The sequence below is a fragment of the Monodon monoceros genome, unplaced genomic scaffold (assembly GCF_005190385.1).
Source record: "Monodon monoceros isolate NGI ecotype Baffin Bay Population unplaced genomic scaffold, NGI_Narwhal_1 Super_Scaffold_4, whole genome shotgun sequence".
NCBI lineage: Eukaryota > Metazoa > Chordata > Mammalia > Artiodactyla > Monodontidae > Monodon > Monodon monoceros.
The window spans coordinates 37407381-37479469 of record NW_021703781.1 but is presented as its reverse complement, the minus strand read 5'-3'; the positions used below and the strand labels follow the sequence as shown (position 1 = coordinate 37479469).

At 44.3% G+C, this 72089-nt stretch overlaps 1 pseudogene; it reads left to right on the top strand.

The window, feature by feature from the left end:
* The first annotated feature begins 36141 nt into the window (after window positions 1–36141).
* LOC114883384 lies at window positions 36142–37118 on the top strand (annotated as a pseudogene).
* The last annotated feature ends 34971 nt before the right edge of the window (window positions 37119–72089 follow it).

Genomic DNA, 72089 nt, shown 5'->3' with positions numbered 1-72089 from the left:
AGCATTTAGCACAGGCCTTACTCTTCATTCTATGCTTCACTGGGTCCTGCGAATACAGAAACATACTCCATGTGGTCTCACAGTTACTACAGGACACATAAATGACTCTCACTGTGATACTGTACGTGCAAAAGTAGAGAAACTGGGGATATATTTGAGGCAGAGAGAGAGAAGGAGCATTTAGTCCAATCTGGAAGTCTGAGAATACTTTCTGCAAGAAGTGACAGCAGAAGTGAGTTTTCCCAGGATGATTAAAAGTTAAACAGAAAGAAAAGTGAGAGAGACACTGTGAAAAGAAATGTTTCCAACTTCTTATGGGTTGAATTGTGTTACCCAAAAAAAGATCTGTTGGAGTCCTAATCTAATACCTCAGAATGCAAGTGTATTTGAAGATCAGATCTTTACAGAAGTAAAATGAAGTCATTAGGTTGGGCCCTAGGCAGATATACCTAGTGTTCTTATAATAGGAAGAACTTTGCACCTAGAGAGCCATAGGGAGAAAGACATGTGAACATAAAAATAGCCATCTAGTAGTCAAGGAGAGGGTCCTGAAACAGATTCTCCAAAACAGCTCTCAGAAGGAAGCAACCCTGCCCGCACTTTGATTTCAGAGTTCCAGCCTCTAGAGCTGTGAGACACTATATTTCTGCTGTTTCAGCCACTCAGTTTGTGGTATCCAGCAAACTAATTCACAGTGTGAGCCATTTGGGTTGACCATAAAAGTCAGGTACCCAATCCTAGATCCCACCAGACTGGCTAGGTCTTGTTTGTCCATCTCATGCCTGTCAGCTTGTTCCCTGGACAGGCTCTGCTGCTTACCAACCCCACCTTGCTTTGTCTGAGTCTGAAGAATTTGTGGACACTCACCCACCACAGTCAGCATTCAATCATTCCTAATCAGAGCTCCTTCCTTATTACCATCTTTGTCATCTACTCACATAGACAGCAGCAGTACAGTGAAAAGCACTTAGCACCTTGTACACAATATTCTGATGAAGAATATTCTGCTTTTAAGCTTATGCCTTTACTTTGAGGTACTTAGGAGGCATTTCTCCATCATTAAATCAAACTGCCTGATTCTGCCCACTGGGTCTGCAGGCCACAACAATAGGGGCTTCGAAGGGGAACTGCTCCTTTGCCCTAATTCTATGCTGGATCAGTCTCTACTGTGCACATCCACAATCCATCAACAGGGGACACAGTCTATTGATGAAAAGGATAGGCTGAATGGATGCCACTCGTTTAAGTAAGTGCGTAAGTGCAATAATGGGAGTGTCCATTGTGACCCTGTGTGCTTCAACCAGCATAGCCCATCCTCAAACTGAGATGCCTGTGGTCTTTTGTGACGAGAAGATACCTCTGACAGGTGATGTGTCCTTTGTTTTCCCGGCCCCCTGCACTGACTCACCCAGGCTGGCCCAGTTATTTCATGTTCCTGACCCTAACACTTCTTACCTTTCTTTTTCTGTCCTAGCCCCACTGTTTCATTTGGCTGCTGATGTAGGTCTTTCCAGTTCAGTCCCAAAACCTCAGAAACCTCTGCCTTTTCTGCTCTGCCACCTAGAATGGGACCCCAGCTCAGATGGCAGCACCAGCCCTCTTTGGCCACGCCTTTCTCTAGGTAGGGGTTGACCAGTTGGCCACTCCCCTGTGTTCCGAGGGACATCCCATTACTAAGGAAATGTGATTCGACCAGTAATTCTCTCTCTGTCTTTTTTTTTTTTTTTGCAACAAATTTTTTTTTTTTTTTTTTGCGGTACGCGGGCCTCCCACTGTTGTGGCCTCTTCCGTTGCGGTGCACAGGCTCCGGACGCGCAGGCTCAGCGGCCATGGCTCACGGGCCCAGCCGCTCCGCGGCATGTGGGATCCTCCCAGACCGGGGCGCGAACCTGTGTTCCCTGCATCGGCAGGCGGACTCTCAACCACTGCGCCACCAGGGAAGCCCTGCAACAAATTTTATACATCTTTTGAGCAGCTGCTTTTTTAATTTGCTCTTTAAAATTTACTTTTCCAATGAGACAAGTAATATAGGAACACACTTATGTGATACACCTCCACACCTCAATCCTCCATTGATGATTTATCATGCATATATGTGAATTTTCAGCCATGTTGTCCATTAGGGAACCACTAGTCACATGTAGCTTTTTAAATGTAAATGATTTTAAACTAAATAAAATTTTAAATTCAGCTCCTTATTCATAATTGCCACATTTTACACACTCAAAGCCACATGTGGCTAGAGGCTGCCATATTAGACAGTACAGATTATAAGACATTTCTATCATCAGAAAGTTCTATTGGACAGCGCTGATCTATAGAAATATTCATCTCTGTGCTTATGTGATGTGTGCCTGTTTTTGTTTTACATAAATTTACCACGTGGCACATATTGTGTTGTAACTTTTTTGTCACTAAATAATGTGGCTTGCAGATCTTTTAATGCCACTTCATGTATATCTCCCATGTCCTTTTAGCACCTGCCATTTCTATATTGATGGAGTATAGATTGTTCCATTTTGATTTTATTTTATGTTTGCAATTACAAATGATGTTACAATTAACATCCCTGCACATCCCTGTACCTGCCTGTTCATGAATCCAAGTGATTATTTTCCTAGGAGAGTTAACAAGAATTTCTAAGAGATAGAATTTCTAAGTCAAAACATATGTCTATTTTTAGTTATTACAGCTACTAAAAATTGCCCTTTAAAGCAGCTATATCAACGTGCAGTCCCATTAAACCTGTTACCTTGTTATCACCAATTTTATCAAACTTTGAAAATTTCACCATGCTCATGGTTTTAAATGATACCATTGCTGTTTTAAATGGACACTTCTGGGTAAGAAATTGACTGTCAGTCAATACAAATTACTGACAATTTGTATTTCCTTTACTGTGAACAGCCACTTCAAATATTTTGATGATTTTTCGATTTGTGTTTTTCTTTTATGGAATAAAGCAGGTCTTCATATATTTAGGATATTGGTCTTATATCTATTACATATGTTATTAATATTTACTTATAATTTTTTTTAATTTTTAAAGTAATGTCTATACTTTTTTAACCTTTTAAAAATGTTTTTGATTTTACAGTTTTAAATGTTGCTGTCATCATATTTGTTAGTCTTTACGAGTTTAGTATGCATTTCTTATTTTGGGTCTTTTCTACCCCTAAAGCATAAACATCCTCTCTCCTAAATTATTTTTAGCTTTTAAAATTACTATTGTTGTTAATTCTATAACCCATCTGGAACTTATTTTTATTAATGGTATGTGAAGTAGAGATCTAACCTTTTTTTACATTTATAGCTAAAAGTTCCCACACAACTGTATTAGATAGCCCATTTCTCTCCATTGATTTTAAATATTATTATTATCCTATATCAACTACCTGCATACCTGTGAAAATGCCTATAATTTCTATTCTTTAACATGTCTGTCTATTCTTGCACATTGCTTTACATTCCTTTTCTTTATATTAAATTAGATAATAAGGAAAATGGTTACTTATTTTCCTTTTTCAAATTGTCTTGGACATAGGAATCAGCATTAAAATTTCACATTCCATAAAAAACATCATAATATTCTAATGAGTATTGAGTTGAAATGGTAGAATTCTTAAGAAGGTACTGATATATTTATAGTATTGAGTTTTTCTTTCAGTGAAATTGGTTTATCTCTTCATGTATTTAGCTTTATTTATGTGCAATTATATTTTTATTTATAAAGAATTTTATTCATAAAGATCTGGTATTTCTTGCTAGAGCTATTCCTAACTGTTGTATAGGTTTTGTTGTTATTGGAGATTAATTAGATTTATATGATATGTTTGTTAATTGGTTACTACCGACATATTGAAATACCACTAATGTATGTTTTTTTCTATTAGATAGTGACCATAAGTGGTCATTAGGACTGATAGCAGGTGTGGTGCCCACAGATTTTACCCATTGGTTCTAAACCATTGTATTCTAACTTGGAGCATGGTGCCTTAACGTGGTCATTTGAATGTGCCCCATTCTCACAATGAACTGTATTCAGGTTGATGTCTCACCTGTTTCTAAGGGTTATTTCTCTGCTTGCTGTGGAAGTGATTTCTGCAGCATGTGGTATGGGAAAGGACCCACTTTACTGTAAGGCGGGTTGCTTATCTGAAGTGATGTTGTATGGAATCCCATGTAGGCGGATCTAACCCTCTCAGCCTCAGATAGTGATGATGACCAAGACCCCGAAGGCAGAAAATACAAACCAATACCCCGGATACTTGTCAATCGTGGTCAGGATGATGCTTTGCCCCTTCCAGGGTAGGGAGGCCTGATGTAATCAACTTGCCACCATGTGACAGCAAGGTCTTCTCAATGGAGGTCACTGGTGCCACATTGCGGGTTCAGTGTTAGTCTGTTACTGGCAGCTTGACATTAACTAGATCAGCCCTGGTAAGTAGGAGCCCATGCTTTTGAGCGAGCCCATTCTTCCAGAACTTCCACCCTTGTTGTCATAGCAACTCTGTTCATGTACCCATTGTGCCAGCACTAGGGTTGCCAAAGATGTAAGCTGTCTCATCTCACCCGGCTGAGTCATTCTCACTACTTGGCTGTTTGTGCTTTTTCTATTGTGAGTGCTCTCAGTGGCCATTCACATGTGATACAAAAGTCTTCACACTTTCCTTTTCCACAGTTCCATCCACATGCATGTTCCTCACACCTTCTCATTTCCTATCTTTCAAGCTTTCTCCATCCAGGCCGTTGACCAATAAGCCAAGAAACTTGAAATGCTCATGAATTTACGTTTATCCTTGCCTAGGATGATTTCTCCTTCTGCGCATAACGTGCAACAAGGTATACTGCCCCAAACTCTGCCCATTTTGACGTTTTCCCTCACCATTGTTTTTCAGGACAACTCTGAGTGGGGCTGTAATTCAGCAGCAGTTCATTTTGGGTTTCAACAAACACAACCAAGCCTGCCCCTTTGTGAACCAGCTTTTCTTCTTTCTCTGTTAGCAAGTCATATGTGACCACCCCTCTAAGCAGCCATGCGCGTGAGCTGAGAAAGCGGCTCAGCACACAAGTTGTAGATGACATGGAGGTCTGGGCCCTCTGCCCGCATATATTGCCAACGTGCGCTCTCTGCCTCTACTCACGACCCTACCACCAGGGATGGAGTCCTCATTGCCAGCCACCCCAGTGAAAGATCCAGCTTCCAAATCCCACTGGAGGGTCTCATTCCTACGACCACTCACAGTATCTACAGTATCAGGTCAGATTCCCAGGACACAGACTCTGAGATGAGATCCACATGCAAAATATTCATTGGGAGGGGCTCTCAGGAGATACACCTGCAATAAAATGAAGAAAGCAGGAATGTGGGAAGGAGAGGCTGAAAGTCAGTGTAGGTGCAACTGAGGGCCTATCCTTCCCTGTGGGCACTCCAGAGCTGAGATGGCCCTTCAGAGCTCTCCCAAAGGTAGGCAAGGCAGCCAGGCCTTTGAACCTCCACAGTGGCCAAGCATTAGCCCTGGTCTGCCTCTCTGGGAGGGCAAAGGCTATTCCCAGTGAGAGAATGCAACCTAGGCTCCTGGAACATCAGTGGGAAAACCAACGGGACCCAATTAAGTTCTGTACATTTGTTAATAATATTATACCAGACAGCCCTCCACATCCACAGGTTCCACATTAAAAATAATAATGATAATATTATTACTATACCAGAGTTAGTTTCTTAGTGTTGCTAAATGCTCTATGGTTATGTAGGATGTTAACATAGGGGAAACTGGTTAAAGAGTAAAGAAGCTATACAATTTTGCAACTCTTCTGTATGTCTAAAATTATTTCAACATAAAAAATGGTGATAAAGATAAGTTGAAAGGAGAAATGAATAAATGAGAGAAAGGGGTAATGGATTTACATGCACTGTTAGAGAAGATATAAAAGGAAATGTCTTCTCCAAGAATCATAAGGAACCACAGGTGCCAAGGTAGTAAATAATGCAGTCATCCAAGATATTAATAAAGTAGTTTTAGTGTTTCAAGTATGCTTGAAGCCAATTTTTATTGGATTGTGAAATGAAAGGAGATTAAAGAAGCATAGATTTTATGGCAGTATAAGGGAAGAAGAGAAGTGGCGAGTTAAATGAAATATTGTGCATAGGCTTAAATGAGATATACAATACAGCGTAAGTGTGGGATGTGATGAATAAGCTTATCCTTATAAAGGATACAATTTCACATTTGTCTTTAAAATTCATTTTCAACTCAAATTTTTTTTGGGAAATTTCTTCATGTGATATATCTCTTATAATGGAATGGAAATCAAAAGGAAATTGGGATTTCCTCTACATAAATTTGATTCTATACTTAATCTGTGTTTTCTGAAAGTTCTCCAATTAAGCTACTTGGCTTCAAGCATCCTTGAAACACTAAAACTACTTTATTAATATCTTTGATGACTGCATTATTTACTACCTTGGCACCTGTGGTTCCTTATGTTTTTTTTTTTTTTTTGCGGTACGTGGGCCCCTCACTGCTGTGGCCTCTCCCGTTGCGGAGCACAGGCTCCAGACGCGCAGGCTCAGCGGCCATGGCCCATGGGCCTAGCCACTCCGTGGCATGTGGGATCCTCCCGGACCAGGGCACGAACCCGCATCCCCTGCATCGGCAGGCGGACTCTCAACCACTGCGCCACCAGGGAAGCCCCCTTATGTTTCTTGGAGAAGACATTTCCTTTATATCTTCTCTAATAGTGCATGTAAATCCATTACCCCTTTCTCTCATTTATTCATTTCTCCTTTCAACTTATCTTTATCACCATTTTTTATGTTGAAATAATTTTAGACATACAGAAGAGTTGCAAAATTGTATAGTTTCTTTACTCTTTACCCAGTTTCCCCTATGTTAACATCCTACATAACCATAGAGCATTTAGCAAGAGTTACAATAATAGCTAACCTTTACTGAGCACGTGCTATGTGTCAGCACTGTGCTGAATACTTTAACTGTGTTGTTTGAGAGAAATTAAGGGGATTGCAGAATGAAAGAGACAGGGCAGAATAAATAATCACCTCAGGACCGGCTGACTTTATAAAGAGAACAGGCATCTCTGTAGCCTCTCAAATGAGTGGGCGATTAGAATAAGAACCCCATTAGAAAGCACAAATCACATCTAGTAACAAGAGACCTTCTTAAGACCCATGTCCTCTGGAAGGCTGATTTATTTTCATTTATTAAATGCAGGTTTCCCTTCTGGAGAGGCTGTGCAGGGAGTCTGTACACATAGAATCTCTTTTTCTCTGCACCTATTACACATAATACCTTAGGAAAACAGCCAAATTTTCTGATATGGGAGGGTATATATAAGACAGTATGCCTAAATCCCAAGTTAGGTGGTGCATTTGAAATTTACTCTGAGGGGCTCTGGGTGCATTTCTAAAAACCCAGTCAGCCTTCAGAGCAGCAAAAAACAGGGCACAAGGGGAAAACGGTGCACGAGGGAGAGTCTCAGAGTGAATTTTTTCAATATAGCTAATGTATCTCTTGAGCGATACTAGGTAAACCAGTGACTTGGGATATATAAGTCTGGAATTATATTCCATCTTGCTCTGTTCCTTCAAAATAGAAGAAGCTTCCAACTCCTGGAAAGAGTAGGATAAAGAAGCAATTTTCATACAACCTATACCACATTGCTGCTGTCTAATACGCTGAGAAAAGTGAGAAGGGGCCCCTCTCCTTTGCAGTCAGGACATTTCAATAGAGCCACTGACCTGCCTTGGATTAAAGGCAAACTGAAAGACAATTGCATGCTGTGAGTTTAGGAATCCAAAAAGGAAATACGTTAGAAGAAGCACGGTTCCATAGCAAACAGAGGGATAGCTTTTACATAAGTATTGGCACACAGAGCACATGGGAGACCAGCCTGAACCCAAGGAATCACACCTGATTCCATCTCACCTGTACTAGATTTCTATGGCTGCCATAAGAAATTGCCACAAACAACACAAATTTGTCATCTTATGGTTCTGTAGTTTCGAAGTCTGACATGGGTCTCACTGGGCTAAAATCAAGGTGTCACCAGGGCTGCATTCCTTCCGGAGGCTCTAAGGGAAGATCTATTTCCTTGCTTGGATCCATTTTCCAAATTCCAGAGGATGCCCTTGGCTAGTGGCCCCTTCCTCCATCTTCAAAGCTTGTAATGTTTCACTTTTGACCCTTTACCCCTGACCCTGCTCCTATCATCACATCTTTTTCTCTGACTACAGCCAGGAGGTTCTCCAAATTTAGTATTCCTGTGATGACATCAGGCCCACCTAGGTAATCCAAATCATCTTCCCATCTCAAGATCCTGATCACATCTGTGAAGTCCGTTTTGCCGTGAAGATAATATATTTACAGGCTCCAAAAATTAGGACAAGGACACCTTTGAGGGCATTATTCTGCCCACCACATCACTCAATGTGATATATCATAAGAAGTTCATGATGGGAATGAAAAGTGAGATAATTACATCTTAAAACAAATAACTATGTGCCTTGGTTGTATTTACACATGAACTAAAGATGTCCATTGATTGGTCAGGGTTCATGCAATGTATCCCTATGGCAGTATATTATCTAGATCCATCTGTCTGGGGAGGGATATACTGGGTTCCTCCTACAAATGGACCACTCTTGGAAAGTAGGAGGTGTAAGGCTGCAGCAAGAAGATGCACCGGGTCCTGGAAAGCAGGAGTCAGGGAATGGCAGGCCTGGCTCCCTGCAGGGGCTGATAGGCAGGCAAGCTGGGGAGATGCCCAGGGCTGAGACAAAGGGCTCGGAGCCCCCAGGGAGGGGCAAAATGAGGGTGAACAGCCCTGTGAGTGAGGAGCCCCTCCCACTCACACTCCTTCTCTCCCAACCTCTGCCCGGTCTAGGGGGCTCCCAGCTCTGATAATCCCAGCTTTTTACCCCATCTTTTCTCTGGAGAGTCATCTTTCCCCAGACTCTCACACTCTCTCCCTAGACTATTGGGAAGATAGGGAAATTTTGTTACTTTCCTGAGATCTGGGCAAACACGGGCCTGATTGTAGCTTATATTTCTCTCTTGAAAAAAAACAATCCAGGTCTATTGGCCCCAAAATGCACATTTCAAACATGATTAGAACTCTTTTTTCCAAAGTAACTCCTTTTACCGTAAATTACAGACAACTTGATACTCCATCCCTGAAGACTTTAGTATGAATCTGTAAACACCTTCTGTAAGGATTTTTCTCCTAAGCCAAATCCATATTTCCCACTTAACAGAATTAATAATGACTCATTCATACCAACTAATACCCAGACCAAATTCATACTTCCTTATTGTCCAAAAATATTTTTGGTGGGTTTGTCTCCACTAGGTTTCAATCCACGGCTGCATGTGGTGAGGCACCTTGAATAAAAGACCAGAATTTGTACAGAATCTGGCTCACATAGCACTAGGCTTCCTGGAGCTACTCTGGAATTTCTCAGAGACTGGGCTTTAATCCCTTACAACACTAAAGTTCTCAAATTTAAGACCTGAGTCTTTTTCAAAAAACAATACAACAATGATATGGTCCTAGTGGGTTGAGCACCGACTGACAGTCAATTCTGAACATTTCCATTAACTCCTTTTGAAATCCTCCCACAGCAGTGAACGTTGTGAGCAGCCACCCCACTCTCTAGTGGCAAATGTTCTGTCTGAAGTTCTTCTACACCTTCTCTAAAAACTCAAGCTGTCCATGCTTATGAGGGAAGTGGGGGCACCCTGAGGAGTCTTGGGTACTTTGGGTAACTTTAGAAGTACCAGCCAGCATGAGATCCTGGACCAGCTCGTGGCACATTAGAGAAGAAGGTAGAAGATGGGGAGGGTGATGGACTTCAGGACAAGTTTGTTCCAAGGTCCAGGGCTCTGAAGGGTCTGAAGTAGCTACTTTCTCTGAGGTACTCTGATGTGAGGGTAATTTGACATGCCCATTGCAAACAGAACATGCTCACATTGTTTTTTGTTAAACTCTTTTCTACAAGCTGTTCTCCCCAGAAAAGAGGAATTCTGGGCTAACCTGAGGAGTCACTTTGCAAGAGATAAAGTTTCTGGGTGAGAGCCAAGGCTGCTGAGAACATGCCAAACCTTACTGCTTGGTTGAGCGGTTTCTTAGTTATGGTGGCCAGCTGGCTGCTAAGATGAAAGCCAGGAACCATTTTGCCCATCAGATACTACTCAACTGAGCTAGACCACAGAAAGGGTGACCCTGTATTGACATCTTCCGCCAAAACTGCCTCCAAAGAATGGATTATGTTCAGAGTCTGCAAACACGTCTGAGGCTGGTGTTTCTGGGCCTTTGGGTAATTCTTTCCATGCCCAGATCTGATTAATCTGACACAGTGGTAAGCACGGTGGGAGGTTCGTTACAGGGAGACAAAGAGATCGGATCATGAGGATGGGCAAGCGAGTTCAGCATCACGGAAGAGCCCAGAACGCCCACGGATAGTGTCTTCAGAGCTCCGGACTCCTCAGAGGTGAGAGACGCAGGGGAAGTATGACAAGAAGGGCCACAAATCACAAGGAGGCACCAGAGTAGGATGCAGGGAGTGTATTAGAATAAAGCATCTGACTGGGAAAGTGAGGCCAGACCCATCTTTCCTGGTTCATCCCTGCTAAATTTCATTAGCGCCTTAGGTATGGTGCACAGAAGGAAGAGGAACCGGAACCGCTAGGGGGCGAGGCAGCCGCTTGGAAGGGAAAAATCATGGGCTGGGAATCAGGAGTTGGGGCAATCTGGGTCCCTCCCACCTCTGGCCAAGGGCCTTGGGTGCAGGCCATTGACTCTCCTAAACTCTAACTTTAGAAGAATACCATTTGTCTGCCTACCCCACGGGCATGCTATAAGCATCAATCAGCTCCCCAGGGCTATGATGTCCACACCGCAAATCTAAGTCCTCACAATGGGATGCAGTTCCAAAGAGACTGGGGAACATCCCAGATTTCTTTCTTGGCCTTATTCTAGTCTGTGCCTCCACTCCAAGTGTACACATGCAGCCACACATACATACCATTTGTACACAAGTTACCTATGTTTCCCTTCAGCAAGTATGCACTAAGTTTGACTACCTCAGTGGATATTTGTAAAAGTGAAAAAAACAAACATTTTATCTAGTTGTGTGGTTGCAAAATCAATATGTATAAATGTAGATGGAAAGATAAGGGAGATGTTTTACAAAGTAAGAATGTAGTCAGGGACTTCCCTGGTGGCACAGTGGTTGAGAGTCTGCCTGCCGATGCAGGGGGCATGGGTTCGTGCCCTGGTCCGGGAAGATCCCACATGCCACGGAGCGGCTGGGCCCGTGAGCCATGGCCGCTGAGCCTGCATGTCCGGAGCCTGTGCTCCACAACGGGAGAGGCCACAACAGTGGGAGGCCCGCGTACTGCAAAAAAAAAAAAAGAATGTAGTCAGAAGTAAATGCTTTGGGCATGCAAAATGAAAAGAAAAAATAGTGCCAAAAATCTATTCTAATTGAATATTTGTAGCTCGTTTCCAACTGGCAAAAGGTACTACAAATAAAGAGATGAGAGATAAAGCATGACTCTTCATTGGAATTAGATGTCACCCACAAAATCTGTTTCTTATATACTCACAAGCTGTGATTAAGATCTCCCCTTTTCTTGACATTTGGAAATTAATTGTCTACACATACGTAGGCTTGAAATGCTTACCATTTGAATTAGTAAAGTTTTTCCATTTCAGAAGTCTCCACTGCTCCTTCATGTCAGGCTTTGAACTGAAAGTTTCCTCTGAGTGCCAATTAAGACCAAAGAGACAATATTTTCAACGGCTAAATTAATAAAAATTTAAATGAAGTTACCTTAAGATAGTCCTAAACCTTGCCAGCTGTAGTATAAACCGGTATAATCTTTCTGGAAAGTAACCTGAAATATCCATCAAGAGCCTTAAACTCTCTATTTCTTTTTAGTGTATTAATTCTACTTCTAGGAACCTAGAAGCTTGGACAAATGCACATGAATAATACTTTACATATCCATGTGATTCAGTATTAGCCAGCTTTCATTAAAATTATGAATTAGGTCTATATTTATTCAAAGAGAATGATGCCTGCGATATTTTGATGTGAGAGAAAAACAACTTTTAAAAACCTGCAAATACTGAACTCCTTATGCTATAGGTATATGTGTGAGTTTGTTTGTAAGTACATCTGATTCATATGTATAAGTACAATGAAAACAAACTGGAAACAAACAAAATCCCACAAATGTGTGTACTAAGATTGTAGATAATTCCACTTATTTGGATGGTTTCAATTGTTTGAGATCTCAGAGTATTTATTACATTTATAATCAGAAATAATAAACCTACTTTCATTTTGAATGCACTCGTGGTTGAAAATTTAGAAAATAAATAAGAACTACAAAAATAAAAATCACCACCGTAGTCCCCAAATAAAGATATCATCTATGTGTATTTTCTATTTTTCATTCCAGATTTAGATGGGTTCAAAATAAATGTGAATGTACATTTATTTTGTAGAGAGAGATACACAAATGGGAATATATAATACTTGAATTTGAATTTTTATTTTAATTGATACATAATAGTTCACCAAACTGATGTGACTGCCATTATTTGTGCAAAGATTCTCTTCTTGTCAAATGTTTAACTTGTTTGCAAATATTTTGCTACTACGATAACACGGTGATGGAATCTTTGCACGTGGCTCCTTGCACAGTCTCTGGTTAATACTTTTGGATAAAACAATAGGAAAAAATCGATGAGCTGAAGTGCATGTACATTTAATTTTATGTATCTATATGTACATACATTTGTATATACAATATATAATCATATATAAATAAATGATTGATGAACTGAAGTGCATGCACCCTTAAATTTCATAATCACCAGTTATTTTTCAGAAGTTTACGTCAGTTTATGGCCCCATGTATAACATGCTGAGAATAATAATGATAATTATAGTCAGATCAGTTAATGTGCCAGGGACTCTTCTAAGCATTTTGCATGCTGAATCTTTTATTCTGCCAAGAGCCCTCTGAGGCATTATCAATCCCATTATACAGATGATGAGGCTGAGGCACAGAGAAGGTAAGTGACAGCCAGCAACTAGATTTCAAACCCAGGTGGATCTGCTCGTATCAGTGCCCCGACCACTCTGCTCTAAGACCTGACACAGTATGGATGCTGCCCTTTCTCCTCCTTCCGTCCTCACTGTTATTAACAATCTCTGTCGTCTTTTCGGACTTGACCAGTAAACAATATTCTATTATTTTCATTTATTTTATTATAAAGTGTATTTTTATATCCCCATTGGCCACTTATACATGTCCTTTGCACATTATTTTTCTTATTAGGATCAAATAGATCTTATTTTCCTATTGAAGTAGCATCTCTGTAGATTAGAAGTAATAATACACTGTGTTTCTTGTTGTATTTTTTCTCTCGGTTTCTTCTTTGTCCTTCAACTGCATGTATGGTAGACCGCCTTTTACAGAAATCTCACTTTTTCTGTGCAGTCATATTTAGCATTCTTTTCATTTGTGGTTTCTGCTCAGATAATAATCTGTATATATTTTGCTCTATACATATTTGATTCTAGTATGTTTTTAGAAACAGTTATTTTAATCTACCTGAAACATAAGTGTAATGTGTGAGGTAAGAATCTTATTTTTCCCCAAGTGGCAAAGTAGTAATCCCAACTATCATCTTATAAATAGAAGAAATAAATTTTCTTGTAAAATGAATAATGACAAAAGCCAGAGGGATGAGAAGCCAACACTGGGGAGAAATTGTAAGGAAATGGTTTCTTCGTTAAAATCCAAACCCCATGCTCCTAACAGTTCAAGGAAGACAGGCTCCAGAATAAGAAGTCTTGCTGATGACATCGACCAGAAGTTGCCCCTCTGCATCCTGAAACTTTCTTCTCCTTTGATCCTTCATCTAATTCCCAGTGCAATCCTCACCGCCCCCCCCCCACGGCAGATGGGACATCCCTTTAATTTTTTTGATAGCAGACCCTTTCCTTTGTTGGTTTGTACCATGGATTTGAGTAGCATTTTTGCTGAGAACTTTAATTAAAGACCAGAAAAGAAATTGTGGGCAACATAAAATAGCACTCTTCTAAGAGATGAGCCTGTCCTCTGATCCTGCTCCTTCCTGTGAGAAGGCCTGGTACCCTGGTAGGTGGCTCTCTGGCCTAGGGAACTAGCCCACATCTGCTCTCATAGCCACAGTTTAACACTTGGCCTAGTCCCTGAGGCTGTTTTCCTGTCCCCCTGCTTTGTCCCTCGCTATACATATTCAAGAGACCAGGAGGTGGCTCTTGTGTATGTGGCTCACCTTAGCAGAGCCTGGAGAACCAGCTGGGCTCTGCATGGAGGAGATGCTGCACTTCCCATAGGTGGAAGCCAGCCAGCAGCTGGGGCCCATGGTCACTGCCCGGTCCTCTCCTTGGCGGCATTACAATCCACATTTATTTCCAACTTGAACTTCTCTTCATTTCCCACATTCTTTGCACATTTGTTTCACATAATTTTCCCCTTTTTGACCCATTTCAATTCAAACTTTATAGCTTATTTTGTCTTATTCCATTATCTCTAGCATGTCTGGACTCTTTATCATAGTTTGTGGGTGCCCAGGAATACCTCATTACGTGATCTAGAATGTATAGACATTTTTAGAACTAAGCCCCAGTGTCCTAGGAAAACAGTTTGTCTTAAAAAAGGAAAAGGACAAACACAAACTCTTTTCAGTTAAATGTCTTTTTTATACCAGGCATTTTAGATATTATTTCAAGGGAGCTCCCTGGCGGTCCAGTGGTTAAGACTCCAAGCATTCACTGCCGAGGGCCTGGGTTTAATCACTGGTCGGGGAACTAAGACCCCACAAGCTGCATGATGTGGCCAATAAATAAATATTATTTCATTTAATGATCATACTATTTCTCTAAGGTAGGTATTATTCCCATTTTACACATGATGAATCTGAGTTCAGAGAGGTTAGGTAACTCGTCCAAGATCACTCAGCTTATAATTGGTGGAGTAAGGATGCAAACCAGTTACGACTTTCTTTAAAGCCAATGTTCTTTCCACTATGTTGCCTCCCTGAGTCTCAACTATGGGAACTTGTCTAGATTTCATTTATGATGAAGAAGGGAAAGGTCTTGAGAAACATTAGCTGTTGATGAGGAAGCATGAAGTCTCATCGCCTTTTCCTTAACGAGCAGTTTATTCTTTCAGTTTATTGGGCCATTTATGGTTGTTTCATGTCTTCAGAGATCCAGTGAGAGGTTTAAATCACCTCAATTTGAATTTTAAACACAGGACTGTGTTTAAGTCCAATCCACTTAAGGGGCATTGACAGTAGGGAAGACTGATCCCTGCCCCAGGGATCAGTAGAAGCAGTAGAAGGGCGCCTTCCTCAACGGGTACAGTTCAGAGTGGATTAACTCGGACATCAGAGGGCCAGGCTCCAGTCCAGACCTTGCTATAAGTAACCCCTATAAATCCCAGGCTCCCTGAGCCTCAATATCCCTCTCTGTAAAATGGAGAGGGCTTGACCATCTAGAGGATGACAAGTAGGTTTTAATTCCCATGCTCAAGGGAAGGAGTCTGTGATAATGACAGAAGTCCCCCTGATTTGGGCACAGAAGACTAGAGTGCAAGTATCTTCCATTCCCTAGATCAGGAAACCACTAAGATCCCTGTAAGTTATGACGTTTGTGGCAACATAAATCTGCCCCTTTGGCCTTGTCTAAATTCAACAGCCTCATAAAAGTAAGTCCACCTGGACCATCATGGATATAGGGCATCATGGGACATGAAAACAGGGAGAGTGATGAGCTGGTCCTCAGAGGGGAGGTGCAGGAAAGTTAAAGGGAGAAATGCTTTCAGACCCCCTTCTCACCCTGGAGCCGGGCTGGAGCAATGGTACAGTATTTGAAGCTAAGAACACACATGTCTCAGAAATGTCAATTTTCTTCAGTGGTTAAAACAAACAAACAAAAATGGAAAGCCTTGGGCTTCACATTAAAACAAACAGATCTAACAGAGTAGAATAAAACATTTTTACATGATTTTGGGCAAGAAACTTCAAGGAAATTTAGTGCTTGCCCAACCTGCTCTTCTCCCAAGGGCCTACATGGCCTGTCTCTTTTCTATTAGTTTTCCGTGGAAAACTTGGAAAGCACCAGTAGGAAGAGTACCAGGAAAGTGATGACCAAATATTCAATAGGGAAAGGCGAAACCGATGGAGGCCCCAGGAGCTTGTCTCTACTGGGGAACAGCCCCACTCGGCACCAGGAGACAAGGTGTGACCTCAGCAAGCTCTAGAGAAAAGCCCATACCCCGACTGGGGCCTGTGAGACATAGCATGAGCTCTGTTGAGCAGCCTCCCTGAAACAGAGCTATTGTTCTGATGGGAATGGCAGAACTTTTGTCTCTCTCCTGCATAAATGGCTATTCATTAGCTACAGTCCCCATCTTCCAAATGGCCCTCAGGTCAATATATCCACTTGCCATGTATTTACTGAGTATCTACTATGCACCAAGCATGATGTAAATTCAATAATCCATTTAATATCCTACTAGTATTTCAGACCCATGACTGTCGTGGGCCTGGTCTTCCTTTGTATGCCCATCTTAGTAAATGCCACCATCATCACCCTGTGATCTAAGCCAAAGGCGCGGCATCATTCTCTTTCTCCCTCCTCTAAGTCCTGTCCGTTTTAGGACCAACTCAGAACCTAGCCAGAAAGAACACTTGAGTTGTCTCCTCTCTGTGTTTTTGGAGCTAAGACTCAGTCAGTCACAGCAACTGCTTCATTCTGAAAGCAGAAACCTCTGATACTTTCCCATGGGCTTGGCAATCAAGTCATCCTTCTCCCAATTTGCCCCAGTGCCAACAAGGCTGAGTTCCTGGGGGCAGCAGCAGTTGAGTTCAGCCCCTGTGAACATGCCAGCGCTGCTGAGGCTGGAGGACAGGCCTCTGGGTGGAGCAGGTATGGCTGCAGGGGTCACATCAAACCAGTTCTGGGTGTGATCTTGGCAACTATCCTTCCTACTGCTTAGCTTCCCTCGTGCCTGATCACTGTCTAAACACTGTTCCATGGTCTTCCTAGGGGTGCTCTGAATTACCCAGCAGCCTTTCCACAATCCCTTTTCTTGATGTAATCAGCCAGGGTCAGTTTCTGTGGCATGCAGACAAGGATTTTGCCCAAACGAGTATCAGGGTTCTGAGTATCGCTTCCTGGTGAAGAGAGGGAGGGGACAGAACCACAGGTGACTCCTGGGATGTGGTCTTAGCAGTAAGGACAAAGACAAACGAGGCACAGGCCAGGACTCTGCAGCCAGACAGGAAAACGTGAAATCTGGACAAATGTTCACAGTGACGCCAGAGAGGAGGAATCTGACCTGAGCTGAGTCCCCAGAAGCCCTGTGGAATTAGAATGAGAAATAAGTGACCGTAGCAGTGAATGGGTAGGCAGAAGCACTGAACCAAGGAGCTGAGAACAGAGGCAGGGCCTCCCAAAGCATCCTAGATGCTCCTGGGTCAAATCCATGGGATCAGAGACTAGTGGGGCTCCCATCACATCCTTAGTTCCCTTTGACTTCCTTGGTTCCTCCATGTCTGGATTCACCCTCCTTTGTTCCTGAGGTCTCCATGAGTCCCGAGCCTCTGAATTGTCCACATACAGACTCAATCTCTCCCCGACCTGGTATACCGTTAGCCCTGTTTATGTGGTCATTTCAGTAATGTCAGTCTCTCCCACTGGACTCTCCCATTGGACTGCAAGAGGGAAGAAACCATGTCTGTGTTGATTCACCACCATATCCCCGGGGCAAGCCAACAGTAGGCTACTTGTTATTATTGTCTAAGAGAGGGAAAGTCAATAGTTACAATAATAATTAAATTAATATAATTATGAATAATAATAAAATAATATAATTAGTAATAATTAATGTAGTCTTAATATTCCATCCTCACAAGTCAATGAGGTAGTCATTATTGCCCCTGTCTCACAGTTGAGAAATCTCGCACAGATGAGGTGATGCCATTGGCCCACATATGAACTTGACCCAGGTCTATCTTCACTCATGTTCTACAGTCTCCTGCCAGCCCTTGCCCTCAGATGTAACACAATGAAAGGGGCCCAGGACTTGTATTAGGTACCACTCCTTTCTACCCATTTGACTTTGGTAGCAGTCATTCTCCCTCTTATGTTCTAATCCACGACCAAGGAGGTTAGGCTGAAACAGGGGGTGAGTCCGGTGGCAGGTGCTGCCCACAGGCCTCTTTTGTTTGGCCAGCATATTGTTTTAGTTTAATTTGAATGCCCGTGGACAAGGAAGAGCTCTACAATTTTCAAGCTGCTCACCCAATTCTACCCTCCATTTTAAATTGTCAGGACCCAGTTCAAGCCTTAATGTCATCTTCTTGGAGTCTGTAAGCCTTTGAACCTTGAACTCCTGGACCGATGGCCTCTACACCCTAATTACACACGACTCCATTGACATTCTTGTCCCTTTATGCCCGCCCCCACATTTCTTTATGAACCCAGAGTCTGCTAGAACCCTGCCCTCATATCCAACAAGAAGCCAATGTTACAGGACTGCTGTCTTCCCACCTTGTCAGCATATCTAAGGGTTATTTTGAGTATTTTTAGGATAAGCACTCAAGATGTGAGACCCTTAGGAAAAAAAAAAAGACATCTACAAAAATACCTCGTATTATTCAGAGGGATTCAAACCATATGTTTCTGCTTCTTTTACTGATTCTTTTACAAGTAAACCATTAAAATGCACTCCTCTAAGAGCTGTTTGATGTCCCAAGAGCTCCCAAACATTTCACAAGATGTTTTTCTTAGAACCAAAGGATACGTTCAACCTACCTAAAAGATGTGGAAGGCACCCAAATCTGCAGGATTCTTTCACAGCCTTTGAATTGGATGCAATAAATTGCCTGCCTCTAACTCTCCACGATGGATGAAATTTGTAACTGTCCTTGTGAAACCATTCATTTGGTTTCTGGGAGCATTAGAAAGAATGTCCATGGAGGGAGCCAAGACCTTAGGAAAATTGTGATGTTTGTAAACGCGGCTTCTCTGAGGCCGGGTCCCCTTCTCTCAGCTGGAAGTTGCTCTGGAGCAGCAGAAGACAATTGAAGACCAAATGTTCATCACCAGCTCACCTCCAGGATCTCCCTGTCATATTTGCTTTTAAAGTTTTGTTTGACAAACAAGTGACGTTACTTTTTCTGTTCTAACCAGCAGGTGATATAATCATCTCACCTCCCTCAGTGGATCTGAGTCCAGCAGAAAGCAAAGTCCTGTTACATCTTCATCAGCCTGTCCTATCTTGTTGAGACTCAGTTCATAATTTTCCCTTGGCTCGTGGAAAGAACCTTATTATTATCCCATCTCCACTCTCTGGGGCTTTTAACAGACATGTTTCCCTCTCAAGGTATTAATTTTTATTCTGACTAAAAAAATACAATAGTAACTTAAACATCTCACTTCGTCCAAAAGTTTAGTCTTTGAAAATTCCCCATGAATTCTCTTTTTTTCATATATTTTATTGGAGTGTAATTGATATATAACATTTTATTAGTTTCAGGTGCACAACATAATGGTTCGATATTTATATTTATTGCAAAATGATCACCACAGTAAGGCTAGTTAACATCTATCGCCACACACGGTTACAAATTTTTTTTCTTGTGATAAGAAATTTTAAGACCTACTCTTTTAGTAACTTTCAAATATGCAACACAGTATTATTAGATGTAGCCCCCACGCTGGACAACACATCCCCATGACTTATTTTTTTTATAACAGAAACCCATGAATTCTCTTACTAAGTCTTACATATTATTCTTACAATAGCTCTGGGACAACCTTCTCAGCATCCCGTCATCCAGAGAAGATAAGTGACGCTCCAGGGGAAAATAAGGACAAAGAGGAGACTCAGGTTCCTTGGTTAAAAATTACTGCACCTCTACTTTGGGGTCTCTAAGCACAAAATACTTAATGGAGCTCCACAGTGAAATGACCCTATGAATATCTGTGATTGAATCAGTAAATGAATGAGCGAATTTCTAGCACTAAGGAAGCCACGGTGGGGTGAGGGCTACCTGAGAGGTGGGCATCTAACTAGCCTAATTTTAAGGTTAGCCCAATGGGGGAATTAAACTTTCCGGTGAGTTGATGAGAATCTATAAGACTGAAGGGATACGAGTAAGGCTGAGGAGTTTCATTCTACTTTAAGAAAATACAAGCTAGTCAAATTAAGAGACTTCTAGAACTGCTTAATTGTGTACAGCAAAAAATAGCCTTGGACACCTGGTTCTTTTCACAGTGGAAGAGCTGTTTAGACAAAAGCCGGCACTTGGCCATAATTTCTGGTTATCCAATACTTTGCAAAAGGCCTCGATGTTTGTAGTGCCAGGGTGATTTAATGTGAAATATAGCTTCGGTCATGCTTTGGTACAGATGACAAAGAACACGAGTGCTCTTTCTGGCTCCAGCCACACTCCCACCCTCCTCCACGCCCAGAGCACAGAAAGAGGGTGACTTAGTGAACTGGGAAGTTCCAGGTCCTTGAAGATCCAGGAATGTGTCCTTCTGAGCCCAGTGACGAACATTCACACAGAGCAGCACTGAGCCCTTTCACAAAAGTTCCACCAGCTTCAACTTCAGCTTAATATTCATTCATCCAGTCTAATGTCTCTTGACAGAGAAGGAGAAGCATTACAGGAGGTGAGGAGTCCTGCTTTCTGTCTGTCATCCATCAAAATCGCCCTCTTCACCTCCAGCTACAGGCTCATACCTTCCCTGAAATTCTTATGCAAAATGTCACTTTAAAAAAAAAATGGAAAGGACTTGTTGACATCCTTACCGTGGTGATCACTGCCTCAGATTTTCAGAAGTTCGATACTGCCCGAGCCACCCCACATCATGGTCAGCATCTTATGGAAGGGAGTCTCAGAAGCTCTTTCTCTGTCCACGGCCTCAGCCCTGAGTTCCCAGCCTCCTTCATCTGGTACCAGGCTTTCATCCAGTTCTCTTACTTCTCATACCATCCAGCCTTATCACAGTTTTCTTGTGAAGGACTTAGTTCTGCCTTCTTACCTAACACCCTCCCAATACACACACACACACACACACACACACACACACACACACACACACAGAGGCTTCTCTGGATCCATCCTTTGTGTATGTCCATAAATATCCATAATGTATAATTATGGTGATGCTTGTTGCTCAGAGAAGGTTCTCGCTAGTTCCTCTGGGCATCAGATGCAAACCTTGGCCAAGGCATCTTTCTCCCAGATGGTACTCCTGCGTGCGGGTCCCCAGGCGATGGCTGGTCCCTAAACATCCCAAGCATTGCGTGCTACTCACAAACACAGGTTTCGGAACCTGAGAAGCTTGTGTCCCAGTCATGCCGGCACTGCATCGTGCCTATGAGAATTGAACAACTTCTCAGTCCTCTGCCCCAACTTTGGTTTAAATCAAAGACAACTTACTTATTCAAAGTGTTGTTGAAAAGATTAAATGAAGTTATCCTTGCCAGGACCTGACACTTTTGTCCCAGCCTTTTTCCTTCCGTGCAGTCTCAGCCTCCTGTACCCTCAGTCACTGTGCCACTGCTCAGGGGCAGCCCTTTGTGGTTTCTCTTCTTGCTCTGTGGTCTTGTCCTGAGTGATGCCATCCAGCCCCACAGCATCGCTTCCCACCCGCAATCAGGTGACGCACAGATGTGTACCTCCATCCAGGCCCCTTCTCTGAGTTCTGGGTGTGCATATAGCATCATCACCTTGATGTCTCTTCCCAGGTGACCCAGGAGCTGTCAAATCAACATTTCCATGAAGGCAGCCTCCCCGACTCCTGCCAATCAGTGTTCTCTCTCTCTGTGAATGTCAGCACCACCCACCCACCTCTGCGAGGCACGGCCCTCCTCCCATCACGTGCTTTGCCCACTGCCTCTCCACACACAGCCATCACCAACAATTGTCACCTACCTGCAATAGCAATGGGGATCTTTGGGCTATAAAGTAGCATCCATCTCCCTACACTTTTATCGATTTATTGATTCGCCTCATCCACTCATTCTTTTGATAAATATTTATCGAGTGCCTACTAGTACACTGTTGATTTTTTGTCACCTTGATTTTTAGTAGTTTTAAACACTTAATTGAAACAGCTTAGATTTAGATTGAAGCTTAGATTTAGATAGCATCTCATAGTCTCCAAAGGGCTTTCTCATTTCTCATAACAACACAGTGGAGTAGGAAAACAGAGATCAATAGACCCATTTTTCATATGAGCCAACAGAATCCAACTTACTCAGGGATACCCCACAAATTCCCATCGGGGATAGGATGGAACCTAGATGGCAGGTCTCACATTCACTGTACTTTCAACTTCACTCTGCTCCCTCCACCAACTCACCAGGTGGCAAAGTTAATTGATTCTCCCTCAGAACCTTGGCCAGTGGTTCTCAAATATGACAGACATCAGAATCACGGAAGTCTTTTAAAGTGCAGAGTGTTGGGTCTGCCTGCAGAATTTCTGACCCAGCAGGTCTAGGGTGAGCCTGAGAAGCCACATTTCTAACAAGTTCCCAATGAGCCTGATACTGCTGGTCTAGGGACCACATCTTGAAAACCACTGATGTGGGCTAATCCTTTCACCTGTGCTCTTACCCGCATTTCTTTTTACCTTCTTGGAGGAGAAGCTTGACCCTACCTATGTTTTCTCCCTTGATGCCCCTTTGAGCAGAGACAGCTACCTTCCATATAAGGTATAAGGACCATCATTTGTGTCCTTGACATTGACAAGAAGATATACAACGGTGTGCACACCGAGGCTGCTTAGTTCTCAAGCTTCTGCCAGCTGACTAAAGAGATTTGCCATGTGGGTGCTTGTCAGACCCCACTGTTAGAATCTCACTACCTCTCAGAATTGTTCAAAATATGGCTGAGGAAGGTAAAGTTTATGGAGAATTTAGAGACTCTTGTCCATCCATTCCTCCAGATACCCCCAAAGACTAATCCCTGGACTGAGCCAAACCAGCTGAGAGCTCCCACCTGGCCCCATGGTATGTCCTCCTCTACACAAGGCCTTGAGAGACACTGCGCACTGGGCTGGGCTACCACGCACATCTGGGACCCTACAGGAAACGGCCTCTGAGAGCACACTGGGAGCTGCTGTGAGCAGCAGCCTCATCGCTGGTACCAGGAGGAAAGTCTTTCCTGATTTGTACCCAGCATCATCGTGCTTTCCCTAAACAGATGGCTTGGCTTTGCTTCATGCACACTGCAGCTCTTAGAACTAGTTGTGATTGTCTCTTCTCTTTGGCCACTAGGGGACTTGACACCAGCTCTTTGACCCTCCTTGGAGGTCTATGGGCCACCCACTTGTCTATTTCCACCTTGTTTCATTATCACACTTATTTGGAATGTGTGGGGTTTTATATATATATATGTATATATTATTTTTGGCTGCATCGGATCTTCTGTGTGGGGTTTTATTATGTTATATGACAGCATTTGACCCTTCCCTGAAGCATGACAGGTACTGGAAGAGAGGTGGAACTGTGGACAGACAGCTGAATATGCAGAGAGATGAAGGAACTGGAAGGCTCACTGCTGGTCAGTGGCAGACACTCTCCCCACCATGCTAGATGCAGCTCTGCACAGACATGAGAGTAAATGTCTAGACCACAGCCTAGAGGGCAGACCATCTGATTTTGTTTCAGACCTTCAAGATGTCCTGTTGGAAGGGGTTTTCAAATGTTACAGACACCAGATATGCCAATTTTTTCTTGCTAAATTAGCTTAAAAAATTAATGAATTCATAAATAAACCCAAAACTGGCTCTGAGCTTTGCGAACTAACATCTTCTGATAGCATTGTAATTGGTACAATCTTTTCCCGGCGAAATTTTCCGAAATATATTAAAGTAAATACAAAGGTTTGTACTGTCCTTAATATCTAACATAAATATGAAAAAAAAATACTCATATGCTGTTCATCATAGCAGTATTTCTCATTACATGATGAAAAGGCTAATAATGACACAGGCAATATGAAATATTAGGGAGTAATCAAGTATTGGTCAACAAAACTATAGAGCAACATGAAAATATAATTTAATATTAAGTAAAATCAAAGACGTAAAACTAATTGTTGGACATAAGAACAATTATGATAAGAAATATTCCTGGAAGAAATGATGACAGTGTATATGGTAATGAGATTTAAAATGATAGTTTCATCTTGCCTCTATTTTCCAAAATATTTTATTATGTGGTCATATTATTTCACTTTAGTAAAGTACATTAAATAAAATTTTAAGTGTTACTACTGATAGTAGAAACTCAAGTTGTCAAGAGCATATACAGGCAGCCCGCAGGCCTTGGCTCAGGGCACATTCAGAGATGGACAGAAGTAAACAAAAGCACAAACCATGGCTCTTGTATGGGCAGCGGCTGCCAGGCCCACAGGAGGGCCAGGGGAAATGAATGCCCAGTATGCCAGAATCTCCAAGTGTCCGTGGGTCAAATTCCACACACCGTCTGTTGGTCCAAAGCTTTTATTGTCAGACCATAACCTCATAGAACACTTGTTCCCACCCACTAGGCTGTGGTCTAGACACTTGCTGGCTGGACTTTTCCACTGAACACAGAAACCAGCCCACAATTGCAGCTGAATCACATATTTGAATGTGCAGCAGAATTTGTCTCATTTCGGGTGGCTTTGATTTTCCGAATCTTGGGAAGATAAATATGACTGAATAAGAAGCATCATCTGTGTGATGGTCACAGAGAGTCGTTAAACAGCCATCCCAGCCTTCAGAACCACGTCCAGGGAGGTGGGCAGTGGGCTGGGGCCTCCTCTTTCCCTCTTAGCTCTCCTTCTGCAAGTGATACTTTGAGACCAAGTGATCCTGGGAAGACCATACGTTACACGGAACATGGACATCTTTAGGTTCTCAATGACGTTCATGGACTCCTCCCTTTGAATATTTTCTCCTACTTCTCACCAGTGGGGTAGCCTCTGATATGTTCTGTTTTAAAGGGAAGCTCTCTGATCCGTGGAAAACTCAAAGTTGTGAATTGGTGCTCCTCGACCATCCTGAGTGGGCTGGATGCTGCAGAATCTCCTGGACCCAGCAAAATCCTTCGATGTAAAGCAAATCAGAGAGCCAAGTGCAAATCAAGACGCCACGTCGGATGAGCATCATGGGCTCGGGAACTCTAGGAAGCCCAAGTCAAAGACGAACTCCTAGCAACAGCTGCATTTTCCAAGAAGAACCCCTCCCCTGAAATGAGAAAACAGTTGGGAGCTCAGTCAGTCAATACGGGCCTGGTACCGACCTGAGAAGGAATGGAGAGAATATATTCACCATGACTTTCTTAGCCACGTCCAGGCTCCATGAGCCTGTTTCACTCGGTGTTTACTCAGGTCCTTTGCAACCAGAGGTTAATGGTCTGAGTTAGGGATTCTGAAAGCAAAGTATCACAAGCTTTTGCCATCTCCTTCTCATCCTTCCTATGCTCCTCAGGGCTCCAGCCCCAGAAGTTAGGCATCAGCCCACATTGCCAGTAAAGTGGTTAATACTTAAGCCAGGCCAAAGGATGGATATTGTCCCTGATTTTAAAGACCTGCAGGATTCCGTCTTACATCCTGCCTGCATGCCCCCATGTCCCTACATCCCCAACCAGACCATGCAGCTCTTAATGAGAAACCTCTGCGCAGGGGAACTCTATTTGTGTTTTAGCTGTCAGTTTTCACGAGGGAAAGAGACTTTCCCCGTTGTCCCTAGTGAAGTCACCCAAACCCTCTTACCTTTTTTCTAAATTCCATCTTTCCAGCGTCTTCATCATCTCTGGGACCATTCCCAAGAAGGCCTCTGGCTTCTCTAAATCTCTCCTAAAAGCCTTCCTTTTGTACCAAATGAAAGCAAGCTGACACATTCCTTGGACCCAGAAGTCTCTAGCTTTGCATGGCCTGCAATTTTTCAAGGATAAAAAAAAAAAAAAATTAAAGAAAAACATGTCTTTGAGGAATGAGTCAGCGGCACTAAAGTAACTCCCTGTGCAGGGGATTGTCTCCACAGGCTTGATACCTCGGCCCTTCTCTAGACATTTCCCATACTGGGGAAAGGTCTGAAACGTTAATGCCTTGGGACCCTGCCACAGTTTACAAAAAGCACCTTCGCCTTCAAAAGCTTCTGTGTTAAGCAGAGGTGATTAAAACCAGGTCCTTGCCAAGAGCGTTCTTTCACAGTTCTGAACAAGTAAGGAAAAGCAGAGATGATTATCTGGCCAGCCCAGCAGAGATTTGCTCCTCTCTGTAAAAATACACATGCTGACAAAACAACAGCTGTAGATTTACAATTTGTCCGTTTTGATCACCTTTCAGCACAGGAAAACCTGGCTTGTATACTCCATTAGAGGGGCTGCTGTGGGGATTGTCATGGGAGACAAGGCCAAGCCTGGGACCCGGACCAGAGATCAAGCTCGGTTATCACCTGGAACATCACCCTTGAGATTCATCTGGAATGCCCCAGCACCCCCGGGACAGAAAGGCCCTCTATTCTCTGTGTTCCTGGAACCCCGTGATTGACTCTTTGGCAACTTATTGTGAGGTGTGTGGTGATGTGTGCATCTGTCCACCTCTTCCAATAGCTCATGAGTTCCTTGTATTTCAGTGGGAGTCCATTAAACCTATCCTGAATTGTTAAGGGCTTCTCCCTGGAACACCAGGAGAGCCTCTCTTTCTTTTAAAGAGACATAAAATGGGAAGAATCGGTACCTTCATTTTCGTCCAGACAAAGCAGTGCTCATCCAGGCTACTGACAAGACAGTCTAAGGCAGACCTCAAAGATGTTGCGGGTTCATTTCCAGAAAACAACAATAAAGCAAATATCACAATAAAAAAAAAGCACAAGAATTTTTTGGTCCCTCAGTAACATAAAGTTACGTTTATACTGTACTGTAGTCTATTAAGTGTGCAATAGGATTATGTCTTTTAAAAAGTGTATGTACCTCAGTTAAAATATACTTTATTGCTAAAATAAACAATCATCTGAGCCCTTAGCAAGTCGTAATCTTCTTGCAATAGTAACATCAACGATCACTGGTCACAGATCACCAAAACAAGTATAATAATAATGAAAAAGTTTGAAATTTTGCGAGAATTACCAAAATGTGACAGAGACACGAAGTGAGCAAATGCTATTGGAAAAAATGGTGTCGATAGACTTGTTTGACGCAGGGTTGTCACAAAACTTCAATTTGTAAAAATCCTTAATATGTGTGAAGCACAGTAAAACGAGGTCTGCCTTTAATCGTAAGACAGATCCAAAGGCACTCCTCTTCATAGGCAGAGTTCAACTAAAAAAGTCCCAGTTCATGGATACAGAAGATGCACGAATGCCAGAGAAGTGAGAAGATGCTCTCGCCCAGCACGTTTGGCCATTCAGTAGCACCCACCCTCTTTCCCAGAGAGACCTTAGGAAAGGATGCTCTCCACCATATTAGAAATCCAAACCACGTAATTTAAAACAATGAGGTGCTATTTGCAATCTATAAAATTAACAAAGTTTTTAAAAATAATAACAATTTTCATAAGGCCAAGTTCTAATGGATACTCTCTTGTACTACTTTGTGTGTGTGTGACGGGAGGGGCTGAGGTGTATTGATATACATTTTCCAAAAATCAGAATATATTCAAGGATCTTAGTCAGAGGTATAAACAAAGATTTGTGTTTTACCATGTCCACTGAAGCTTTGTTTTAAAACAAGAAATTGAAGACAAACAGCTGTGCAATAAATGTGGTGATGTATTAGTATAAGCTAAGCTATGCAGAATTAACAAGGAAATGTTGAAATTTCAATGGCTGGACACAACAAAGGTTTATTTCTTACTCGAACTCTGATGTATGTTGAGCATCTCCAGGCAGCTTTCCCCCAAGCAGAGACCCTTGGATCCGGGCTGCTTCCATCTGCCATCTGCCATCTGCCATCCACTGTCACTGAGGAGGGGACAGAAAAGCCTGGAGAGTGTACTTTTAATGGCCGCATGGTGCTCCCTCATCCGAACATGCACTGTTTCGTTAAGCCATTTGTGGCAGAGTCATGTCATGGGTTCTCCACAACATTTCTTCTCCCTGAGCATTTGGGAAATGTGTGTTGCCAGATCTCCTCTGCAGTTTGATTGGACCAACAGGTTGAATTCTGGACAATGGGATGTGGGCAGAAGTGAGGATGCTACTTTGTGCCTGGGACAGCACTCCAGGCGTATCTGTCTTTGGCCAGTTGTACCTTGAATTTCACGTTTTTAAAATGAGTCTCCTCTTGCTCACCAAACTCTTGGAGTCATTTTTTGCTCCTCTGTTTCACACCCACAGAATCCCTCGGCATAGGCTCTCACATTTATTTCCAAAATACGTCCAGCATCTGACCACTTGTCATCCCCTCGACCCTGGTCCAGACACCACCACCTCTGCCTGGATCTCTGCAGTAGCCTCCCCTGCCCTTGGCCCCCTACACTCTAACTCCACACAGCGACCAGAGAGAACTCGTTAAAACGAAAAGCTGGTTATGTCACTCCTCATTCAAAAGCCTTCAATGGCTCCTCATTAGACGCAGAATGAGAATCAAAGTCATTACAGTTTCTTTTTTTTATTGAAGTATGGCATTGTACAATATTATATAAGTTACAGGTGTACAACATACTGATTCACAATTTTTAAAGGTTATATTCTATTTATAGTTATTATAAAATATTGGCTATGTTCCCTGTGCTGTACAATATATCCTCCTAGCTCATTACAGTTTCTGATAAGGTCTTCGTGGCAAGCCTGCCCCTGCCTCTCCACCCCGAGCCCCTGTCCCATTATCTCTCTTCCTCACTTCCTGCCGCTCTGCTTCTTGCCCACTTTGCACCACTCACAATGGTCTCCTCCTGACATCCCAGGAGTGCTCCCAGCGCGGGGAGGTGATGCTTGCTGCACGCCCTGCCAGGGACACTCTCTGCCCAGCCCTCCATAGGACTCCCTCCTCACTTCCTTCAGTGCTTTGTTTAAATGCCACCTTCACCATGAGGACTTCTCTGAGCCAACTGCTTAAAATTGCAGATCTTCCTCCATGTCTCCTTTCCCTGAATTAATTTTCTGCATAACACATATCACCCCTTGACATACTTTACATTTTCCTCATTTTTTCTTTAGACTATGTCTCCCCAAACGAGAATGAAGGCTTCATGAGGAAAGGAGTTTGGTCTGTGTTGTTCACTGCTGTATTTCCAAACCAAAGGAGATAGAAGGAAGGGGTAGGGGGAAGAAATAAGCACATTTTCCACACAGTGTGCTTAATCACTGGATGAGGACACGTAACATGGTTCAGAGGATAATGTTCTGGTTATGGACAAAACAAAGTATGAGACAGCTCAGAGGAGAAGAGTCAGGCAGAGGGAAAATGGCATTTTTCTTGATGTGAAACTTGCCTTGTTTACATCCCTCCATATGAGCATCCCACTCACGGTTCTGTGACCAGCCAGATAGCACCAAAAGGCCAGTGAGTTACTGGGTGTGGAGAAAAGCACTTGGGCTGGGGGCCAGGAGACCCTGGGTCAGTCATAGCCATGCTTTGGGTCTGAGATTTTCCTACTGTGAAATTAGAGGGCTGATACTGTAAAACATTAAGAGTCTAAAATTCTTCAGGAACTGAATTTTATATGTATAAGTGAGATATTTCTATTTGGAAGATGGACTTCACAGAGATTAAGCAGATTCACTGCATTAAAGCACATTTGGATAGCACTCTCTTGTGTATTAGCATACAACAGAAAGAGAAGATCACCACGTCAGACCAGCAGGACAGAACTTAAGAACCCTTTGTTGAGTCTGGGATACTTTTCTATATGATTTCTTAGTTAACCTTGGATTGCGGACAACAAATTCTTGAGGGGAACATCGGGGCACAGAAAGGGTAAGCAAGTGTTCAGAGTTAGAAGGGGTACACGCCCAGTTAATACTCAACTCTCTGCATACTGACCTAACTTGAGTGAATATTGGACTTGAGAGGCATAGCATTTTGGGAGGTCATGCTGCTTCAGAAAAGAACTTAAAAATGCCGCAAGTCTTTGCTTTTCTTCACCAACTGTGGCCTAAATACAAGGATCCTTCAGAAGACAACAAGAATGACAGACAAGGGCCAGGTGGAAACAATTAACCCAATGTCCTATCAGCCCAGGTGGCTCCAGGCCCAGACACTCCATCTCCATCCACCAAACTATTATGATGGATAAGGAAGGCCAGTCCCCAAAAGAGAGACATTTGAGATTCTTTGAGATTCTAGGTCATGCCCTCATGTCACCTTTTAAAAAGAACCAGCTTGAGGCCAGAGGGCCTTCTTTGAAATTATGTTCCCTGTCCAAAGTGGACTCTCCAGGCTCCTGTTGGGCTGTGACCAGTGGATTCATTTAATATGGAACAAAAACAGATGACGGTGGTGTGAGGTTTTAGTGCTGCCATTGCCTTAAATGATAGGAATTGTCATCATGCCCAGAGAAGACAGCTATACTGAGATATCCCTAGAGTCAACATGGGCCACCTCCTCTGCTTCCGGCCTCCGCAACTTAGCTTTCCAATGTCCGTTCAGAGAGGCATAAGAATGTGGGCCTGCTCCAAGGAACTGATTGAGAAGCCGCAGCTTCTGTGTTTCTAGATGAAAACTGCCCCAGGATCTCAAAATACTCAGAGGAGCAACAGAACTCTGTACTTGTTAGCTGTGGAACCCTTAAGATAAGAAGCCACTTCGAGTGCAGTGGAGATGCATGATAGAATATCCAAGTTAGAGAGACCAGGGCACCCGGAAGAGAAATAAAATTTTACCTGACTAGATCAACAAACTAAGAAAAGAAAAAAAATCACGACTAAGTACAAAAGTTGTAAACAAAATGGAAGAAATGAATAGCTCAGCATCTATATTTGAAATCAATGTGAATGAGCTGAATCCAAATGTAAAGACATTCAGATAGTATAAAATTAAAATTGAGCCATAAGCTATCTAGAAAAAACCTAAACATTAAAAACAAAGTAATTGAGGACTTCCAGTTCTACAATGACGGAGTAAATCTACTTATTCCTATTCCTCCTGCTGAGCACAGCTAAAAAGCTGGACATCAGGGCTTCCCTGGTGGCGCAGTGGTTGAGAGTCCACCTGCCGATGCGGGGGACACGGGTTCGTGCCCCGGTCCGGGAAGATCCCACATGCCGCGGAGCGGCTGGGCCCGTGAGCCATGGCCGCTGAGCCTGCGTGGCCGGAGCCTGTGCTCCTCAGCGGGAGAGGTCACAACAGTGAGAGGCCCGCATACCGCAAAAAAAAATTTAAAAAACGCTGGACATTATTAAACAAATCAAGAAAGCTGAAAAGCAAAGAGAAAAAGGCAGCCTGGCTAGGGACTTCAGAACCCAAACCATGATATGGTGGTGAGTTCCCTGGGTTTTCTTTTGGATTCACATATTCTAGACTGAGTGCTGGAGAAGACAGCGAGCTGGAAATACCAATAGGTAGAGAAACAAGGGTGCACCAAGAAAATTTTGTTTTATAGCCGAAGGGCCAGAATGGGGGTAGCATCACAAGACAGAAAAGTTTTTGACAGTAACCATTTTACTCCAGCCAAACACCAAAGAAAAAACTGCAGCCCCACCTTCCTCCCCACCAGCACAGGCAAATGCTTCCACTCTCATTGGGGTGTAATAAGGCTCCCCCCAAACCCCGCCAGCCTTCCTCAAGATGGTGGCAAAGTAAACTAAGTAGGGAGCCTGGAATTCCATCCTCGCTAAATAATAATGAGCTCCTTCCCACTCCCCAGAGTCAGCGGACACCACGTCAGAGCCTGGACTTTAATGGCCACCCGGCAGTAATGGGGCAACCTTCCCACTCACGGCTGGGACGGTGTCAGAGGATGCCTGCAAAAACACAAGATTTAATGAATATCCAGGGTCTCATAACATAATAGCTGAAGTGTCTAGGATTCAATTACATATACAGTTAAATATATATATACCTGTGTGTGTGTGTGTGTGTATGTATATATATATACATGCTTAAAAATATACGAGAAAGTTGGTTCTATAATATTAACGGTGATTATCTTAAATAGTGGGAATTCAGGTGATGCTCACTTCTTCATAGAAAACAGAACGAGATCACTTTCTCGTTGTTCCTGTGTCCTCTGGGCAGTCATTCCCGTGAAGTGATGCCTGCAGTTGTCCCACAGGCCCTTGGGAGGGCAGGGGGACGCTCTGGGGACAGGTGAACACACTTCTCTGTCACGGCCACTTGAACAACACTGAACTTGACACTGAGAATTGTCCCTGAGAAATGACGTGTTTTATTTTCCCTCATTGGGGGCCATGCCAGCGGCATTCATGCTGCACTTGCTAGATACCTCGAAGGCAGGCTGCGGCTGCAGCCAAGTCAGGCAAATGGCGGGCTGGGTGCCAGTCTCCCCAGGGGTATTCTTGGAACCTCTGGCTGAATCCTCAGAACATGGTGTCCCCTGTGGCCCAGACCAGGCAGGCAAGACTCCCCTCCCAACCGCTGTACCAGAACAGGCCAGGGGTTATGCAGAGGCAGAGAGAAAGAAGCCAGGGATGAGGTGGCTGAGATGGGTCCTTTTTAACATTAAAAGAAAATCCAATTGTTTTTCTGCAGGCCCTGAAGAAACGGGAAAAAACCCAGAGGACTTTACTGACACAATTAATACTTTACTTAAAAGTCGATAGTCAAGCCAATGTTTCTACATCAAACCAAGCTCGATGAAATGCAAATAGCCTACAAAGAATCTACTGATTCTGTTGAGAGACCATAGTCAACATAGTAAGCAGACTGGCTGCACAGCAGAAGTGGAACCACCCTGGAAGGGCAATGGGGACTTGGAATGTGCTGGCAGAGGACTGCGGGTCAGTTTCCTGGAGCCGTAAACCACCAGGGCAATCAGAATCAGCCAGCCCCTCAGTAATCAGGAACTGGACCATCACACAGGGCAAAAATAAGACAGCACCTTTAAGAGAATATCCACCTAAAAGCCTGCATCCTGTGTTAGTATGGTGGCGATTTTTCTTCAAGGGGTGTGTATGAGTGTTTGTGCGCATGCACTATTTGTGTATACATATAAATTTTGTGACTCATTTTTTTCACTTAATAGATTTTGATCATCCTGCCTTCTGCATAGATATAGTTTAACTCATCCTGCCTCAACTGCCAAGCGAATTAGGAGTTCGTTGCAGGGCTGAGTCATTGGGATGGAGTTTCCTGGTTTATGGTGTAGGCCAGAGTCAGCCAAGGTTCCCTGTGCCCCTGTCCACTGGGACTCAGAGCCTGCAGGCACTTCCTCCTCCTCCACACACAGGCTGAGCAAAAGGAAGCTCGGCAGGCCATTAGCAGGGTCCCCAAAGTCTTTCCCTCTGACCCTGCTTTCTGCGTGATCCCCAGCACTCCCAGCCCTGACGCTCTCAGTTGAGTGAATTACAGGCTCTCTGCAGAAGCCCATCCCTTCCCCCTCAGATATGAATCCTAAATATCTGGATATCACTGGCTCCAATGCCATCAGCCTCCTATCCTCCAAAACTTCCTTGATGTCTCAGGACCATTTATGGTATCATTTTCAGTCTTCCAACTGCTTTGCAGACATTTTTCAATTTCTCCATTTCCAAGATAAGCGCAGGGACCCAACTTACTAATGTGAAACTGGAAAATGTGCATTCTCAAAGCACCATGGGAAGACAGAAGAGCTTGTTCAAGGGCTCAGACTCATGGAAGAGCATGATGTAGCCAGAGAATCTTAAGAATGTGGGTAGTGGAAAGAGCAAAGGACAGTGAGAAGGTTCATTCAATAAGCATTTATAGAGCGCCAGGATTCTGCAAAGTGGCAGGGGACGAAGTGAAAGGGACAGCCAAGCGCCAGAAAGTATAGGACTTTGCGAGATCCACGTGACATTTCTTCTGTGGTGTGAGGGTCTTCTGGAGTTACCGTTGTCACATGATGGTCAATGTCCCTAACCAGACCCTGTAGCACCACTGGCAGCAGGTGTCATGCTGGTCCAGCTTCACAGAGCAGGAGGGGCAGCCACAGAGGCGAAGCCCTTGGCCAGAAGAAAGCTCAAATAGTGCAAAGTTCCACTAAAACCCAATTTTTTTAATTTTTAAATTTAAAAAAATTTTTTCTTCCAGTTTTATTGAGGTATGATTGACATACAGCACAGGATGGGTTTAAGGTGTACAGCAGAATGATTTGACTTACATACATCATGAAATGATCACGATACATTTAGTGAACATCTATCACCTCCTATAGATACAAAAGAAAAGAAAAAGAAAAATATATATTTTCCTTGTGATGAGAACTCTTATGATTTGCTCCCTTAACAGCTCTCATATATAACATACAGCAGTATTAATTATATTAATCATGTTGTATATTATATCCCTAGTATTTATTTATCTTATAACTAGAAGTTTGTACCTTTTGGCCACCTTTGTCGTTATACAAAGATATTACGTTATTATTGATTGTAATCCCCACATTGTACATTTCATCCCTGGGACTCATCAGTAAAACTCAATTTTTAAATAAAGTTATGGGATCAGAAATCCAAACAGTGAGCACTTAAGAGCAAGGACATATAAAACAAGAAAGTGCTGCACTCGGCACTTTCTTGGATGGGTGAGAATTATGGCCATTGTGCTTTTAGTGCCTGGGAAGGGTTATAAAGAGCCGCGGGAAGGGGATTTTCCCATATGCTCTTTCAAACACACACACACACACATTTTAACACTCTTCATTTTTCAGATGTTCCAAAATTTTAAACAAAGGAGTTACTTGGATGGAGATGTGGAGTGTGCCAGTTTTCACCAGCAACCAAAAGAACCAAAAGTATGAACATGCAAGGCAGCTTCAGGACACAAACCAGGAGTCTGACCCTTGGTGGAAAGAGTGGGTCCCCCTCAGAGCCAGGCACTGGGAGGACAGGCATGTGAAGAAGGGTTCCCACATAGGAGCCTGGGTTCCCACATAGGAACCTTGCTTCACTAATTGGACAGAACACCTGGATATGGGATTGTGAATATCCACCTTTCCTGGTGCTCCCAGACAGATCCTTCCATGTACGAGTCCAGTGCCCAGCTGTGGGGAGAGGAAGCTCTGGAAAGTCAGGAGAGCATTCTTGTTTCCCATTTAGGCTGGTCTTTGGGACGTAAGGGGTAGGAGTCAGACCTGGAGGGACATGTCCTACTTTACAGTCAGTTTTAGAAGGAGCCTTCTCCAAAGGAGGGTGAGGATGGCCAGGGTTAGAGACCAAGGTCCCTGGAAGGGAAGACAAAAGGTAAATCTGGAGGCAGGTCTTGGTGGTTGCTGTGATAAGTCCCCTTGCTTCATCTTCAAACCATTCTTATTGTCACTAGCCTTCCCCGGTTGACCATTTGACAAGCTTCCATGTGACTGTGGCCTGGCCTGAGTCCTACTGATTCACAGAGATCCCCAACTGGAGAAAATGCACAGGAGTAGGAGACCTAGTCAGAGGGAAGACCAGGTCAGGGATTCGCTTTTATTTTAGTCTAAACCACAGACAAGGAAAATCAGAACTTTCTCTTATTCAGGGTCCCCCATCCACAGTCTCTTCTTTTCCAGTAAAAAAAAAGCTGAGCTGGGAGATATTTCAGGATTCCACAGTCATGTCTTTCACCAACACACAATTCATTCTTGTCTTGGAAATGATCAAAGGAAACCTGCTTATAAACAACACTGCCATATGACCAGAACCAGGAGAAAGATTGGGGAAGAGATGTTCTCATGCCCAGGGGCTGCTTCGCCATGCTTGGAGGGCATTTGCAGAAGAATGAACAGTAGAAATATGTATTTGTCATTCATTCATCTATTTATTCTTCAATCAACAGCTATTTTCTGAGCATGTTGGGCACTGAGGGCAAGGGGGAAAGACAATTAATTCATTTAACAAATATATATTGAGTACCTATTGCACATAATAATTGCGTAAATATTGTGTGTCATCACTTGGACTCCAATCACACAAGGGAACTGTCTATGTTCCAGGGAGTAAAAGTGCACCTGTATTTGTTAGGTTATGTCTATACCCCAACTTTGGTGGACCTCATGCAGGTTTAGCTAACAATCATTCCTCTAAGGTTGATAAGGTTATGATGCTATGGAATAAAAAAGCAACTGCTGTGTTGTAATGGCTAGGACAGATTTGACAAGACAGGAACTTCCTGACAGGGAGCAAATGATGCGTTACCTGCAGCAAATGGAGAAAATGCTGTAATCTGTTCAATTACCAAAGCACAGCTCCACTTATGATGTAATTTGGAATTCTAGGTCTACTGAGTTTTATGCTCTTTATGGATTTATGCCTGCCAAAGAGATGATTTTCAGCTTGAAATGTGATCAGCGTTTGACTTTGGAACTGGCATTCTAATGTAGCTGACTTAGTCCTCATGACCATATATTAATGCTAGCTAGATTTAGAAATATGAGGGACAAATGCAATCACGGGATATTTTTAAGTGCAACCCTATTTCTAAACCGGTAACCTCTGATCCTACATACTTTGCTTGGTGCCCAGGTGGGGAGCACATTTTTACTGCCATGCATGCTCCCAGCTTGTGTGTTAATAATGGGTACAAGTTTGGTATTATGCCAGCCCTGTCCTGGCAACCATTTTTGTATGGACTGTTTCCAGCGAGAACAATAGCTCACCAAGCAGTTTTAAGGGAAGTACCCAATTAGGAACATAAATTCACAATGGTTGATAGATCCTCAGCTTTCAGGAAAAAAACTAATCACCAGTTCCAAGCTGCCTGAGAAGAAACCACTCCAGAATAAGAAATCACAACCAGGAAATGATAAGCCATTATCAAAAGCAGTCCTTGAAAATCAAAGGAAATATGAGACTAAGAAGGCTGCAAAGCAGGAAATGACAAGAACCAAGATATGGCACCTACCCCTGCCCCACAGAGCACACCAAGGAACACTGTATCTCGGTTAACATCTGGAGACCGTGAGACAGATGAAAAATTCAGGATCCTAAAGAAGCCCCGAAAGCAAATGAACCTTGAAAGAGCAAGCAGCAACTGAAACATGGCTAGAAAAACAATGACTTGGAGAAAATTTAAAAAGATACCACCCTTCTCCAGGTAGATTTGGAAATGGTTATGTTAAAGATTCAGAGAAGGCAAGTTTTAGCATAAATCAGTGGAAACACATCCTGTGTATTAAACCCTGTAGAGCACTCTGAAGGTCGCCTGGCCACCATATACCCATACTTACTGCTCATCTATAATGCACCCATTTATCTAAGATTTGGCATATATGTGAAATTAGTTAATAATGTCCACTAAACGGACTTTTCCTACCTCTCAATACATGTTATAGAAAAGAGACGTGTCATATTCTAGATTCCACATATAAGTGATATCATATGGTATTTGTCTTTCTCTTTCTGACTTATTTCACTTAGTATGATCATCTCTAGGTTCATACATGTTGCTGCAAATGGCACTATTTCATTCTTTTTTACGGCTGGGTAATATTCCATTGTGTATATATATATATATATATGGCATATGTATATATACACACACACACACACACACACACACACACACACATTCATCTGTCAATGGACATTTAGGTCTTCTCCATGTCTTGACTATTGTAAATGGCGCTGCTATGATCACTGGGGTGCAAGTATCTATTCAAGTTACTGTTTTGTCTGGATATATGCCCAGGAGTGGGACTGCTGTGCTCATATAGCAACTGTACTTTCAATTTTTTGAGGAACCTCCATATGGCTTTCCATAGTAGCTGCACCATTTTACATTCCCACCAACAGCGTTGGAAGGTTCCCTTTTCTCCATACCCTCTCTAGCATTTGTTATCTGTAGACGTTTTAATCATGGCCATTCTGACCCAGCACAGGGAAATATATTCAACATCCTGTGATAAACCACAATGAAAAAGAATGTATATATATGTATAACTGAATCACTCTGCTGTACAACAGAAATTAACACATTATAAATCAACTATACTTGAATAAAATAAATTTTAAACAAGAATTATAAAATATAAAAAAAATTAAATTAAATAAGCCTTTGAGAAAATGCAAAAAAAGAAAAGAGACGTGAATTTCTTAGCTAAGCTCAAGACATTGAAAGTCAAGTATCATTGTTATTCAGTATGATTTACCATCTAAGGATAAAGGCATCTTAAATTTAAATAAATGTAACCCATTAGATTGGTTAAAAGTAGTGCAAAACAAGCAAGGTGAACTAAAGTTTGTTTCTCTAACTTTAGAATGAATATTAGTTTTCTCCTGAACTTGTTGATCAGCATAAACTCAATAGAGTAGTTTTGAAGAAAACTGAAGTGCTTTATAGTGCACTTTCTTCAAGAATCTTTAAAGTTTTCATTTTTAAACCAAGACTCAGGCTTTGCTCTATCCAGTGAGGAACCTGAATATATGTGTACGTGTCACTCCTTCTCACAAAAAGGAATTGAGGCAATCTTTTTGGTGGCCTGGAATGGTCAGAGATGGCGCTGGACACAAAATTCTGGTGTGCGGGAACCCCCCCCCATTTATTTGTGCATATGTACTTTGTGCCTCCCATGAGCTAAGCTTTGTCTAAACATAGTCGAGATATAATAAAAAGTTCCGTGTGGAGACTGTCAGGAAAGACATTAATAATATATGTTAAAGTTTCTAGCAGGTAAAAGAACTTAAAAGAACTAAGAAACAAACACAAAAAAATGAGAACATGGAGAAAATAATACAATGTGACAAGAAAGGGACCTCCAGAGAAACTGCTTTGAGAAACCAGAGGGAGGGCTCCCCTCAGCTCCTGACTGGGAATGACACTTGCGGAGGAAGCCAAGGAAGTCACGTTTCCTCCGGCTCCAAATTCATGGTGGTCTGGACACCGAGATGCTCTGCAGAAGCAGGGCTCCGTGAAGCACCCAGCAGAGGCAGGTGTTGGCTGAAATTTCTGGAGAGGGTACTGTCTACCCTTAGAGTGGTAGGTCTTCCCTGGTTTTCCTCCATTTTCCGTTTTTATATTGAATGCAAATTTGAGTTGTTTGCACTGTTGCAGGACACAGGATTCATTTTTTGAACTTTATGTAGCTGATCCTACCACTCATGCTGTAACTCATTTGGAGAACTATGCTCCTTCCCTGTGTGGGTGACATGATGCTGTCCTCAAACTTTATAACGTGGAAAGCAAGCTGTGGTGGGGGAGTGTGTTCCTGCTGTCGTGCTCTTTATTGCTGCATTGATGATGACCAGGCAAACAGGATGCTGATGCCACAGGACACCTTCTGACTGAGGTCACTGGGAAGTAAATGGTTACTTAGAGCAACAGCTGCTTGGAGAGGTGGGAATCTCTCCCGAAGGGAAAAGGCGATTCTCCTGGATGAAATAAAGGCTCTCAAGGCAAAATTTCTTGCCATTTTGCCCAAGGAGGGATAATAGAAATAAAGGGCTTAATTTCCTTCCTGTATATCTTAGTAAAAGCCACCCAAGCCAGCAATGGCACTGGTTTCCCAGCACAGAACCTCTGATGAGGTGAGCCAGACACCACATGAAAAGCAAAGGGCAGCATCTACTGAAGGGAAACAGACCTCCCCTCCCGTCCTAGAGAAAGTGTTAGAATTCCTCCTTGCACTTCTGTAGCCCTATGACCCACATCCTTTCCTTAATTCTTTGGCAGGAGAAACTGCAGGAAAAGCCTTCACTTCCCTCAGCTCCTGGAAAACCGTTTGGAGTCTGGTTCCCGTCATCCCTGCAGCAGGGTCCTTTCCCTGGGAGAACCTGATTAAGTAGCGTGACCGAGAGATTTATTCTCAGGCTTGAAACCAGAGATAAAGGAAGGGCCTGGGAATGCAAAGGAGAAATAAGAATCATGTTGAACTTCACAGGTTCCATTTGTGGTTTGGGAGGGGGATAGGGGGAGGGAAAAAGAGAAAAGAAAGATGTTTCTGCCTTTGCTTCTGCTCTACTCCAGCTAGGAAAGCACACAGTGGTCCATCCTGTCCGACTCCTCACGTTGCCCGGTTGGTGGAGATGTGGTAGCACGTTTGTCATTCATACTGTCTCAGAATCAACATCATGCGATCCCAGGCCTCAGGGAATCTACTCTCTATCCATTCTACAATCAGAAGCTGTCATTTTGGTCACATACAGTTTATTGAGCCCTTTCACATTTGTTCACTCAAATCAGTTAACTGAGAGAAAACGTGGGCAAAGCACTGTGAGAGACTCTGGGCTCTAATAGTGAATAAGACAGGAATGGCTGTGTCCTCAGGGAGCTCCTAGCCTAGTGGGGAGACAGGCATGAAAAACGTTCATAAGTCAATGATAGTGAAGTAACTGTATGTTGTGATAACCGTTGTGAAGAAAACAAATAGAAGCTAAGATACAATATATGTTAAATATTGTATAAATGCAAATGGGTGCAATTCCTAAATTAAAAGGCAGAAGGGGAAATAGGAGCGAGGGCGTTAAGCCCTGGATACAGTGTCATGTTTGGAGGGGATGAAAATGTTTTGGAACTGGCCGTCTGTGCTTGGAAGAACTTATATATTGAATAGTTTAGCGTAGGTTAGTGGAATGGGCCACCAACAATATTAGTGACCTTCAAATGCCAGGACGTGTAGTCCTTTCCTCTGAGTGGTTCAGTTGTTCCAGGAAAAGACCCTACAATCTCCCATGTTAGAGATGGAAGACTAAGGATGTCTCTAAATCAGTTAGCAACTAACTTAATTTTCCTTTTTCTTACCCAATTTTGTTATTTGCCTGTCTCCAAATACAGAGTCTCTTTGTTCCAGTTTCTTTAGCAAAAGAGATCTCAGGTGTACTCTTTGGGTGACAGAGGTGGCTATATAAATTGTGGCACCAAATGCAAAATGAAAATGTGAGTCCCCTTGTTTAAAAAGGTGGAAAAAATGTTGTTAAAAGTTCTTAAGGGCTTCCCTGGTGGCGCAGTGGTTGGGAGTCCGCCTGCCGATGCGGGGGACACGGGTTCGTGCCCCGGTCCGGGAGGATCCCGCGTGCCGCAGAGAGGCTGGGCCCGTGAGCCGTGGCCGCTGGGCCTGCGCGTCCGGAGCCTGTGCCCCGCAGCGGGAGAGGCCGCAGCAGTGGGAGGCCCGCGTACTGGAAAAAAAAAAAAAAAAAAGTTCTTAAATATAAAGCTTTTCCCTTGTTCCATGATCTGAACTGTTCTAAAATCATTTAGAATTATGGATTCAAGTTTTTATTAGTTGTCATTAATTATTTTAAAAATTAATACTTATTTAGAATTAATAATTAACTATTTCTTTGGCTGACCACTACTCCCTATATTCCAAGTCTTCTTCAATTTAACATGACAACAGTTTTGAAGATATTGCTCTATTGCTTTCAGAAATCCTCTCTTGCTTTTGAGAAATACAATTCCAATCTGATTCTTTTTCCTTTATAGAGAAATTACAATCTCTATTGTTTTGCTTTATCAGACTTTAGGACACTCTTTTTCTGAAACATCATCACAATGTGTACATGTGGCTTGTCTGTTACATTCGTCCTACCTAACACCCAGTGTTCTGTTTGGATTTGAGGACTTATATCTTCATTTCTGAAAATCTTGTCTTCTGTTATTTATTCCTCCCTTCAGTTCTGTTTTGTTATTTTTTCCCCCTTGCCAATTCAATTAGGCAGAATTTGGAACAATATGATAAGCCCTCTCTGTCTCACTATGCTTCTTTAATACTTTCCATTTTCTTATCTTTGGGGCTATATTTTGGAAGAATTCTTTGTTGACATCCTCCAGCTTACAAATTCAATTTTCAGCTACATTAATTCTGCTCTTTAACCCACTTTTTTTATTTCATTGACCTTTTTTTCTTTTCTCCAGATGTCTAAGAGTTTTGAATTAATTTATTTAGAAAATGCTCTCAATCATTTTTGCATTATTATATCATTTGATAACATTAATTATACTTATTCTAAATTATACTTATTCTTGTTTTTTTTGTTTTGTTTTGTTTGCTCGATAAAGACAAAAATTAACATCTTTATAACTCTGACATGAAAAATAATATATTCTTGTTCTGATGCTTTAAACTTTGCTTCCTGAGGCAATATCTTTTTCATGTAATTTGTAATTTCACTGTAGTTTCAAAGTAATTTGACATGTCCTTCTGATGAAGTTGATTTTCCTCCAGTGTTTGGAGGTTCTTGGTTGTGTGAACATCTTTGCATTTGTTTCCTTGACTGTGGAATAGATGGACATATATAACTTCTGAGTTAGGTTTTCCAGATAGATAGGTATAGATATATAGAGAGAGATATATAGATGTAGATATGATATAGATAGATAGATATTGAATGAATGTCATCAGTCTTCCCAGGAAGGCAGTCTATTCTGGTATTTAAATATTCAATATTTCATGTGTTTGGGGTAGTGGACTAGCCAGCAATGCCAATTACTAACTCTCTGACTTTGAGTAAATGATGTGTCTTCTCTGCTACTCAACTTTCTAATCAGAAAAATGGGTACAGCATAAGAATTAGGTGAGGATTAAGTGTAACCTTGCAAATCTGTACACTAGTGCCTGGCATATAGTAAACAGTAACACAAATGCTAACTGCTGTTTTAATTGGTTCAAATCAGAACCCAGGAGTGGAGAAACTGACACCCAAAAAAATGAGTCACTTATGGTAGAACTGGTAATGTGCTGATGGATGAAATATTTTGGTGAACAGGAAATGCCCCAGTGCCTTGCTCACTGTCCCCTCATTGAAACCTGCCACTCTACCTATGTCTCTTATCCTGAAATGTCAGGTGGGAGTAGCCCTGAGGAACACCATGCAGCCCCAGGTCCGGCAGGAGGAGAATCTATAATCGCTGGGTGTTGCAGCTTTCTGCTGAGAACGGGAACCCACAGCGTCCCTTGGGGTTTCCGTCCTCCAGGCTCATCTGTATTTTTATTTTGATTTCCACTGGTAGATTTGAGGACAGCTGAGCATCTTCTTTCCTCCCAAGAACTAAGCAAGGCAAACTGTAGCCAAAATCAGCAGCTGTTGGTTTGCTTAATAGGGAAAATATCTCCCAGAGCTACCAAGGATACATGATAGAAGGGGACTAAAGAAGCTTGAGGTTCTTTTCCTGAGACATAAAGCAAATTTTAGTACAAAAAAATCACAATGCTCACTTCTACATGGGGATCTCTATGTGTTTTTCCAGAGGCACTGTCCAACCATTTGCAGTGGGCTTTCCTGGTCCCTAAATACATTCTCAGTTGTTTCTGCTTGTCTGTTCTTTCTGCATGGCCCCAAAGCTCCTTGGAGCTGAATTCCCAGGATATCCTGCTTTCAGGAGAAGCCCTGCACCCAGCCAGGAGTTCATCCCTTTCTAGACTAGCCATCAATCTTGCCCCCCATGTCTAAAATCAAACTGTGAGCACAGACTTGGCGCCAATTTGTGGGCATTGGGTTTGCCCAAGTGTGGAGAAGGAGACACAGTGCTGAGAAGATGGGCTGGTGACCTTGGATGTTAATTAATGCTACCCGATAGCAGCCAGCTCCTCAGTTACAGTCCTGGCAAATAAGAAAACAAACTGGGGCAGGGTAAGCCATCCCCCACCTGCCGGCCTTACATTCCAGTCCTGTTCTCTCCCCCGTGTTTAGGGCCCCACCCTAGAGTATTTAGTTAAGCCAAATCGCCACCCCAGCCAGCACCGCCCGGCTGCCTGGACATCCCCCTCCAGCTGAGCTGTCAAGAGGCAGGCTGACTGCGGGGCGGGAGCAGACTTCCAGCTCTCTGAGTGCTGGAAGGAGCGAAGGAGTCCAGCTGAGACCTCTTCTTCTTAAGTGCTTCCAGCCCAGTCTGTCTGGACAGAGCAGATCTGCAAACAGGAGTGAATACAGGTCAGAAGGGAAGGGACAGTCTCTGGAGCTGGGGCCAAGGCTGGATCATTGCCCTTCTAGACCAGCTTTTACCCGAGACTAGCCTGGCAGCAAATCAAGAACAAGATCCTGAATTGGGACTCTGGACGGAGCATCAGAGCTGAGCCACACACCAGGTCAGGCCAGCCTGACATATCGCTGCTCTGGCTGGATTCTGCTCTCCAGAGGCCAGCTTGTTCCCAGCCCACTATTGTGAGATTGTCCTTCCTGCTCTACCCTCAACCCCATTCCCAGAATTAGGTCTTATGCAGGTCTCTCTCCTCTTAGGGAAGGGCTTTTCCTGACGATGGTCTGGGCTTTGCGAGGTGCCAGTGACTACTTCAGGATGGCAACTATCAATCAATATAATCAATATAATATCAATACAAAATTATATTAAGATATAAGTTTACAGGGTTTCCCTGGTGGCGCAGTGGTTGAGAGTCTGCCTGCCGATGCAGGGGACACGGGTTCGTGCCCCGGTCCGGGAAGATCCCACATGCCACGGAGCGGTTGGGCCCGGGAGCCATGGCCGTCGAGCCTGCGCGTCCGGAGCCTGTGCTCCGCAACGGGAGAGGCCACAACAGTGAGAGGTCCACATACTGCAAAAAAAAAAAAAGATATAAGTTTACAAATGTAAGCAAAGAAAAAGTATAGATTAATTGGAAAGAATGAGATCCAACCTCTGGATTCCCTTGGAACTTGATATTCTTAGTAAGTTTTACATCAGTTTCCCTTTATTTCTGCTTTTCTCTTTCCTATAACAAATAGAATCTGTATGTTTCGGGCATGGGAAAGGATTCTTATCCCTGAGTGTCCACGTTAAAAGGCCGTAAGTATTTACAATGCTGTGGTGTGAGTGTCAGCCCCCAAAGCCCTGCTCAGTGACGCCAAACTAGTTTGCCAGTTTCCTGATGAATCTCTCATTAGTATAGGCGGACAAGGGCCAACTCAAACCCAGTGGCCCAAGCACCCTTTAACTGGATGGGGGCAAGGCAAACGATTCCACTGGACTTAGGTAAACCCTGGTGCTGCTTCCTATGGCACCAGCCGAACTTTTAACTTTCTGAGAAAGACAGCACCTGAGATGTTCATGGGAATGGGCTTCACAGACAGGGAAAAACACCAGGAAGGAGAAAGCCCCACACAGCATGTCTATAGCCCAGCCCCCGACTCAGAGCTCCAGCCCTTGCCTTTCATCCTCAGGCCAACTCAATGTGGGTCACCCTCACCCTTGTCTTCAGGGCACGAATGGGACTGTCTGAGTCGGGATTGGACTTCCTTTCAGATGTTAGGAGTGCAGGAGCGGCTGCAGGTGAAACTCCAGGCCTGGTTCATCAGCTTGAGAATGAAAGCTGAACAAACATCCCCTGCCGGCCACGGCGAGGCCCAACACCCTCCATGAGCACAGCATGGCTTTGCTGCCCTCCTTCCGTGTCTCAGAGCCATCGGTGAGGCGCCATAGCGTCTCACTCCTAAATTGTAGAATTATTCATGCTCAGAGGTGAGAGACTCAGTGTGTACCCACCAAGCTCCTGGAAAAAGGGAGCCAGCCTTGGCTCAGGCAGCCAGGGTGACATGGTGACTGCTTTCCCACATGGCTGCCCCTGGGGTTGCTAAAAGAGGATGAAGTGAAATCTGTCCCCTGTAACTTCTACCTACAGATCAAAGTTCTACCCTATGGTGACTACACAGAACCAGTTTGTTTTCTCTACCACACTGTAGTTCTTTAAACATCTGGAGACAGTCATCGTTTTTCTCTCAAGTCTTCTCTTTTTTTCAGATTAGACAGTGCTCTTGGATTACACAGTTTTTTCACACATCTCTATACAACATGGTTTCTGATTCTTCAAGATGTTAGGCATATCCTAATATTTATTTTCAACATTCTTTCTGTAATGCAATGGACAGTTAAAATACGAAGTTCCAGACTAAGTAGCCAGCACAGAGGACAGCAGAACTCTCTCTTTCTCTGATCCACACTCCATTTCTCCACTAACGCAGTCCAGATTTGCCTTCTTAGCAACGTGATATTGGCTCCCAATGAAGCTGTAAGACACCCAAACTCCAAAACGTTCACTACCTGCTATTTACCCAACTAACTTCTGAATAAAAAATATTTTATGTTATCACTGTTCATTTTGTCTCTACAATTAACACAAATTTAACTCCTAGTCATGGGTCTCCTGAAGGCATTGGAAGACCCTCCTAAAGAAAAGTGTCATGGTGGGTCCAAGCATGTTGCCTAAGATGGGAGAATATAACAGAAGGCAAAGCATCAACACAGCCCAGCTCACCAGATAAGGCCTCACTTATTCCTAGTAAAACGGAGCAGAGAAGACCCCAAAGCATTGAAATGTGGAAATACGGCAACAGGAAGCCAGTCGGCTCCAGAGAGGATGGAAAGGGATGTGAGGGACTCTGGAGGTAAGGGGCAGCCCCGGATGCCTGGGCACTTGGAAGCCAAAATGGGAGCCAGTGTGTCTCTGGCCCTGGAGGAGGGGCCTGGGTGACACAGGCCTCCTTCCCCACCTCCATTCACAGTAGCTAAGACAAAGGCATCACTCTGGCTTAGCTACTTCTAGAAGAAAGATTGGTAAGGAGATTGAATGTACACCTCACAAAGGACCCGATTTACTAGTCCTAAAAGAAATGTCGAACCTTTTTCATCTTGATAATATCCAGACTCCCAGAGGGACATCCATTCATTTCAGTGAAAGACAATAACATCTTCTCTGCTCTGGAACTACAAGCCACAGTCTGCAGGAAGCAACTCCACTTAGGAAAGCGTCACCAAGAAAACACTCCCTGCAAAGACAAAGGACGCATTAAACTGATCCCTTACAAACACATCTCAACTGCACCGAACTGTCAAAAAGAAAGGCAATGTGTTGGATTTTCTTTCATCACATAAAGGAAGTCCTTAAAGTGGAGCACTGGGATTTTACTAGCCAATGCATCAGCAGCAAGGAACGCAAGGTAACCTCGACCTCCTGCAGGATTCCACAGATTTCAAAGTACCTGTGCAGATGAATGGGGTCAGCTGTGACCGAGCGGTTCTATAGTTAAACCATCCATGGATTAGATTGTTGCTAGTCTAAGGTTCATTGTAGGCAACTTCATCGTGGTAATAACAATTGGGAGGTCTTGTGTACCACAAGGCCCGCGGTCCCAGGAGGTGTGTGTAGGCTCTCGCGTGAGCAGCCTTCATCTCGTGTTGGCCCAAAGGCATGGGATTTGGCAGTTATTTCGCCCCATTTCTGGTTTGCATTTGTGGCAATCTGTGGTGGCGCAGTGGTTGAGAGTCCGCCTGCCGATGCAGGGGACACGGGTTCGAGCCCTGGTCCGGGAAGATCCCACATGCCTCAGAGCGACTAAGCCCATGTGCCACAACTACTGAGCCTGTGCTCTAGAGCCCGTGAGCCACAACTGCTGAGCCCATGTGCCACAACTACTGAAGCCCGAGCACCTAGAGCCCATGCTCCGCAACAAGGGAAGCCATTGCAATGAGAAGCCCGCTCACAGCAACGAAGACCCAACGCAGCCAATAATAAATAAATAAATAAATTTATTTTAAAAAAAGAGAGATGGAATCTGAACCCAGGAGCCCATGTCCTTAACTACTATACTCTACTGCTTTTCCCTTGATAGTCTATTAAATACAAGTCATAAAATTAGATTGTATAAATAAGACCAAAGGTATAACTGGCTATAATGACTATTTTTGGGTAGATCTTCTCCCTCAGCTCCAGTCAGTGATAGCCACCCTGTGGCTGAGCTACTAACCGAAAATTCCCCCTATCTGCCCCTCCTGGAGGAAGCATCTGTGCTGAGATCTGAGTTCAAGGAGAACTGAACGCTCCTTCCTGAGGGAAGAAGGGAGGGAACGTACAAGGATGGACAAGGACCCAGGCCTACATCTCCAGGAGACCAGGACCTCAGAAGAAAGAGGAAACTGGCCAAACTTTGACCATTAGGGAGAAGGGGGGGAAAAAAGAAAGAAAACTTTCCTGTATTGGAATATCCAGTGTTTTTTTTTAATGTGGATTAAAAAAAAAAAAAAAGTGGCTCAAATGACCTACCCCCTCCCAAAGACAGCAAAAAGATAAATATAAATGTTGACTGTCTTGTTTTAACTGCTGTGAAGCAAATTTAAAACTTTATAAATCACAGAATGTCAGAGGTAAAAAAATGGTAAAGGCCATCAGCTGTGCCCCTTTATTTGACACCTGAAGCCTGAGGGGCAGAGAAGGCCTGACCCACGAAGGTGGGCAGCAAGCTCAAACACGGCACACAGAGCTGCTCGTACAAACACGGTACCCTCTCCTTTCCCGGCAGAGCCATGTCCGTCCATGCGTGTGCAGGGGCAGAGCCCCCTGAGTCCGTGTGGCCCGCCCCTCCAGGGCCTGTGCATTGCGGGAGCACTAATCCCATCAGTCCACAAGTCTGACAGGCCATGGCTTTCTGACCAGGGTTCCAGGGGTCCAGGGAAAGCTCCCAGGAAGCGGCACAAGATCAGATGAAGCAAGTGGGAAACCAAAGGGAGCCCCACCCTGATGAGACGGTGTCAGCTCAGACTTGGGGGTCCTCCAGGCATAGGGAGCAGAGGAGCACGATGCCATCCCCCACCAGAGCTCAGGCTGTCTCCCTGCTGCTTGGCTCATGTGCAGCCTCTCTGTCACTGGTCTAATGATCCTTCTACAAAGGCAGTAGACCCTTCTAGGTGTGGTTGACTGAATTTCCAATCCCATCACTTACCAGCCTGGACAAGTCACTTCATCCATGTGAACTTCCATTTCTCATCTCAGTCAATAAATGAGATTATTACTAAATGAGCAATTATTTGATGGCAGGTCTTTTTTTTCTCTTTTCTTTTTGCGGTACGCGGGCCTTTCACTGTTGTGGCCTCTCCCGTTGCGGAGCACAGGCTCCGGACGCTCAGGCTCACCGGCCATGGCTCACGGGCCCAGCCGCTCCGCGGTATGTGGGATCTTCCTGGACTGGGGCACGAACCCGTGTCCCCTGCATCGGCAGGCGGACTCTCAACCACTTTGCCACCAGGGAAGCCCCTGATGGCAGGTCTTGCTGAAATACTGATTGTACAACACAAAACAGATAGTGTTCCTTTGCAACTATAGTACACCTTACATGTATGTAAAATATATCTCAATTAAATGTGTAAGTGTGACTATTCAAAGGTGTGGAAATAGCCTACTTTGTTGGCAGTGGGTCTGGGTAGGGAAGACAGATTAGAACAATGAATGGAAATCAGAGCTTAGGTTCCATAATCACACCAACAAAAGCCACTGTCTTCCCGGAAGAAGAGCGGGCTGGCTGCTGTGACCTTGGTGCCTCCAGTGCTGTGATTCTGGGTGAGTGTGGGATTCCCGTCTCTAACCCTTGAGCTCCCCCCGCTGCTCTGCAGCCTTGCAGACAACACCAAGGGGGGTTCGGGGCTCAGTGAATATGTGTTCTTTCTCTGTTCATTGTCTTCACAGGAAGGTTGGAGCTACTTTTAGCTGTGATGCCTTTTCCTCTATGAGCTGAATGCTAAGAGATGGAGTCCAGCTAGATAAATAAACCAAGTCCCTTGGCAGAGACCCTTGCCGTCTTCCAGGGCCAAGAGAAGCTTCCCATCAATAGACAGCCGTGCTGGGCAGCTGAGGGGCCTCCTCACGTTTCAGGGTTTGGAGGAGGAGAACCATGGGGAACAAAGGATGATCAGCCTGTAACTATCCCAAATCATCATCCCTCACTGTGCTAAAACCACATGAGGCCTGGGGATTCTTTTTTGCAGAGGAAAAGCATTTGTTCAGGGCTGGCTGGATCCTGGAAAACAGTGGAGGGGGAGGCAGAGGACCCATGGTGAAAGCCTAAGAGGTTCTCAGGAGAGGCCACAGGGAGGCCAACGCCTGGCTCTGTTCTTAATATGCACACAGAGCCATGGGGACCAGACAGGCCTGTCTCAGAGAAGGGTGATGGCTCAGCAGAGGAGGCAACACAGAGTTTCTCTCAGCTCCAGCCGTCTGTTGCAGGAGAGGAGTTGTGAAGGGAAGGGTCAAGGTGATACTTTGAAATAGAGTGACGGCCAAATGCCTTTGCCAGATGCGTATGTCATTGTCTGCTAAGCCTACGCAGACAGGTGGCAGAACAGCCATTTAAGGAGTTGCCACCCAGGTTCTTGCTGTGGTCTGTAAAGTGGACATGCCCTCCATCCAGGGCCAGGCATGATGCTGCTGAGCCAGGGACGTTCTGGGAAGGAAGAAATCTCCAGGCTGTGTGAGGATCAAGAGAAACCAGAATATCAGTCTCGCTGCCCCCAGATCCCTGAAATATTAGGAAGAAGGAGCAGAAGTAAAAGGGGAGCCTTGGGAGCAGCAGAGAAAGGAAGGATGTGTGGCAGGAGCAATGAGAGTAGCAGACAAACCTTTCACGTGTGTCACTACGCTCACATTTCCATCCTGGCTCACTGTGCTTCAGCCGCAGAGCCCGTCTTTCAAATTTTCTGATGAGCCAAACTCCTGCCTCCACCGCATCTTCAAACCAGACCAGCTCCAAGTTCACACACAGTCTGTGCTTCCCACCCCCGTGGTTATTTCACATCCCTCCCTCCCACCAGCTGTTTCATGCATGAAGACAGAGACAGTGATGCAGTGTTCACTAGCACAGCACCTGGGTCATGGGAGCCCCCAGGAGATACTGGCTGAATGGATTAATCTAAACCAGTGGTCCGCAACCCCCGGGCCACAGACTGGTACAGGTCTGTGGCCTGCTAGGAACCGGGCCGCACAGCTGGAGGTGAGTGGCGGGCAAGTGAGCAAAGCTTCATCTGCAGCTCCCCATCGCTTGCGTTACTGCCTGAACCATCCCCATTCACCCACGCCCCCCAGCCCCATCCGTAGAAAAATTGTCTTTGACAAAACTGGTCCCTGGTACCAAAAATGTTGGGGACCGCTGATCTAAACAATCATCATCTAGGGCAAGAATAGCATTCGCGGGCTTCCCTGGTGGCGCAGTGGTTGAGAGTCCGCCTGCCAATGCAGGGGACACGGGTTCGTGCCCCGGTCCGGGAAGATCCCATGTGCCACGGAGTGGCTGGGCTCGTGAGCCACGGCCGCTGAGCCTGCGCGTCTGGAGCCTGTGCTCCGCAATGGGAGAGGCCACAACGGTGAGAGGCCCGCATACCGCAAAAAAAAAAAAAAAAAAAAAAGAATAGCATTCCCACTTTAGGACAAATAAACTGAGGCTCTGATTTTCTTTTTTCCCTAATCCTAAGTGTAAGAACTAGGAGTTGGTCCCAGAGCTTCTAAGTGTCTTTCACATGCTACGTTCTCAAAGTTAAGTCATATCTTAAGTTGGGAAGGATTGCCTTCACCATTTTCTTTAATTTTAAAAATTTTTTTAAAGTTAAGTTGATGTACAATATTATATGTTATAGGTGTACAATATAGTGATTCACAATTTTTATACTCCATTTGTAGTTATAAAACATTGGCTATACTCCCTGTGTTGTACATATATCCTTATAACTTGTTTTATACATAACAGTTTGTACCTCTTAATCCCCTGTCCCTATATTGCCCCTCCCCACTTTCCCCTCCCCACTGGTAACCTCTAGTTTGTTCTCTTTATCTGAGTCTGTTTCCTTTTTGTCATATTTACTAGTTTGTTTTATTTTTTAGATTCCACATACAAGTGGTATCATACAGTATTTGTCTTTCTCAGGCTGACTTGTTTCACGTAGCACAACACCGTCCAGTCCATCCATGTTGTTGCAAATGGCAAAATTTAATATTTTTACGGCTGAGTAGTATTCCATCGTGTGTGTGTGTGTGTGTGTGTGTGTGTGTGTGTGTGTCACATCTTCTTTATCCATTCATCTGTTGATGGACGCTTAGATTGCTTCCATATCTTGGCAGTTGTAAAGGAAGGGTCGTTGGTCAATTCACTGAAAATCAATTTGCCAGAAGGCAATTTATAATATACATCAGATGAATATCTTAAACATGGTGAAGCAGGCTGTTGCAGCTGCTTTGCTGATAGAAGCAGAGGCAGAGGCAGAAGCCTTGGCCAAGGCAGTGCCAATTACAGGGTCAGGACATAGATCCACAAAGGGGACATGATGGTAAACTGCATTTAGGGGAAAGCCTACCCACTCATATATAAAATGATGTGTGCAAATGCAGAGGGACTAAACCTTGCAGCAAAATCCACAATAAATCAGGGAGCAGGTCCCTCTGTAATTTGGAATTTGGTCACTTGATTCTCAATGAACGAGCCATTGGCAAAATGTATTTCAGTGAACTGTTCTGCTTCTCACAAAAAGGCCCTAAGAGAGATCTATACCCTTGGCTACCAGAGCAGTCACTTTGGTCACCTACCCAGGTGTAGGAAATTTAAAGAAAACGGAACTTACTCAACTCTCCACAGTTCCCTCTTTCCTCACCTCACAGCTCAGCTCCTTTGAACAGGAGACTGATGTCATTTCCATAGTATGTTCCAATCCTTTTTCTTGTCCCTTTCCACCTTCACTAAAATGTCCTTTCTTCGGGTTTCTTTCTCTCTCATTCTCTTGCTCTCATCCTCACTCTCCTGCTCGTTCTTGCCCTTTCTTCCTATAAACAATGATATAAATTACCACTTAGCTTGAGTTGCATAGTGTATTCTTGGTCTTTATGGAGACAACATGCTCCATAATGGATCGCCTTTGTGGAAAAGTGCAATCCCTGTAATTAGGAGCACTTTGATGGAGAACTCAAGCTCTATAACTCAGGAGATCATAAGCATTTCTGCTCTGGTGAAGTTCAGTTTAATGCAAAAGAAACATGTGTTTCCTGTCCCTTATTCTAAATCGATTGAGCCATTTGTCTAATTTAAACAATCTATAAATTACGTACATCCTCCAAAGATAGGGATGAGGTCGATGTACTTGATATATGCTTTTTCATATGGCTTGAATCCATCACTGTCTTCCACAAGACCCCTTATCTTTATCCTGAGTGGACAGAGGCCCCATAACTCTCTGATCTACTCCATTTTCTCTAACACCCTTTAGGATTCTTGTTCAGACAATTTGGCCAAAGAATTATGGTTGACTTTCAGAAGGCATGGATTGAAGGCTAACCTAGTGCTGCTTCCCTCACTCTCCTATGTTTTATTAGCACAACCATCAAATTCTCTCCCATTTCTATTCCCACTCTGTCCATTATTATAAGAGACTTGATGAGGGAAATGTCAAGGAAGGTAGATTGGGTATGAGTGCTTGTGGCAAGCAAGTATGCATCATTTTTGGCTAATTTAGCACACTGAATTTGTGGGGTGGGGGGAACTCTTTTTCCAGACATTCAGTTTCTGTGGTATCTGAGCATTCAAGAAAAGTTAAAACCTCTCTTTGGACTTTAGCAACTCCAGCTGCAGTTCCCCTTAACTTCTCAAATCTTGTTAGGGAAATTGTAGTCTAACTATCAATTAGACTTCCTTTCATTATAAATCAATAAGCATTTATTTCATTTTAGTTTTTGTTTTCAAAAGCTGATCTTTGTTCTCATGCCCATCCATTACATAACATATTAAAAGGATATACAAACTGAAAGGGAAATAAGAGCTCAGTGAATGCAAGCCCCTTATTTTATAAATAGGCTGAAAACAGGCAAGGGGTGACAACTGAGATATAAATAGAACTAAAATTATTGAATATTTGGTCCTTTTCTAGGTGTTAGAAAATATAACAAAATCACAAATAAGACAAGCCTCTAATCACTGCTACTACATGGCATTGCACAGAAGTTTCAGCTAATGCGGTAAGGCAAGAAAAGTAAAAATGTAATTTTGGAAACGAAAGAAAAAAATTATATTTGCAGATTGAAAGGATTATATACCAAGAATAACAAGAGAAACAACTAAATATTAAAACCATAACAGAATTCAGTGCAGTGGGTGATTAATAATAAGAATATCACACAGAAATCAAGGCCTCTTTAATTAAAAAATAGAAAAAATTATTTTTAAAAATTGCACAAGCCATAAGATTCCTAAACATTACTAGTAAGAAATGCATATGGCACATATAAATAAAACAACCATACATTACTGAAGGCTATAAAAGACTGGATCAATGAAAAACAAATCATCTTTGTTTCTAGGTGAGAATGTTGCACACTGTAAAATCATCACTTCCATCAAATCAATTAGTAGATGCAAAACACTCAAATCAAGATTCCCACAGGATGTTTTATGAAACTCAACAAGCTAAAATTCTTCTGGCATAGAAAACACATACGTGTAAACATAAAACTTTAAGAATAGTTACGAAAAAAGGCTTGCCGTCCCAGGTTTCCAAATGTATTTTGAAACAACATTGATGGAAGAATTGTTAATTAATCAATGGAGCATAAAAACACTAGAAATGGATACATAGATAGTGTATGATAAAAATAGTATATCAAAACAGTGGGGAAAAGGATGCATTATGATAAATAAATAAACAGAGAAAACAAAATTCTATACAACCAACAACCAATTTGAAGAAAAAAATAAAGTGAATTCCCTCTTTGACACTACATGCAAATGTCAATTCTAGCTTCAATAAAGAGATAAACAAAACTGTCATTGGGATAAAAGTGTACATATAGGAGATTATTTTTTATAAATTTTGATGGAAACATCTTAACAAGGTACATACTCGAGGCATCATAAAGAAAAATCATAAAAGATTTTGTTACATAAAATTTTAAATTTCTGTGTGGCAAAAGATATCATAAACAAAGATACCATAAACAAAAGGCAAGTGACAGAGTTACAGTCAGGGAAAAGTGTTTGCAACACTATTAACAATGTCTGATAATGACTTCCAGAATATATATGGAATTCCTATTAAAAAAAGAAAAACATAAACATACGAAAGATTCAGTACTTGAGTAAATTTTAATACAAATAATGATGTGGCGGGAGAAGCCAAGAGAAGAATTAGATTACCATTGAGACAAAGAAACATCCACGGATTTGAGGAAAATTGATGTCTTTAGTAGTATTTTCCCATTCAAGGATATGATCAAGCTCTCCATTTATTCAGGTCTTACTTTCCCTTTCAGAGTTTTATCATTTCCAGGTCACTCTCCTGATCCTGAGTCTTCTATTGCCCTAATAATAATACATTCTGTTTTATATCACATTAAATAAGGAATACATAAGAACTCTAGTAAAGGTTCAAGCAACATTCTCTGAAAATGGTGGAAGGACATAAAAATCATGTACAAGGGATTATTGAAATTGGTCTTTAAAGAGCAAGACAGTTTTCACACATGACATGTAAGCAAATGTGGGGGTAAAGGAGTTGATGATGGCTGATGAGTGCAGGAACCAGCTTGGGTCCTGTTACAGAAGATGCAGAGACCTGCACAGCGGAGGATGCGCCGGAGCTAAGAGTGCTTTCAGCCTACACTACCTCTCTCCTTCTTTTCAGTTCCCTCCACCCTAAGACCAGAGCCCTTGGGTTTCTCCTTTTTTCACTCGCTCCTCCTACCCCCAGGTTGACAACGCAGAACCCTGGGTCTCTTGACTGGAATAAAAAGCCTTGAACCACGCTTCCCTGGTGGCGCAGTGGTTGAGAGTCCGCCTGCCGATGCAGGGGACACGGGTTCGTGCCCCGGTCCGGGAAGATCCCACATGCCGCGGAGCGGCTGGGCCCGTGAGCCATGGTCGCTGAGCCTGCGCGTCCGGAGCCTGTGCTCCGCAACGGGAGAGGCCACAACAGTGAGAGTCCCACGTACCGCAAAAAAATAAAAACGCTTGAACCAAAATGCCCTGTGCAGGAAAGCACATTTCTGCCTTGTCTATCTTCAGGTCTCATTGGCTTTACCTAGATGGGTGTGTGGGCTCTACCTTTGATGTTTACTCTCCTGGACTTGGACATCTCTTGTCATTGCACATTGGTAACTAAATTCTGTTTCTTCCACTTCGCTCTGATATTGCTTGGGACTCCACCAGTTAATTCTCCAGCCTTCCCATTGTTTTCCTGGCTGTCCCACCTAGTGTTGCTTTAAATATCTTGTTCAGGCCTTTCCAGCTGTGAGGACAGATGTTGCCTCTACAGGTGCATATTAACACTGTTGTCCTCCAGAAACAGAGATGGTTGGACCTTCAAGTCCAGGTACCTCAATTCTATTTAAACCTATCATTAGCTCGATGAAGCTAAACTCCCTCAGAGTCCAGCATTAAGTGTGACCTATGGATGAAGTGCTTCTTCTCCTTTACCTCAGAGAAAAGTGCTCTTAACAAACTGAGAACCTGAAGACAGCTAAATATCAGCCCAGCAGTCCATGTCTGCAGACAGATAACAGAGCAACTGCAACGGCATAACCAGTAGCTAAGCCACCTTTAAATAAAGAGGCTCGTCTTGAACTTACCACACGCCTCTGATTCCCAGGAGACAGGCTGTGACCAGCATATGAAAATGAAAGTTGCAGTTCCAGGAATTGGGGCAATCCAGGGATCCCTCAGTGGAAGGTGGGACATTTCAGAGAAATGAGTAGGCACCCCACTCAGCTTCTCTTTTCATTTCTCATGTATCTGTCTGGAAAACAGAGTTTGGAAAGTTAAAAGCAGCTTTCTTCGACTCTCTAGCAGGTGGGGGTCTGGGTCATTTAGTTTCTGCCAATCAGATGAGTTTTCACAACAATTTAATTTGGAATAGAATTAAGTAAATTCTGTAAATGGACAAAATATACCAATTAAAAGACTGAGACTGGTAGAGTACATTTTTTAAAAAAACATGAGTCAAATATATGTGGTCTACGAGAAATTCACTTCAAATAATATAACAATACAGACAGATTGAAAGTAAAAGAATGGAAAATACTTATCATGCAAATATTAGTTAAAGAAAGCAGGAGTAGCTATAGTAATAGCAGATAAAGTAGATTTTTCAGAGCAAAACTAATTACCAGAGACAGAAAGAGACATTATTTGATGATAAAAAAGTTGATCTGCTAAGAAGACACAGTAACGCTAAGCATGCCAGATAACGGAGTTGCAACATATGTAAACTAAAATGTGACAGAACTGAAAGGAGAAACAGACAAATCAGTAATTATACCTGGAAACGTCAAGACTCATCTCAAAAATGATAAAATAAGACAGAAAATGGGCAAGGACACCATGAACTAATAGGAACTAACTGACATTTATAGAACACTTGATCAACAGCAGAATACGCATTCTTTTCAAGTACCCACAATGAAAACAAACATATAACATCAAAATTTGTGTGGTACAGCTGAAAACAGTGCTAAGAGGGAAACATAGCACTAAATGCACACATGAGAAAAGAGAAAAACTCTCAGTGGCTTAACACCCTCACCCCGTTAAGAACCTGGAAAAAGAAGAGCAAAATAAATCCAAAGCAAGTTTCTGGAAATAATAAAGACAAGAGTAGAAATCAGTGACATTGTAAACAGAAAATCAATGGGGAAATCAATGAAACAAAGAGCTTTGGAAAGATCGATAAAATTGACAAACCTCTAGCTAAATGGACAAATTAGAGACAGAAGACAAAAATTTCCAATATCAGGAATGTAACAGGGGATATTACTTACTATAGACCCTTCAGAAATTGAGAGGGTGATAAAAGAATACTATGAACAACTCAACACACATAAATTTGGAAACTTAGATTAAATGGGCCAATTCCTTGAAAAGGACAAATTATCACAGCTTAGCCAATATAAATAAATAGTTTGACTAGCCCATAACTATTAAGGAAGTTAATTCGTAATTTAAAAATCCCCCAAAAGAAATCGCCAGGCCCACATGGTATCACTGGAGAATTCTGCCAAATGTTTAACTCCATATGGAGTTGAATTAATCCATTAAGGGCTGAAACCTGGAAAAATGATGACTAATGTTCACGTAGAAACTTGTTCACAATGCAACTAGAGATTATCATACTAAGTGAAGTAAGTCAGAAAGGGAAAGGCAAATACCATATGATATCACTTACATGTAGAATCTAAAATATCACACAAATGAACCTACCTATGAAACAGAAACAGAATCACAGACATAGAGAACAGACTGGTGGTTGCTAAGGGGGAGGGGGTTGGGGGAGGGATGGAGTGGGAGGTTGGGGTCAGCAGATGTAAGCTTTTATGTATACAATGGATAAACAACAAGGTCCCACTATATAACACAGAAAACTATATTCAGTATCCTATGATAAACTGTAATGGAAAAGAATATAAAAAAAGAATATATATATTTATGTATAACTGAATCACTATATTCATAAATCAGTATATTTATGGATAACTGAATCATTTTGCTGTACAGCAGTAATTAACATGACATTGTAAATCAACTATACTTCAACTTAAAAAGAAACTTGCTCACAAATATTTACAGCACGTTTGTTCATAACAGTTAAAAACTGAAACAACCCAGATGTCCTTCAGCAGGTAAATGGTTAAATAAATTAGGTATATCCATACCATGGAATACGACTCAGTAATAAAAGAAACTATTGATACACGCAGAAACCCGGAAGAATCTCCAGAGAATTAGGGGGAGTGAAAAATGCCAATACCAAAAGATAACATGCCTTATGATTCCATATATATAACAGTCTTATAATGAAAAACTTATAGATATAAAGAACAGAATAGTGGTTTCCAGGGGTAAAAGAGGGGTGGGGGCAGGAGGAATTGGGCATGATTATTAAAGGGCAACACGAGGCATCCTTGTGGTGATGGAAATGCTGTGTCTTGAGCACAACATTGTCAGTATCCTGGGTGTGATATTGTACTATAGATTTATGGTATGGATGTACACAATTTGTTTATCCACTGGAGAAAACTGAGTAATGTGCATATTGTATATTATTCCTTACAATTTCATGTGAACCTACAGTTATCTCAGAATAAAAAGTTTAATTTAAAAAAAGGAAAAATAATAATAATAATAAAAAAATATTCCCTGGTGGCGCAGTGGTTGAGAGTCCGCCTGCTGATGCAGGGGACACGGGTTCGTGCCCCGGTCCGGGAAGATCCCACATGCCGCGGAGCCGCTGGGCTCGTGAGCCACGGCCGCTGAGCCTGCGCGTCCGGAGCCTGTGCTCCGCAAAGGGAGAGGCCGCAACAGTGAGAGGCCCGCGTACCGCAAATAAATAATTAATTAATTAATTAATTAATTAAAAAATTTAAAAAGGAAAAATATTACCTGTAGGCAAATGGAAACAGACAAAATGAATAAATGAAAGTTCTGTTAATTCTTTACATTATAAGTTGTCTTGCACGAACTCCCCAGAGTCTGTCCCGAATAGAGACTTTTAACTCTAACCAAATAATCTGCTCCCTGTCCTAAAGATGGAATCAAGGTGGAGTTATCACCATCCAACTCAATAAACTGCACATTTCATGCAATTCATCTCTTCCTTTGCCAAGGTTCCATCAGTTTGCTTTCTCATAAATTCTACACCAGCTTAAGGCCTGAAGCCAGGAGGCTTTAGACATACTTATTTCACTATTATCACTAAAATAATGTAATTCAACTCACAAAACTTAATTGGAAACAAGATTGATTGTTTGGAAATATTTGTTGAAAACCTCTACCGTTATATTATTGCCAAAATGAAAATGGGTCTAGAGACTGTCATACAGAGTGCAGTCAGAAAGAGAAAAACAAATACCGTATATTATCGCATATATGTGGAACCTAGAAAAATGGTACAGATGAACCGGTTTGCAGGGCAGAAATAGAGACACAGATGTAGAGAACAAACGTTCGGACACCAAGGGGGGAAGTGGCAGGGGGTGGTGGTGGTGGGATGAATTGGGAGATTGGGATTGACATCTATACACTAATATGTATAAAATGGATAACTAATAAGAACCTGCTGTATAAAAAAATAAATAAAATTAAATTTTTTTAAAAAATGAAAATGGTAAGGAGCAGTCTCTCAACGGCTTAGTTTCCAAACCTAAACTCAATAAGAACCCCTTTTGCTTTCACTTACCTCTCATACCTTGATTCAGGTTTTAGGCAAACTGTATGTGTGCCCCGTGCACAGCATATAGGAAAATGAGTCCCCTCCTCCACCCCCTGCTAATGACAAGGTTTACTATTGTGAGCCAGCAGTGGCCTTCAGAAACAGCTGTGGGCTAATTATGCTTAGAAAGAGGAATAAAACATTAACTAGGTTGAGGGTCACTGTTGCTCTTGGCAGACATTCCACACCATTCTATTCAATGAATCGGTGGACTCCATTACCTCTATTTAGGGTCCATTTTGTAGTCCATGTAACCTGTCAGTCTCAGAGAGAAGCAAAATCAGAAATCCTACTGGGGCTAGCCAGCTGATGAAACCGATGCTTAAAACCCCAGACTGATACCATACCGTCTGTGCTCTGTAGATCTGAAGCCTTCAACCCCAACCAAGTACTTTTCCAGATACTTGAGTTACCTTTAAAGTTCTTTCCCCAGGAACCATCTTTAATCCATCCAGTGGCCCCCTAATGGCTTACTTCCATCCAGACTAGGACAGCTCTCCATTTGGAAATGAAGCCCTCAAACTTTATAATTTCCATAACTGAAAATTAGACCAGGCTGAGCCCACTGTGTCCTGGGTCAATGAGAACTAGACATAGCAGGTACTAGAGTGCCAACCCTGCCAGGTGATAGGATGCTGTCCTAAGTCTTAGCATCACGTGCTTTGCCCACGTGCAACCCAGCCATTGCTTTGCTCCCAGTCACCACCGAATATGTCCAGTCTCTGTGACTGGGTTTCTGCTTTGTATCTAATTTTGTAGTCGAGTTCCCATTTGGCTGTGGCCCAAATTTTTCTAGCTGTCCAGGCCCCATTTTTTTCAAGGGCTGAAACCTGATTCCTTTACCTCCCAGCTACTGACAACTCAAGATGTTATCACTCACCTGACTTTGAGTTTTGCCGTTTCTCAAAGATTCAAGCTCATGTTTCCAGAATGCCATGAAACAGAAAGTCTTGATTTTTCTGCACTCACATAGCCAGATCCATCCCAAAAAGGAGAGAGTAATCCTGATTCAGACTCATCTTGGACAACTCTGCACAACTGGGATAGTCAATTCAATCTAATTCAGTGACAATGTGTTGAGTTCTCACATGTATCTGCTACTTTTCCAGTTGTTGGAATTATAAAGATTAAGATGACACAGCTCCTGCCCTCCTGAAGCTTGTTGCTGATTGGGTAAACACACATATAAACCCACATCTTTAATCTCATATGGTAAATAAGTTGATACGTTATGAATTTGTGGATCATTGAGAGTAGGGCATGGATCCTCCCAGAGGAAGAGGAGAGAAGGTGTGGACAGAGGAGAAGAGACATAGCAGGGGCAAAAAAGGGAGAAAGAGATTCCCCAACACGAAAAAGTGCACATCAGGCCGAATTATGTAGGCAGCAGGCCTGCACTAGCCCACTTGGGGCACCCCAGGAAGGAGCAGGCCCTCACAGCCTGTGTGGCAGCCTCAGGGAGACTGGGTTCTCATGCTCGGCAAAGAGCCCCCCACCCAGGCCTGGCATGGAAGCCCAGTACTGTCTGCCTGAAGGGAGGCAGATAAGAGCCCAAGTGGACTTGGACAAGGAATGAATCAAAGTGCACGTGATGAAAAAGAGTCCTCCCAGATGCTCTATCGGAAGTAAGGCCTCCACAAGCCTTCATAGAATTTTGGGGTGGGTGGAATAAACCCCAGAGGTCAGATGATGGATTTTTCTGCCAGCCCTAGCAGAAGTGGGGTTCATAGCTGATTATAATTGATTTTATAAAAATAAAGCACTATGACCATTGAGTGTGTGTGTGAAAGATAAACACTCTCTACAGTGATGAGCACAGAGTCCAGAAGAAATACAGAGACAGGCACATGACACAGATGTGGAGTCCAGTGAAATCTTCATGGAGAAGTCAAAGGGTAAACTGAGTCTTGAGAGTGGGTTCGAGGTTATCGGGTAGAGAGGGAACACAAAGGAGATCCAAGTAAGATGAACCATGTGGAGGGTGGCGACTGGAGTAAAAGCTCAGCAGAGGGACGCCGGCACATTTGCCTCTGGGCTCAGGCCTACAGCCCTCTTAGGCTTGGCCTGCTGCTGTTCTCTGGTTTCTGTTTGCAAATAGCCCCTGATATCTTGCACATGTTTGTGGGGCCCACTCTGGCCCTCTGTCTCCTCTTCAGGAACTACCCCAGAACCACAGCCAAAAGAGCATCTCTTTTACTTTGTCATTAATACCACATTCATAATCTTTCCTCACAGCTGGGATGATAGAACATTCAAACTGAAGGTGGCTTAGCAATAACTTAGTCCAAAGTTTCCCTTGTGCAGATGGGGAGATTGAAGGCCAGAGAAAGGAAATGACCTACCACTTGTCGCACATCTAGATAGGGGTGGAGCTGAAATCTGCATCCAGGTCCCTTAATGGCTAATCCTGGCCTACCAGGTTAGCAGCTACTTTGCATGACTTGTTCACCTTGTTCTATGTGGATGGGTCCCCAGGTGCCCCTCAGCGTTGTGTGGCACGCTCGCCGCACTACACCACTGAAAGGGCTATGGGCTTGCTGTGGTGGCTTCTTTCGGGGATCCGTACCTGCCGTGTTGGGAGTTCACGATGGTGTGGAGAAACGGCTGGAAATGGCACCAGAACTCTCGCACCTCAGGGGATGAGTGGATGAGTGGATACAGTGGATGCCCAGTATCAGGAGAAGAGAACCATGTCTTCTTCAGCAGCAGAAATCAGCTGGGCAGAGAGAGGAATCAGAGGTGACCCTGCTGTTTCCCTTCTTGTTCTGACACCACTTCTCACACCCACTTTGCCCATCCTCTGCCCTCCAATTCTCTGCTGCTGCCACCTAGGGGCCACGAGGTGGGAAAAGCATGTGAAGAATATAAGCCGAGGACAGAAAATGCGGCTCTTGTCACTGAAGAAGCAGCACAGGTTGAGTGAGGCCCTTTATATCCCCTTATGGACAAGGCCAGTGGCCATCAAGCCCTGGACACCACGCCCCATCCCCAGGTGGCATCCATCACAATGGTACAACGGTTGACTGAAAACCCATCTTTAGAAATGCACTTTTCCTTGAAAGGGAACTTGAGAGGCTCAGATGCTTAGAAAGTAATGAAAACCTTCTTGATGGAGAAGCTGATTAAAAGGAGAAGAGAGACACATGAGCCACGTGGAGGTGTCCAGTCCCAGGGCCCAGGCCAGGCAGAAGCCCTCAGCAAAGGGTGACTGCCGGCTGAGCTGGAGAAGCCAGCTGGAGGACAGCTGGGGCCAGTTCCTTGCATTTGGGCTAGAGCCACTCTGGGAAGCCTTCAAAGGAACAAGTAAGAAGTGAGCTAGGCAGCACGTGGCCAACTGGAGAGTTTCAGAAATGGGCCTCTCAGATACTCCCCAACTCAGATCTTTATGCACTGAACTAGTTTCATGCCAGAGTCACGCAAACAGAGATGCTAGGCTATGCTACCATCTCTAGATTTCCTGCTCCATCTAGTGTGTAGACTCACCTGGAAGGGGGAGTAAAATTTAGGAAGCAGGACTGGCAGGGTAGGGCTATGGGGGGAGGCCTGACCCTCACGGTGCTATCACACCCTGTGTCATACCCAAGGCCTCTTCAGGGGTGAAAGAGACTTGGAAAGTGAGTGGTATTGAAGCCTGTCCACAAATCCACAAATTCCTTGAAACTCCTCTTGCCAAAAAGTGGAGTCTATTCTCCCTCCCCCTGAATATGGGCCAGTCTTAGTGACTAACTCCTAACGAATTGAATGCACCGGAAGTAACTTGAAAGGCTAAATCAGAAAAGGTGATATATATCTTCCACCTCACTCCCTCTCTCTGTCTCTGACTCTCTCCCTCTCCCTCTCCCTCTGTCTCTAAGGATGCTGGCCACCCTCTTGTTAGGAAGCCAAGCAGCCACGTGGAAAAGCCACAGGTGGGTGTGAGGAAGTGAGCCATCTGACAGTTGGCAGGTGTGGGCTGTGCAGTCGCCCCCGCTGGTGCCCAGTGGAGCAGATAGGAGCTGAACACCCCGAGTCAGGGCCAAACTGCAGATTCATGAGCAAATGAAATGTTGTTGATGGAAGCTACTAAGTTTGGGGGTGCTTTATCACACATCAATAGAGAACCAGACCAGAAAGCTTCTTGTTCCAGTGTTTCATTGCTATATTTGGAAACTGAAGCCCTGGGGGGCAATGCTTGGTCAAGGTTACTCTGAGATGAGATAGAGCTTCTGCTCAGACTTCGGCTTTCCGCCTCCCCGGCCGATGCCGTGTCCTCTGCTCCACATGAGGATCTGTGGTCTGTGTTTGCTGCTGCCTGAGCAGTCCCAGGAGAAGTGAGAGATGGCAGCAGGGAAGCATCTCCATCCCACCAGGTGGCCACACCTGAGCAGCCACACCTGGGCAGCCTGTGCCTTCTCGTACAGATGGGAGACTGTGGGCTGGGCCCAGCTCCCTGCTACCCAGTCTCCTGGGAATGGGACCTCCTTGCATGACAGCTGGTCCTCTTAGCATAAAGCACCCTGGGTGCCCACCAGAGGCTGGGGAGACAGAGATAGCACCTTTTACCAGGTGTCGGCACACTGGGAGGCAAGCTCACACAGAGGCGGCAAGGGTGAAGCTGTCCTGCTTCTGTGTATCCACGTATGGTCACTAGGCACACATTCAGCCCCATTACTCCAACTCTGCCCCCTGTGTCAGCACCTTCGCCAGCCGCCCATGGCTCCTCCACAATTGCTCATCACACATGAACATGGGCTACGAGGGCCTCAGCCGCCCAGCCTTTGCCCTGGAGCTCGTACAGAGCGAAGGCGGTGGGGGCAGAAGGGCCTACAGGCAGACTCCTCTTCTGCAGCGCAAAGGGTTCTTGGGGACTCCCGTCAGGGGGTGGACTGAGGTGGCATCATGCTTCCGCAGTCCCTCCCTCAGCTGGGGTTCCCAATTCATAGGGCTGGACAGGCTCACTGGCTCCCCATGGCTCCAGTAAGACCCTGAGGCCAGAGACACTGGAGGTCGGTGTGGTTTGTGGGCATTAGGTACTCTTCACAGAGAGCAGAGGCTGCCCAGACAGCAGGGAGTGAGGGTACTGGCTGCTCCTCCAGGTGGCTGGCATTCTGGGTAATAATTAAGTCAAGGTGGGACCTTCCCAAGGAGCTGTCTCCCCACAAGAAAGTGTACAGTCACCAAGCGGTGAGGAGCGGCCTCATGGGGGTAGGGGCGGGGAGTCCAAGAGCTGGATTTGGCCAGTGCAGGCTCCTTGCTCTAGGCGTCTCCAAGAGCCCATCCCCGGGCCCAGTGGAAGGAGCTGGGGGCGAGCCCAGGCTTCCCTAGGTGTGCACTGCGGCCTGGGGCTCCGGACTCCCCGGTGAGGCCCCCTAACCCTCTGCTACCTGCTCACTGGCTCCAGGAATTTGCTGCTGCTTAGAGCAGGGGATAAAGAGCAAACCCTCTTTCCAGCATTTTGAGAGTTGCCATGGTTTAGTGCGTCTGGGTGGCCAGCTGGTTGGGCTTACAGGGCTGCCAGGGCGTGGGGCATCCTCCCTCATCCAGCTCACATGCCCGGTTCTTCATGAAATCATTTTTCTTTTATTCTTCTTTGACACATCACATGAGCTTAAACTTATGTCATCATAATGAAAGGCAGGGAGTTCCAGGCAGAGAGACCTGTACTGACTATTTCCTGCACGGTCCCTGTCATTCACCCAGCATTTTTTCCTAGGTCTCCTGAACTCCCACAGCCCACAGGGTGGTAGAGATCTGAGACCCTGCTGGCAGGTGAAGAAATCCAGGCCAGAAAAGAAGGGAGGTTAAGTCCCACACCAAACTGAATGTCTTATCCATTCAAACCGATGACTCCAAAATTATATTTTACCGGGACTGGTATAGCCCACCTGGAGAATTAAAGAATAAAGGTGGTTTTCCTTATGTCTGTCTGCCTCTCCCTCTCTCCGTCTCTATCTTCAATTCCAAAAGCTATAACCAAAAGCACAGCACATCTCTTCAAGGTCTATCTTCCCTCTGATGTGGATCCTACAAAAAAGCCAAGATCACACAGGCAAGGAGCTTTAGTGAAGGAGGAGAAGGTGGATCCTGGTGGTCCCACATGTTCACCTGCTGGGGGAATAGCTTTCCTGCCTCACTCCCAGCATCCTCCCAGAAAAGACAGGAGAGGGAACAGGGCCACTTGCAGCCACCTGCCCTGAATGGGAAGGGGAGACCGGAAACCCTGCAGTCAGGGCCTGGGGGTACAGAACACAGGAACAAGCTGCCCAGCTCTCCATCCATGGAGCCAAGCTTCACCCGGGCGGGGGGCGGGGGGTCTGCGGGAAGGAAGGAGGAGGGAGAGAGAGAGACGGAGACGGAACCCCCAGGGCTGCAGCTGCTGCCTGCCACAATGGAGCCATTGAAGCTAATAGGAAGTTTCCCCGCCCCTATGGAAGATTTTTTTGGGGGGGGAGAAGAGCACAGAGGGAGGGGGCCGCCAGGAGAGCCCCACATGAGAGGGTCTGACGTCCAAGCAGCTGGAAGGAAGGAACTGCACTCTAGGGGAAGGGGCCTCCTGACCTTTAAGTCTGCCCCCAGTGCCACAAAGTGGGGCAGGCTGGACTGCAAAGCGTCCCCTGGGCTCGGGCTCAGGCCTTCATCTCATATCTGCCCTGCCCCCGGAGGCGTCAAATGCCCATTGTTCACAGATTCCCCACCCTGCTGCCTTTCACCTCCTTGGCTGAAACATGTGCTGTAGGCACAGTGATGGTGGGAGAGGGACTGAATGGAGACCTCCACTCCCTGTCCCCTTCCTCTACTCTCCCTCGCCTCTGCAGACCCTTTTTTCTTTATTTTTTTAATGTTTTTTGAAACTTTTAAAAAATATTTATTTATTTGGTTGTGTCGGGTCTTAGTTGCTTCAGGCAGGCTCCTTAGTTGTGGCATGTGAACTCTTAGTTGCGGCACGCATGTGGGATCTAGTTCCCGGACCAGGGATCGAACCCAGGCCCCCTGCATTGGGACTGTGGAGTCTTAACCACTGCACCACCAGGGAAGTACCCCCTTCATCTTTAGAGCCCCAGTTCTTCAATGCCCATGGGGGCTGGAGACAGGGTTCCTCTCCTCTCCTCCCTGGAGCAAGCCCGCAGCCCCTAGGAGGTACCTGGTGCACTTCTGGGCGTTGCTGTGAGGCCAGCCTGTGGTTGCCATGCGTTCACACTAGGCTCCGCATCTAACTTGCTGCATGACTCAGGCAAGTCCTCTCGCCCTCGGACCCTGCAGGTCTACCTTCTGTACACTGAGCAGGTCGGAACGGATGATCCCAGGGTGAGCATTCACTTCTTTTAGTCGATTACTAGCAGTTGGTTGAACAGAACCTCTGGCAGGGGCAGGTTTGTGTTTTTAACCTCCTAAACATCCCTCACATCTGTCCACTCCTTCCATCTCCACCCTCACCACCTTATTCCCAGCTGCCCTCCTCCCTGCCTGGACCACCACAATATTCTCCAGGCCTCCTGTCCTGACCTCCTCCAATTCATTGACTTAAAAAAACTAAATGAAAAAAAAAAAAGCAAACCTGATTGTATCACTCACCCCCGCCCTCCCCGCCCCTGCTAAAATCCCTTTTTAAATTTTGCATTATTTTTAAGCTAAAGACCCAAATAATTCCCAGGGCTCAGGGAGCCTTGCACGATCTAGTACCGCCTCTCAGCCTTCTAATTACCTTCTTCACTTTCCTGCTTCCCTTCAGACAATAAGGTTCCCAAGGTCAGCGGCCATGCCTGGTTTTGTTCTCTAAACTATTTCTGGCTTGTGACTTCATTTCAAGTTGAACCAGTAGTATTAAATGAGTGAGTGAGTGAATGAATGAATGAGTACATGCTCAGAGGAGGCAATTGTCTTTACCTCTGGAGGTAAGGAGACAGCTCCCCCTGCACCAGGCATGCCCTGTTAGTCTGATGCCTAAAGTTCCATCAAAAGCTGGACTAGATCCCTCCCAGGGCCCTTCCAACTCTACAGAGTCTGTGTTTCAAAAGGTATGATGTACGTTTATAAGACATACACGACCCACCCGTGCTGGGAAAGGCTTCCTTTTATTAAGCAGCCGCCATGTGAAAAGCGTCTTGTGTTTGGGGTGGAGCCCTGGATGAGTGTGCGCTCCAGCTGAGATGTGTGGGACTCAGCAATGGCCCTGCTCAGTCAGTCATTGCCATGATCTGCACGACCAGGAGCCTCCTGAGAAACACTGCAGCTATCTGTCTGTCAACCTTGAGATAACTGCTTTACAAGGGGACACAGGGCCCCCAGGGAAAGAGAGTCAAAGAAGTTGCTCAAGCCAAGAGCGCAGCCAGCAGCGCAGATGTCCTGGAGGGCTCAGCAATGCTCCCATATCTACAGGGCGGGGGTCTGCAAGAAGCCTCCTTCCTTGAGCCCACACCCGCCGTAGGCATCACCAGGCAGCCACAGATCTTTCCTGGCCTCAGGGGAGAGCAGTCCTGTGGCCAAACATCCAGGGCCACTGTCAGATTGGCCAAGGCCATGGGGACTCTGCTGGCACCAGCTCTGGGCTAGGGAGACGGGCTGAGGCTGAAGATCCTAAGTCACAATCAGGAGAACCCACTCCTGAAGGGAGAGAGAACTGTGGAGTCGGAAGAGGTGAGGACACGTTTCCTGAGCACTGCATCTGTGGAAGGAGGTATCTTTCTTTTTTTTTCTTTTTTTTTTTGCGGTACGCGGGCCTCTCACTGTTGTGGCCTCTCCCACTGCAGAGCACAGGCTCCGGATGTGCAGGCTCAGCGGCCATGGCTCACGGGCCCAGCCACTCTGTGGCATGTGGGATCCTCCCGGACCGGGACACGAACCTGTGTCCCCTGCATCGGCAGGCGGACTCCCAACCACTGCGCCACCAGGGAAGCCCAGGAGGTATCTTTATATATAGGAATCCATCTCCTCCTCTTCCTGACCCACAGAGCAGACAGCATGATTCTCCCCGCCTTGATGGTAGGAGGCCCAGAGGGACAGACAGTCTCTGAAGCCAAGCCGTCTCTTTCTGCTGCTTCCTGGTCCTTAGTAAACATCCGCCCAAAGAATAGCCTCATGAGCCAGCAGAGCTGGTCTCTTCCGGAAGCTGTGTGGTCTCGGGCAACCATTTCTCCCCTCTGAGATCCATTTCCCTCCTCTGTGAGATGGGCAGGGCTTCCCTTCCCCCGGGTTGCTGCAGAGATTAAGTGAGCCTCACACGAGGCTTGCACACAGCATGTTACCAAGACACTTCCGTTCTCCTCCGCTCCCTTCCCTTCTGGGCACCGTTTACCCCTTTACAAACAGGGCCCTTAGACTAGATGCTCTGCTGGGCCCTTTGAATTCTGCTGTTCACGTGTCTGTAAGAAAGACCCTGGGTCTGGCCAGGACTGCTTGTGGAAAGGGAGCCTGACATGGGTCTTTGTAGACACCGAGGAGTCTTTATTCTGGAGGACTCTTGATTCTGACTAAGCCCATTGGTGCATGGAGGGTGGACGGCAGGACGGGGAGGGGGAGAGGGATAAAAAGAAAGGTCTTAAGGAATGCTGGGGAAGGAAGAGAAGCCAAATGTCTGGATTGTGTGACCCCAGGCTGCAGTGCTAGAATGATTCTCAAAACATTCTCCTTTATGAGGAAGTTGGAATGTGAGTCACACTCCGCGCGCTCCCCCAAGGGTTGCTTTGCTGAGAAAGACTACAAATTGTTCAGCTAATTAGCCAGCATTCTGAGCTAAGCCTCAGCCCAGAGCAGGCCTCCAGCACAGGGCACTCCCAGGACGGATCCGTGGGGGCTACTGCCCCCTGTCGTCAGGAGAGTGACCTACGTGGGAAGGGGGGTGCCTAGGGTAAGGAAGGGAAGTCCCCAGTGTTTCAGCTGCTGCCAGGAGATCATGGATAAAAGAGCAAGTGGCCCAGCATTGTGCAGTTTACAAAGAACCTTCCGTCCACAATGGTTGGATTCTTAAAACAATCCTGTGAGTCCAACAGATCAAGGTTGTACTATAATTGCTTTGCACATAAAGACACTGAGGCTGAAACAGTGCATGCAATTTGCAAGGCTGCAGAGCAGGGGTGGGATGGAGGCAAGGCAGACTGGCAGCTCCCGGGCAGTGCCGTCCCCAGTCCACCACATTGCCTTCTGGGGACCTTACTATCTGTGCATTAGAGGTTATGGGTAGATTGTGGGGATTCTTCATGAGGCTTTTACAAAGCTATCATCCTTTTAAGGTGGCTTATAAACACATCCCTGGAGATAATGGGGAGAACCAGATGAGTTGTGGGGTAGAGATAATTGCACTGAACCTGCACCCTTGTCTGCAGGGAGATGGCTGCAGCCCACTTCCCAAAGGGGTTGACCAGCCGTGACAAACACGACTGTGCACTACAGCCTTTAGGAGAATCAGTCACTATGCTCAGGTCGTCCCCCCCAGTACATTTCAGATTATCTACATATGTTATTGGAACACAAGAAAATAAAATATTCAGTATTCAGTTTTTTGAACTCCTAAGCTAGGTCTCAAAACTCACATATTAGACAGTAGTGGAAAAGGCAAAACTGTTGATTTACAAGAGCCAAGTCATGGTAAGACAAATTGGGCCTCTAAAGGGGACTCCTCACCCTCTGGGAAGCAGGGATAACTTTCTTCCCATACAACAGATTAGAGAGAAAAAAAGAGGTGGGCCTAGATCTGGGGAGAATAGATGAGCAGCTGCACTTGGACTAGAAGGAAGGAGGTTGAGGCCTGGGGGACCAAAAAGAGAGGTCACAAAGTGTCAATATTGAAAGAACCTTCCATCCAGCACCAGGGAGCCACTGACTGGATGCTAACCTTCTGAGTGGGCTGCACATCTCCTGGGTTGAAAAGCTAAGTGAGCTGTTGCTTTCACTGCTGACAAGTGAGGTCCACCCAGAGGCAGGGGTCCCCATGCTGCATGCAGAAATGATTCCCACCAGCCCATGGGGTTTTTGCAGCTCCTCACCCAGACTGTTTCATCTACTGAGCATCTTTTCCAACTTTCACAAGTCCCCTGGGACGAAGGCTGCCGTCCCTGACACCCAGAGGGATACAATGGAAAGCCCCCAGCCTCTGAACTTGGTGGGACTGGACAGCGGTGGCCTTCGTCCCTGCCACTTTACGATAACATTTTATCCACTCCGCGGCAGAGTGGAAGTAGAAATGGTTGGGTCCCAGTTTGATCATCTGTAAAATGAAATTCTGGGATCAGACCATGTCATGTTCAGCTTGCGTTGTCCAGTACCTGCTACATGCACACTCCAAGGAGAACTGCCTTCCCGCTGCCCTTCTAGGGGTCGGGGGCCTCATTCAGGCCACAGAAACTCAAGTCCCAGTCCCAGTACTGGCCAGACTTTAGGCAACAGGAGGCACAGAGGTCTAACTAGCAAGAACTTATCAGCCTGAACTCTCTGAGCTCTCCCGTCCCTGTGGCTGGGATGGAGAGGCGGGGATGGGCTGCCCTGTATTCTTATGGTTCACATCATCTCAGATGCCCTTGGCAACATTCTGAAATAAGATGATAAATTCAGGCTAAACAGATCTTTCCTCAGAACAGGAGCCCTGAGAATAAAAGATAGCAGAGTTTTCTCTTAACTGGGAGAAAACTATCAAGGTGCCTATACATACATGGGCTGGGTTATCCTCAGAAAAGGAAACATTAAAAGAGTACTAGAAGTACCAACTGTTTTAGCATATAGCTCTCAAATGAGACCTGTCAGTGTGAATCTGGGGGAGATGACGGACTCTGCTCTGTCTGCTAAATGCCATTGTGCATAAATCACATTTTGAGAAGCTACCTAATGCCTAAGCTTCTTAATCCTGTAAAAGATAGTAGCTGAAATTAAATGCCACTTAGCTTTTTCAGAGATGAATCAATGGACTGCCTGGTCAAATTCAAAGCTTTTTGATGTATAAAAACTTTATAAATGGAACTCTTCCATCAATAGGCAAAGTGTAACGAAAACCTGTCTAGATGGATAGTACGTAATTTCTGCACAGACCTCTGTAGCAAATACATC